This window comes from Mytilus galloprovincialis, chromosome 4, assembly GCF_965363235.1.
Source record: "Mytilus galloprovincialis chromosome 4, xbMytGall1.hap1.1, whole genome shotgun sequence".
NCBI classification, from domain to species: Eukaryota; Metazoa; Mollusca; class Bivalvia; order Mytilida; family Mytilidae; genus Mytilus; species Mytilus galloprovincialis.
Window position 1 is genome coordinate 62,409,602 of NC_134841.1, and position 72,089 is coordinate 62,481,690.

Here is a 72,089-nt window from a genome sequence, read left to right on the forward strand (position 1 = left end):
TTTCATCTCAAAATCAATGTATGACATTCAACAAAAAACATCCTCACACATGACTGTAAGTTAGCCTTTCAGTTTCACAGAAAAGAATCGATACAGTACAGTTTAACCCTAGGCTTTTATTGCTGTTCTTCATCTCAAAGTATGACATTCAACAAAAAACAAAACCTCATACATTACTAAATTCTCGAAATCACCTAGCATATGTTTAAGATGAATTCAATAATGTTATTTCTGTCATAGAAGAACACAAATGCCATGTAATATGTCTATACAAGAAGGATATTTTCTTTGGAAAAAAATGTCAGATAGGTAACATGTTTACACTTAAAACAAAATATGCTCTTACGCAATTATCATCAATTTATGTTTTATGTAAGCAAATAATTATACTAAATAAATGCAAATTTAAATTTTACTCAAAGATCTAAATCTCTTTCGAGATCAAAACAAAAGCTGAGGGAATGAAATATTTATAAAATGCAAGAAATCAAAAGACAGAGTGCACTATTTCTGTTTTAAAATGTGTACGAATTAATTACAACTTTGATTTCTGCCAAACCTTTTAGGCTAATATCTTTCAGTGATCATATGAAATGTGTTTTGTTACAAATGCATTTGATGTATGAAATAAAACATTTCAAGCGTTTTGGGTGTCCATATTGCATGAAACAGCTGTCTGCTAGCTTTTACAACAGAATCATTATTAATTTTATATTATATAACCAGCAGAGGATCTGAATTTAATATTTTCCCAAAACATTTTCACTTGGTTCCCATAGCAACCAATTAGAAAAACATACTAACTGACATATTAGTTTTCAGTAATTATGTTACCAACACTTTAATGCTTTATAATAATCAGTTACAAGTTACAAAAACTCATTTAGCAATTTGGCTCTCACAGGGATTTTTTATCAGTATGGCCTCTATTGTTTCGATGGTAAGAAATAAGATTACATAATTCTAATGGATATCTTATCATTTTTGCTTGAGATATATACACATATGATGATAGATGTTGTTTATAGTTATCTGACTTTTCTTTTTTACATGTTTAAAAAAAGGAAATATGTGATTTTTGTAATTTATGTAATACTGCAACTCTGAAAAATCACATTTGTAAATTGAGATATTCTGAAAAGATATGGTAAACCAAATAATGGTATACTGAATGAATTCTAATTTTGCCCTCTACAAGTTTATTTGATATTATAAAGCAATTTTAATTTTACCCTGTGATTTTTTTTTTTAATTTTTGACTGAAAGCAAGTGGAATAAGCAGTTTTGAGATAATCACTTACCTTACGAGTGTTTATAATATCAAGTTTTGTCAAATAAATATACAATATTGTAGTACCCCTAAATAGATTAATATAAGTGAGTAAAAGAAGATATGCTATATGTATCAATTCGACAGCAACACAACAACAAATTAGATTAAACCCAGTTTAAATGTCTTAATATTTTCATTGATCTTAAAACTTTGACAAAAATGTTTATCTCTTCAAAAATTATTATTCGAGAAGCCAGCATTTTTAAATATCTTTTATAAATAATGAAATATCCTTTTACTGATCTAACTGTGTATTTGGGTTGCAGATTCATTATGTCATATACCCAACAACTCTAATGGTACTCATATATATAAGAACATGAAATTATTTGGTAATTGTTTGTAGAGTTGCGACATGTTAAAACTGGGACTGATACATCCATATTGGTCCCAGGTAAAAGGAGTATCCAGAATAGAGGTTCAGTGCTATAAAACCAGGTTCAATCCACCATTTTCTATATTTGAAAATGCCTGTACCAAGTAAGGAATATGACAGTTGTTGTCCATTCGTTTGATGTGTTTTATCATTTGATTTTGCATTTGATTAGGGACTTTCCATTTTGAATTTTCCTCAGAGTTCAGTATTTTTGTAATTCTTACTTTTTTTTTCAAACATACAGTTTACCTCCATTATACTTAGGAGATGCATTCTCATCTAAAGCTAATCTTAATTGAATAATGTTATATTTGCCAACAGATTATCTCCCTTTTATAGTATAGTACATCTGACTATGGGACATGAAAGGAAAGTCATGTTTTCTTATCTTTCTATATCTGATAATCACTATTGGTTCTTTTTAATCTTTATTGAAACCTGTGTAAACATTTACTTTGGTCAAATTTACAATGAAAAACAAAACAAATTGTTTTCTTTGTCAAAATTAAATGACTTAGTTGTTTTATGAAAACAAAGTAAATGGTTTGGTTATCAAGGTACATTTAAGTTCTATAGCCCAGTTGTATTGTTTTTTTAGTGTTAGATAGGTTTATTTTTTTCACACATTTATATATCATACTCTGATTTTCAGCTTTAAAGGGAAGCTCTGTTTCTGGTAACTGATTAAAATGTAAGTAAAATTTAACTTATGTTTCAAACTTCAATTTGGTATTGTTCAGTTTTTACAGAAAATATTTTAGATATCTATGATGGAATATTTGATCAAATAGGAGGACTTAAAACTTATTTATAGAGAAGGTAAGAAACTCAAAGATTGATTTGTGGGCCAAATTGGCCCCAAAATCAAATATATTTCAGATTTTATAACTATCTGAGATGTTTAAATATAAATATTTAATGGACGTACTTTTAGAAAAGCAATACTGTTTTTGGTTTAAAAATAAATCTTTAATATTCATGAGTTACACAGCCTAGTCATATGAGTGCATGAATTCAATTAAATGAAGAAAATATGCGAAACCTTTACTAAATGACTTGTTCATTTTAGAAATGAAATAGAGTACAACCTCCAGCCAAAAACATATTTTTAAACAGTAAGTGTTTCTTGTGTTTATCTAATCACTGGCATAAATTATATCAGGCAACACTTGTACTCTTAAGTTGATTGAGCCAAAGTGTACTTACAGTTAAACCTATTTTTGCTTAAAATCTGGTAAATCTCATTTATGATGTCACTTTATAGTAAAAATGATTGTGTTTATAACAAGTCAGGCTAATATTCATATTTTCTGAAAAGCCTTTCTTAAAATTATGATCTGACAGTTATGATATCAAGCAAAGTTTTTTTTGGTGAATTTACAGGGCCAAATAAGTCCTAAAATGTACCTTGTCATTAACAGGAGGGAGTGTTTACCACTTAATGTTTTTATAGCACCCTTTGTTATAACTTATACAAAAGTACATTATCTGTAAATACCTATTTTCCATTGTTTTAACATGTTTTATTAGAGATAACCTTTAAATTTATTATAATTCACTGTCACAGAAATGTATTTCCCAAGGTTTAAATGTACCGGTATCCTATTGCGTCCTAGTATAGACTTGTATTTTGAACACTAATACAGAAGTTTGGGTGAATGGTTTGATAGTAATGTCCAGCAGCAAATATCAAAGGCTTATGTTGTATGACCATTCCATGTTTTGTTCTTACTAGACTATCTAACAAGGTAACAGAATGCAAGAGTCCTTGACCTACCCAAGTCAACCAAACTTTATTCCTACTCTTTAAGGTCAGAGGTGGATTTAGAGCGGGCAGGAGGCCCAGGACCCCTTTTTTTGGGAAAAATTTGGTTGATTATATAGGGAATCACTGATGCATGACTGAAGAAGGCCCCATCTAAGGCAGTCAGTGGGCTCCCACTTATGAAAATTTCTGGATTCGTCACTAAATTGCAATCTATTGTAATTTTGATCACGTTGACCAGGAATCAATCCCATGATCATTTTAAACTACCACAAAGCAACTGCGTAACTGGTGGTTGCTGTGGTTCAAAAGTGTTGCTCGCTTCTCGTTTTCATATAGATTAGACTGTTGGTGTTCCTGTTTTTAAGTGGTTTTACACTAGTCAGTTTTAGGGCCCTTCATAGCTTGATGTCCCGTGTGAGCCAATTAAGGCTTTGTGTTGAAGGCTGTACTTTGACCTATAATGGTTTACTTTTACAAATTGTGACTTAAATGGAGAGTTGTCCATTGGCACTCATACCAAATACCCTCATACCACATCTTCATATATTTATTTCCATTATTTTGAATGTCAAGTTGCAGTAGTAAATAAAGGATTTGATTGCTTTTACATTGAAATTTTTTATTTAAAATGGTTATATATTACAGGGTCAAATACAGATAAGTCGTATTCCTCAAATTAGAACATAAAAAAATATTTTATAAATTCAACAGATCACTTTTGTAAGTGCCAGAAGGACACTTACACTAATTATTAATCAATTCAGTTGACACAAAATTTATGAGGATGTTTAGTAAAAAAAATGGATCAATGTCACTGCATTTATTAAGTGGTAATTGTTTTAAAAAAAAAAGTGCCACAAAAATTGCTATCTACCACAGTACTTGACATAGATATGTCAATATATACTTCGAAAGTGAAATTAACAACCAATTATCAAATAATTATTCTCAACACATGTTATCTTATTAAATTTGACTTTTATTTGATAGAATTATAAAACCATTTACATTCATTAATATTTATAGCCTTATAATTACACATTTAAATCTCAACCTAACTCCAGGAGTGCTGCTAATCGGGTGTCAAGCATTGCTCAATCTCTTCTCATCTATGGTGTCGTGTACATTGGTATTACTTCTCGTAATTGATAAAGTTTTGATAATATTCAATTTTTGAAATGTTCAAAGTCTTGTTTAGAATCATCTGTTTGGCCCTGCTCTGTGAAGTGGTTGCCAAATTTGACCATGAAGGCACCAGACTGTGAAATGTGGTGAAAGTTCTATTTAAAAATGCACAAAGGAACTGTTTGTTTTGTAAACATTCGTCTCATATCTTAAAAACCTAATGTAATTGATAATTAATTCATCAAACACTTTAAAAATCTTTTAAACGTCAGGACCATTTGTTGAATTTGAAAGTTATACCAGGGACTATTATGAGACTATTGTAGTCCAGAAGTACACCTGCATGTACTGGAATAATTCGGTAACTGAATACTGGTAAATCTCATCTTGCATGTGTCCAGGTTTGTGGTTGAACATTTACATAGTTAGGGAAGATAGATCATTATCAGAACTGTAGAATATTATCATATGTATCAGAGCCAGCAAATATCAGGAGTATTTTATTAAGTGCACTTAATCCACAAAAATATTGTAATAATCAGTTGTGAGGTTTGGAAAACCATAGTGGCCTCAATGGTGGCTCAGTTCACAAACATGTGTAACCTTTGCCTCATTCTGTATAGTGAGAATCTGTATTTTTTTTGCATTTTATCATTTCCAGGCCTTTCATAACTTGTGGCATTGGTTTTGCTCATTGTTGAAGGCTGTACAGTCACCTATATTTGCTATAGTTTCTACTTTATTTGGTCTCTGGAGGAGTGTTATCTTGTTTGCAATCATAACACAGCTCTGAACAATGCTGTGTGTGAATATATATATTAAGTTAGTCCTCACAGCTTTTAGAGATAATATAGTGCCTACCATATTAATGTACTGACTTAAATATATTAGAAGCTATATTAGGATACATTTTTCTTTTTTTCAAATTACATTGTACAACATCTACCACAGTTTCCATATAATATTTTCGTTACCTTACACGATTTTTACTTTTTACGTAGTTTGATGTGGAAAATATGTTTGGCAGTTCTAAAACAAGGATGTCTTTATGAATAGTACAAATCTGGTGATTTTAGTTATGATTTGTATCTCAATGAAGCAATTAATTAACTTAATTATCAATTTCATCATCTGTTTACTAAAAACTAAATAAATTTCTTCAGATAAATGTTTTTCATGGTAATTCTGAAATCAATGATTTTCTCTATAAAATTCTTTCCTGACTTTTTTCATGCCCAACATCTTTTATATGTTTTTTTTAAGGTCACCATCTGTCGCTCTATAAAACTGGATTTAGTGATTGCAGAAAAACAATTTGTTATCATTAAATCTGTAGATTTATTTGTTTATTCATACAATAAAAAAAAAAAAGTGCAAAACAAGTAAGAAAATGTGTATGTTAAGACAAAGAAAAATTTAGGTTTAATATTTGGAGACCAACAATATTGTTTTAATATTATTATTATCATGCTGCATTAGGACTTTCATGTTTAAATGTTGATCGAAATTTTTTTGTGACACATTTTAAAGAAGATGTGATGAGGATTATAGTGCCACTATCTTATCTTACAAATATTTGATTTACAAAACATTATTTGATTTTATTATCACAATACCACTTTCAGGGGCAGATCCAGCCATTTTAAAAAGGGGGGTTCCCAACCCAGAGTAAAGGCGGGGGGTTCCAACTATATGCTCCCATTCAAATGCATTGATTGGCCAAAAAGAAGGGGGGTTCCAACCCCCAGAACCCCCCTGGATCCGCCACTGAGTGTTAACATGTAGAAGACACCACTGATTCGGATATGAACTTTAAATTGATCAAAATTTTGTCTTAGAATCAGCCTTCATCTCACAAATATAAGGACTTGAAAATTTGCCAATTGTCATGTTTTGACATCTTCTTGTGAAATAGCTTTACCCCTAAAAAGCACATGTTTTGGTATAAGGTGTAGTTGAACAATCTTTTGGGGAATTGTCTTTTTAAATATGTTTTTAGGTTAAAAAATAGTTCTGAAAGCTGTATATTATATCCCGGTGTGTTGTGTTGAATAATGGTTGAATATATGAATTATAACCTTTTTTTACAATGTCCTCATAAAATTGGAATTGAATACACAAAGTGGCCAGATTGTTTATTCATTTGGCAAGAAAATAAACTAATTTTAGTCATTAGCTAAACACAAGGAGGTTTTATTTGGAACATAACCTCCTTGCTTGAAGGAATATATGAAGTTGATTAAAATGCAATAAATTTGTTATTTTCTATTATTTTTTTTTATGATAAGTACCGTTTTTATCAATGTGTCCAAAAAATTATGAATATTAAAAGTGTAATTTGAGAGCAAAATAAATTTAAATTGGCATCTGATGAATTGTTCTGTAAAGAACAAATTGAAATAATTTGAGAGATTTAATGAAAAAAGTCAAAAGCGCTTATGTAGCAGTTTAAAAACTTCTGGTGCATGTAATAAATCAAAATAATAACTATGAGATTAACTTATCTATAATAAGAAATAAATGGGCGCTAAATATTTATCATTTTTGTCATCATCCCTTTGGCTTTATTAAATTTGAGAAAAATCTTCCATTTATCTGATATATTGTGAAGAAAATGATTTGTTTTGACAAGGTTTTATATCATATGACCAAATCAACCCCAGGTAATAATTTTAAACTTTATTCACCCCACCGATAACGGGTGTGTTTTGACATTTTCTGCTCAAGTTGATAGGTATTTCCCTTCTAGCCTTTCTCAGGTTTCTGTAATTCTTTAAAATCATAAGATTATTGCAATACTTGGTAAAAGAGGAAGAATTTAAAATCTTGTTTCCAACATAGACCAGTTTACAATGTAATAATGTAGAATCAGTAGGAAATAGCTAATCTACTCTAGGCTTTTTTATTCCTATGTACCATTTTTCTTGTAAAGAATAAAATTATTTCTTCTTATTAGACCTGCATATTAGACCATCCCTTAAACCAAGGAATTATATATTAAATTTGTTATTTTCTCTGAGGGTTTTCAGATTGATCTCAAGCTGCGTTTCCACTCCTTTTAAATGTAAAATTCCTTTTAAATATACAATTCCTTGCTTAACAGAAAAATGAATACCATTTTTTTCACAAAATTAGAAAAGGAAACCTTTCTTGATAAATCTGATAATGGTATAATGTGTGTCTTATTATAATAAAAAGGGTTAGTATTGTTTTTCTCTTTTTAATTGGTAAAGACAGTTTGATGTAGGGAGAGGGTTTTTAAAAGTAACCCAACTCCAGCCCCCTCTCTTGGAGCTCCAGATATGATCAGATATTGTTTAAATATTACATAGGATTGTAACCACTGATCAAACATTGTTGTGTTAGTCCCCCTCCCCTTTCCTTTGTTCATCCTGGATCTGCTTATAATACTGTCTACTATGATCTTCTACAGCATAACAGATATTAAATTTAGTGACTATCTTCCCTTGTCTATGGTGTGCAAGTAAATATGTATTCCATAAAATTTAATGGATCTATAGTGATTTTATTTTCCATTGTTTGTCCTGCAAACACATTCCATTACAAATACACCCATGAGACGAGTCACTGCCACCAAATCTCAATCAATTTACTTAGAAATTTTTTAAATAATAAAGCGTTTAGATATATGTTGCCTTAGAAGTAGATAATGACTTCCAATATCAGGACATAGAAGCTAAAAAAGTTATGTATACAGTATCTCATCTTTGATATATACCCAAGAACATATATAACATATATACTGTTCCCAGATATACCCAAGTACAATAAAAAAAAATATGGTAATTATAATCCCAATTATTCCAAATTGTTTTTATTCTAAATCCTGGTAAAACAAATTGGAACATACAGAAACTTAGGCAGCAACCATTTGATTTTCTGGGGGGGGGCTATGGTTTTTTTTGGAAAAAAAAGTTTGTTTCCAGTTTTTGGAGAAAAAAATAATTTGTTTTGAATTCTGGAAAAAAAAAATTGTTTGTTACCCCCTCAGCTGCCACTATATGTAATGCTAAAATTGAAAGAAAAAAATTGTTTTCGACTTGTCGCGAAAAAAATAGATTGTTTTTCGCCGAAGGCGAAAAAAAAAGTTTGTACAGAAAAAAAAACCATAGCCCCCCCCCAGAAAATCAAATGGTTGCTGCCTTACATTGTCAAACAATGCCATTTTCCATTAAACTACAGACATAATTTTTGGGTCCTTGGTGGCCTTTGCATGGTCTCAGTAGTTCATTTACTGAATTGTAATTTTATCAAAACTGAGATTGTGATTTGAAAGCTGAGCATGTTGCAGATTTGTTCGATGCCAATCTTAATTGATAAAAATCACTATTTTTTTTGCCTAAGGTCATGGTTCTCTCTGGGCACTCTGGCTTCCTCCATCAATTAAAACTGGACTCCACTAAATAGTGCAAGTAGACATTAATTTTGAAAGATGTAAAATAGAGTGATGAAAGATACGAAAGTGACATTCAAAGTGAAAAATGAACTGTCAATGCCAATTTTTTTGTCTAAAAAAGAAAAGACAAACAGAAAAACAACTGTACACAAACCACCACATAGAAAAATTAAGACTGCACAGAGCAACAGAAACCCCACCAAAAACTGAGGGGGGATTCATTTTCTGAAAGTTGGATGAGGGTGGTAATGGGGTTACCACCTTGATGAATAAAGATGAAAATTCTTGCCAAATGATGTTAACGGTAATTTTTGGTGCATAACGATAAAATGTGAACTTTCTTTTAGATGATAAAAAAATCAAATGATTTTGACGACTCACGTTAAAAAAAATCCAAAATAACGGTAACAATTATTATTTGGGACCTCTGACAAATCACAATAAAATTTTAATCAAAAATGACCGTTTGATGCCTGACAGTAAAGGGCATTACTATATACCCTCTTGTATAGTACATCATTGAAATCAAATTTTTATTTCTTTATAGGAGACAGATAAGAACATTAATCCACTAAGTAAATTTATCCTTAGAAAAATTAAAAGTTTGTCAGTGATATTGTTGGCTTTTTTCAAAACTACCTCTACCCTTTTTTATTGGGAAAATATTCGTCATTTTCATCAAATTGGTAAATTTAAAATAAACCATGAATTTGACTGAAACTTCAATTTACAGACCTATTTTCAAGAGTTAAACCCTGCTTTAAAATAAGACCTCATTTTGTCAGTGATGATACATAAATAGACCCTCAAATGTGCACATATAGTCATTTTATGCAAGAAAATTGTTTAAATGAGTGTTTTTCAGTTTACATTCATGCACAATTATTTCTGAGACTGCACTGTTTGGGAAAAAAATTGTCTTTTTGGCAATAAAAGTCTGATGTAAAATACATTATCATATGATGTCATTGCGCAGTTGTGGATTTGTCATAGAGTGGTGTCAGAGTGTCAGTTAAAGTGGTCTGGAACTTCATTTCGAAAATTGTTATTGTAATTGATACTGTACTATATCCTGGTCAGTTAATGGAAGTGGCCTTTAAATCAGCAATCATTAAGGTTACAGTAATTGCAAAGCAATCACTTTCATATTCAGTCCTAAGGACATTTTTCAGATTGTAAATTTCATACTGCCAGTTAATTCATGTCCATTTAAGTAGACTTAAGTCTTAGTTGGTCATGTGTCTAAGCCATAATCATGTCCCCAGACAGAAGCCAGTAACTTTCTGAACTTTTTATCGCCATAAAGATATGCAATTTAGATATATTATCATTTAATGTTTTTCACCTGGTAGCTATTGATATAAGTTGATGAGCCTATTCAATGTGTGAAATTGTTTGTGTCCAGATCTGTATCAGAATTTTAAATTTTAGTTGACTGACCATTTGTTATAAATGGTTATACTGAGATAAATATCAAACTTTCAGGTGAGCAGCCAATACCTATGGGGTCACTGACATCCCAGTGAGCACATTACATTACTGTTCATCTCTTTTTAGAAAAAAATCACCTAAAACACGGTCATGAATGAAAAATTAAAATAGGTAGACAGTAAATAAAACCCAATTGTCATCTTTTCAACTGATCTGTGACCTGGAGACCTTACAACATGGCTGCCATTACTGCAATAAATCAGATTTAGATATTTTTTGACAAACATGATGATGTTACAATGTAAAATTAAACATAAAATCTTTAATATAAAGCATAAATTCTACAGCTTACATTTGACTGAAACTTAAAACTTTATGTGCAATGTAAAGGGATATATTGGTTAGAGTTATGGCCCTTAATTATAACTAAAAGAATTATGGATTAATTAACAAAAAAATCATTGATTTCCAACCCCTGCTAAGACAGAAAAAGGACAATAATATTAAGTTAGCTGCCGCTACTCTTACTCACATGCCTTTTAGCTCTAATAAGATTGGGAATGTATTATAATTTTGATTTTCTTTTTTTAGAATAAAGAAATTTTGTCAGCTTAGAATGAAAGAGATTAAGAAATTGGACACAGAAGAAGAAAGATGTTACCAATGACTAGAAACAGGTACTTTGTGATTAATTTCACATGTTGATATTATCTCTTCATGCAATTTTTTTCATAAAAACTCATAATATAAATAAGAATCAAACTAAAAAAAGTTATTTCGACATGCATTTATTTTTCTTCAGTACTAGATTAAGTAGAATGTCATGAATTGTTTGAAGACAAGAGTATATTCAACATAGGCAGGCATATATAAGTTTTATTATTGTCATTATCTTCTAAACTGTAAATCAACTAATATATGTGGATACTTTTTATTGTGTTTATAGTTATCAAAGGTACCAGGATTATAATTAAGTACGCCAGACACGCGTTTCGTCTACATAAGACTCATCAGTGACGCTCATATCAAAATATTTATAAAGCCAAACAAGTACAAAGTTGAAGAGTATTGAGGATCCAACCTGTTTCAGCCCATTTGTCAGTTAATTTAAGTTCACATTTTCTGACTCTGAAAACAAAAAGATGTGGTATAATTGCCAATGAAATAACTATCCACCAGAGACTTTATAATGTAGGTTCCAGCCAGCAACTATAGGTGACCATATGGCCTTCAACAACAAGCAAAACCCATACCACATAGAAACCTATAAAAGGCCCTGGAAAAACAAATGCAAAACAATTCAAATGGGAAAACTAACTAGTTTTTCATTTGTGTACAAAACACAGTAAAACAGATATGGTAATCAGCAACAAACGACAATATGATTTGTCTGTATGATTATATTAAAGATTCCGAGTTTGACATATTGTAGACTATTTATATTCATGTTTTTTCTTTAGTCACGATAAATAAATCACTTGTGAAAATTCTTTGCTTATAATACATGACAGGTCAACAATATTTACTACATGAATTGTTTGTAAGGAATATGTGTCTATTTGTTATATATGTCATGTGACCTTCACCTCATCTTCACAGTTCACACTCAGGTTAGTTTTATAGGATTAGATCTTTCCCTTAGTACCTATATGTATGTAATACTCTAATTGTTGCAAAAAAGTGTGGGTTGATGATGAGGAAATATTTATCTGTCTACCATATGGCCTTGACCTCATTTTCATGCTCCAGTTGCAGGCACGGATCCAATTATGAATGAAGCGAAAACCTAATAAAAAGGGGGTTCCAATCCCTTGAAACTTCCCTCGGATCTGCCAATGAGTGGCAAGTTTTAAGCTTTTGAATTTTAAAATTTTAAAATGTATCATCATTATTATTATACATAGGTAAATTTAATGTTTTATTTTGCTACATGCTTTACCAATTGGCAGGATCAGACATACAATACTGAATATTATTATCATTAATGAGTTCACATCCATTAAAAAAATATATGAATCATATCATGTTAGTGTGTTGGAAGTGTAATTGCACTGACAAAACAGATATGTGTATTGTGCAATCAAATTTGATATTAGCAAAGAAAAAAACCAACATGGTTCTTGCATCTTTTTAAAAGTAATTTTATATATGTCTTTTTAATTTTCTATAACCCAGAAAATATTTGACTATAACAAAATAGAGGAAATTGCATGTCATCATTAAAACTTTTGATGTAGGAAGATGCTTTGATTAAAATCATATAGTATCATATTTTACATTGCATTGTCCTGCAAGAAGAGAGAAAAGAATTTTAAATATAAAAAATTTTGATCTTTTGATAGCTATTTATCAAGGATGGTATTTAAAATCTATAATTACAATAATTATATACTATACCTTGAACGATTTACTAAATCACTTTGATCATTGACTTGGATTGTATAATATTGGGGCTTATCATGGATATTAATCTTGATGCAAAAAAGTTATATATTTTTTTTATTTCAATAAAAAAGTAATTCTATCTGTCAATAGTGTAAGAAGGGAAATTGCCGGTTGGATTTAAGCCTGGCTAGACTACAAAGTTTTGTCAATATCATTTGCATTTAACACGTTCATTATTGAGTTGGTGTTTACCGAAGCATTAGTTTGGCTTTCAGACTTTTATTTCCCCCTAAGCATCACACCCGCAATAAACTGTATTGTAATCCGAAAATGACAACTGCACTTTTGACGTGATTTCTTGATTACAAAAGCGGGTTTAAGTCTGTATTAAATACTTTAGATGGATAAGGCAATTGTTTGGTCAAGCTATTCACTCTTTTGAGAGAGTTTTAGATCGTAGAATACAATTGATATAATACTGAAGAGAAAACGGTACTTTTTAAAGTGAAAATTAAAGTATTGGTTTCTAAATGAAAGACCACAGGTTGCTGTCAATCTGCTCCCTACGGGCATTTGGTCTTTTTAGTTTGTAAATTTGACACCTGTATGGAATTTATTTGTGAAATAATCGTACAACTCAAAGTACGAAACTAGCAAATAAATATGAGGTTTAAAACATTTGAGTCGTTTCTTTTATGTATTTTGATTTATATTTAAATATTTATGATTTGTGACAATAAAGTGATGTTGCTGAAATAGATTATGAATTTGATATGACCGATAAAGTATAAATTTCTGTTTTTGAAATGCATTAAAGTTACAGCAACAACAAAAACTGTTTATGAAACATAAAGTTAAAGTGGATTGTGATAAAAAGATTCAAATATGGAAATATTAAAATGATAACTTTTTAAATGCATCATCAAAATATTATCTCTTGACTTATTAGTAACATAAAACTCTTTTTCATTTTATGATAGTGAATTTTGAATGAGATTAAGATATATCAAGATTTAACAAAAAGTTGCTACATTATTGCACATACAAAAATGTCTTTTAAATCTCTGACACTTTATTCCATTACTCTTATATAGAATATAGATCTACATTCAACTATGCTCTTTTATGGAAAATATTACAACAATTTTCATAGATAAATTTATTTAGTTGCTTTTATCAACGGCAAATTGAATTGAATTGTAACAACTTCAAATTTTTATTTGTTCTAGAAATATAACAAATCTATTAAATACTTCAGTACATTATTATAGTATTATTTGGACTCTTGTCAACAAAAATACGAAAATTGGTATCAAATTTTTAAAAGACTTGTTTACTTTGGAATATTATAAATATTTAATTTTTGAATATTGAACAAATGAAAATATTTAAGTATTGATTAAATCTCCACCAGAGGTTATAAGGTGTCATGCTTGTGGTATCAGTGTAGGAAGGGTTTTAAAACAATACAGAGATAAGTAATAATGGGAAATTCCGTTTATTCTTTAATGATTGTGTCATCACAGTTTTAATAAATATTTAAAACAACATCAAGAAGGTAATTTAATTTCCACTTTTATTTTCATTAAGATTGTTTATGTGCTACCAACATCTGTAATTTATTTGAATTCCTATGCTTCAGATCAAATACACATTTTTTATGTAAACCCCCTCAGGGAAAATAGAATATTCCATAATGATAAAGTTTTTACATTTTTCTTCTATCTGATTGGTTTACACATCATTCCAAATAGGTCAGGAAAGGTCAGACTCTTCCAATCTGTCATTAGAAGGTAGATTCAGGATGTTCAAAAAGTTGATCAAAAAGATATGGGTCATATCTTTCCCAGTCTGGCTGTGGTAACATTCATAAAAAATTCTGTACACAAAATATGGTTTGAAAATTTTCCCACACACTTGTTGATTGTTGCTTAGTGTACACAAGGAGACAAATACTCTATACTCTGGACTAACACATATTATTTGGTAAGTACCAATATAAATTTAGGAACTAGTCCATTAAACACTTATCAGCATCTTAATTGATGGGTTATAACAATGTAAGTGTCAATTTGTGGTGGTCTGCTGGACCATTAATGTCCAGTCACTGTATTATATATTTCTTTAGGGCAGTTTTATGGTCATCACTTTGCATTGATACAAAGAAAGAATGTTGTGGTCCAGAGATGGTAAAAATATAGCTTATATGAGACTTAGCACTATATATATCTTTCTCATTTTATCAAATGGTGTTTGAGTTTGGTTTTTTTTTTGGGGGGGGGAGGGGGGCTTCTCTTCAGAGCAGAAAATATGTTGGCACTCTGTGTTTTTGTAACATGCAGTATTTTACATTTTTGATATAGCAGATACAGAACTAATAACTTTTAGGTTAGAATACAGTGCTTGGGTGGGGTGGCATGTCTTCCTGCAGACACAATCTCTTTGTTTAATAGGGAAACATCTAAAAGCTTTGAATGCCAATAGAAGTTTATGTGGGTAAACTTTTTGAGACAGAAACTGAGTAAGATAAATACAAAAGTGTTCAGATACTTTTTTGGTGCAATAAATAAAAAAAAGATTATAAAATTCACACAGAATTTCAATTATTACAGTTGGAGGATACGCAAATAGAATAGTGAAAGATATTGGGTAAGATTAGACAATCGTTAAATGGAAAACAAACAACTGAGACTGTCTGCATATTTGTTGCCCAATTTCCAACTTAAGAAAACCCTGTAGCAGGTATTTAGGCTTATTGACAAAAAATATGTGCAGCTTTCATACTACTTGTATATCTGTATGTCAGCATATTCTACCAAGAAAAAATGTAAAATGTAAGTTATTTAGAAACAATGGGACATACATTAGAAACAAATCATATGTGTAATATGTTAAGACTTCAACTCAAGCTGAACTTCGTTGAATAATTTTCTAACTAATTGTCATAGTATGAAATAATGGCATTTATAAACACATATCTTGGCATATAGCATACATATACTTGTGTAGTAGATGTCACTTTCTGTTTGATCACACAGCCAATGAAAGTGACATTTTTGCCCCAAAGATAAATTATTTAACTGGAATACATTAATGTTCACATTTTAACCAATACTAAGCAATCATTTTAAATGTTATGACCCTTTTGTGTATTTACGCAAGTAATTGAAATTCATAAGTGAAAAATTGTTGTCATTTTGTATGATGAAAAGTTATGTATGCTTTAATATATTGAAAAGGGTGTGAATCATCAGTTAATTTTCTTTTCCTCAGGTGTGAAACCATTTAATGAGTCTCTCATACCAAAAGTTGGATTTTTATATTTAATATTTTACTCTAGCTTTCATTGAATCTGTTCATGCCTATTTTAAAGAACATTTTCAAGTGGAAAGCACTTGAGGGGTGTGGAACATTTTCAATTATGATATTGAAAATTCTTTTGAAATTATGCTCAGCCTGTTGGCCCATTTGACCTGTAGCTTTTCTGGTAGGTTTAGATAAGTAAAAATCAGTGAAGGATACATAATTATGAAAAAATTATGTTTCATATTTATTTTTACTATGTGTTAATCCTATTTACTGCTTCATGAAGAATTGGCCTGTACCCCTTTGATTACAATGAAATACCTGTAGGCTCTGTTTTTAGTTTTATATTGACCTTTAGTTTGGGCCTTATGAACTTTAAGAAAAAAATAATGCGGGTTTATAATGGACAAGGAAGAAAATTCCTTAGTAGAACAGCTGTGCATTGCTTTGATTATGTGATGATATCTTATGTAGTTCTTATATCTTGTCCTTTTCTAATCAAACTAATATTTTATATATATATATCATTGTTTTTATACAGGTAAAAGTTGTAACCTTTTGCAATAAGAAGTTCTTGTATTGGTAATTAACTAAGCAACAAGTTTCAAAGGTTGAACAAATCCATCTTCCCAATCTTTTATATCCTGCATAGAATAATCTGCTAATAGTCACTATTGCAGTTACTCTCACCCCCCCCCCTTCAATCTTAAAAAGTAATAAATGTAATATTAAAGCCATTTTTGTGTCAAAAAAAATCCTGTAAATTGTTATTCTCAGGAGCACCCTCCCCTAACATCAAATCCTGGATCGTCACCTGAAATAAAACACAAAACTTCATTTTTTCTGTAGAAAACAAGTTAATCATGATAGTGACAATGAAAGCCTTTATTCAAGGTTACTGCATTGAGAATTGTTCGATTTCTCATCAATATATTACTCATATAGTAGAAGGATGACATAATCTTAATGCAGAAAGTTAAACTGATTTTCTATATGACAAGAGAATTACACATCACTTGGTGTACCTGGTGTTAAGATACCATCTATAAACTTCATTCACTAGTGAGGGTATCGACTGAATACCAATGATGGGTTTAAATGTATGGGTTCTTCCCATACATAAATTTGTAGATATACAAAATGTACATGAATAATCTACTATAGTATATATAGTATATTCATGACAAAGTCATGTACATTGGGGTGAAGATGTTTAAAATAGAATGTTCACAGGCACAGATCCAGCAGTGAGGGTCCGAGTCTTCAGTGGCACTACTGAGAATAAAAGTTAAAGGACCATATTTTGACATTAAAATTGACAGTAATTTTACCCATAAAGTACATTTTGTCTCATTTAGGGGGGGGGGGGGGGGGGCTTGCCACAGATGTGCCCTGAAGGAATTTCCACTTGTTTATGTGTTAAATGTTAGTCATATCTGATTATATGCACAAGTATCCCAAAGACAAACAATGAAAGAGTCAGATGTTGATCTATTACAATTATACACAAACCGTAACTATAATGACGCTGAAAACTATTTGTTGACCTCTTGATGTATGTTTTGGGTTTTTGGTTTGCTGTCTTTTTGGTGTATACATGTGTTCAATACATAAGTAAGAGTCCTTGGGTGCCTTCTTTTATGGTTTAAGTGATTAATAAGAACACTTACATTTCCTTGACAGAGAACGATTTAAAAGGGGAAGGACCTTGTTTGTATTGAACTCCAATCTCTTGACAATCCACCATTACAAAAAGAGCCATTATCTTTTACTTCTCAGCTCCCCAACTTAAACCAAAGGAGATGCATTGAACACATGTAGATCAGACAAGGTTCCTGACTCTTTTGGGATTTTTTTCTTGTTTGAATTGTTTTATTATTTGTCATTTTGGGGGATTTTATAGCTTACTATGTGGTGTGGGTATTACACATTGTTGAAGGCTGACCTAAACGTGCCAACTGGTCTCTTGTGGAGTTTTCATACACTGGTCTCAGAAAAAAAAAATCCTATATAACTTTTTTTTTTCTGAAACAAGTGCCTGTGAATTATACCACATCTTTTTATTTTTTATGTTAATTCTCCTCTTTTTATTTTTATCTCAATAAGAAGAATAAGGAAAAGATTTTAGATGAACCTATAGTAAATAGATAATTTGTTCAAAATTTGAAATAATATTATCAGTTCACAAGAAGTTTACATAAATAGATTAGTATGAATGTAAAATATATTATATCACATTGAAATAAGTGTGGTCCCAAGAAACTTATCAATTCCTATTTGACTTAAAATAAAGGTCATCTTAATCCACTTTACTATATGGTCACATCTAATATAAGTTTTTATAAATGACATCGTCTCCACGGTAATGTTGATGCTGCACAAAAGTTAGGTCATGACCCTCAGTTTTGAAAGATGATCTTTGACTATCCTTCAGTCTACCTGGATAAGCTTTGTAACTTTATTTCTTACAATATCAGAAGTCGATCACAATGAAAACTGTCAAGATTAAAATCTCAACATTTATTTTAAAGCTTAGTAATGTGAGGGGATGTTCATTTCATTGGTTTTAAATATATCTCAGGTAAAACTTTATCGGTGCAGGTGAATTATATCAGCGGAAATGTCTTGTATTCATTTATCTTTGTCAAAAATAGAAAGGATTTTTGTAGAAAAGGACTTAATTTTGGCAGCTTGGAAATTGGCTTTTATACCTATCAATAGAATGTCTGGAAGGATATGTTGGTCAGTATATAGTAGTTTTTATTGAATTTAAATATATATATGTGATATGAGCTTTAGACAGTGTAATTGCTAGTAGTATTAGTATTTTATTAGTACTACTAGGACCAGTGGTTGATTCTGGGGGAGGGGGTTAGAGGGTTTACCACTTTGATAAAAAAAATCAATTTATGGCATAAAATTGTCAACATATCGTCAAGCCACGCTCAGCTCAGCAGTATATATTTGCTTTTTGGAATCATGGAATAAGCCCCCCCCCCCCCCCCACCTTTCAAAATTTGTAGTTCTGCCCTTGGGCCTTGGTGATGTAAAGGGGAATAGTCATGATAGTATAAACATTGTAATATGATGATAAGCAAACATCAAATTTGAAATAAGACAATATCTGGAAAGCAGCTGTCATTTGTGGCTGATCTATTACCATATCATAATTACAAGTTCAGAAAAACTTCATTCTCCACAAAAAGCCTCAGATATATATGCCCTAAAGCTTGGACTTTCCAATTGAAAAGATGGATTTAAGAATTATTTATTTAGTTGATTGTCTCATCAGGCTTGGTCATGGATAATAGCAAATGGAACATTATCATGGAATTTGAGTCAGAAATAAGGTTTCAGCTGTCACGACATTTTATGATTCAATTTCAATCAAATCTGAATTATAGTAATAAAATATGAAGTTGTTGATAACTTTATTTCCGTTGATGGCTAAAATCAATTTAACGGACATTTTTCACAAGAAAAAATTACTTGAAAAAATATAACAAATTGATAATTGTTATATTTAAGTGTTTTTAAGTACCCTATAAGGTCACATATTGATTGAAAATTTTTGCCAAGTTTGCAGAGTTCTCTGTCAAAAATTAGTAAACAAATCTTGAAAAGCTGAAAACCAATGTTAAGGATTTCATGTACAATTTTTAACAGTTGATTTTTTTTTACTGGTCATAGTAGTATACTATAGGTCTATTTAAACCTTTTCCCTAAGTCAGCTTCCAGAGTAATTGACACTTTGATTACAGGAACACAAAAATATGCAGATTAAGTATTTATTGGCCCAATTCATTTGGCCATTTTCATTAAAAAATTGGCAAAAGAAATTGTTGGCGAGATCGGAGGTAAATTTGATGTTTTTTAAATAGATAAATTGCCTTTTGTCCATGTTTTAACTTGCAGTGTAATTTAGCTTACATTTCTTTTTTCCTTTCATCAAGCTACCTTGTTCATTGTAAGAATCACATTGTAGCCATGGTCAGAAGTAGTGCCTGTTTAAACTTTTACTACACTGTCATTTGAATGTCCAGTTAAGATTAAAGGGTCAATAGTCATGTTCTTGAATAAATAAGCCAAAAGGTTTGTAATAAAACGTAAAAACTTCATTTACTTATTTATTGAAAGCAACTTTGAAATGTTAATATTAAAAAAGTTACATTTTTGCAAAGCATAAATTTAGCAATTTCTTGGCTAAAATCTGGTTCACAAGGTTTTTTTATTTTCATATGTTTCTTGTACCTTGCTCTGATATTTCCTAAAGATCAAGTTTCTCTGGTAGATATTTTTCAGGGTTTTATCTTAATTACAAAATAGACCAAGAAATGAAACCCTCTTGAAATATTTCTACTTTACAGTAACTCGTAAATAAACAGTGATTTGTGTGGATTCATTTATTTTTCGAGTTCCAATTCTAGTGAGGGGGGGTAGGAGGGGTACTGATCCCGAAATCCCGGATTTAAAAACACGAAATTCTGAAGTCCTGTGCTTAAAAATACGAAATCCAGACGTCCCGAAATTCGAAAAAAAGAATTCCCAGATCCCGAAAGGGTCAATCCCGAAATCCAGAGCTTAAAAACACTCGATCCCGGAGTCCTGATAAAAGTCCTATCCCCCCTCTCTAGTGGTTTGAGCAAAAAAATAAAATTTCATCTATGCTTTCGTATTGAAAGAGTTATGTTTTGTATATTGTTTTGAATTAGTGGTTCATCTGTACCCAGAAAGTCCACCAAAATATTTCTACCCAACGAATAACAACATGAATCTACAGTTACTAAAAGGTTGAGTTCAAAATCTGTAATAAAAGTTTATGTTACTGTGAAACTCCATCTTCCTTGTAAATGTATATCTGAACAAATACACCCTTGTTTTACCTGAGAATATGTGTAAAAAAGGTGCCAAGGTAGCAAAGATTGGGGAGGAATGTTGGTTAGATAACACAATAGATAATATACTGATGTACTGTAATGATATCTTTTGATGGAGCATCTCTAGGGAAACTGTAATCATATGTTTTGATGGACATATCTCTTGGGAAATCTGTTGTTGTTTTCCCCCAATTTGTATGTAGAAACATTAGCCTATATTGATTTCTGAGGCTTCGGGAGTGCTACAAAGTAGATGTTACTCATAACTTTACAGCTATTTTCTTATTTGAAAATGGATGTTGATTAATTGACTTGAATGATATGGCTGTTCTATTGATTGTATTTGTATGCCAAACTTTCCCTGGAATTAGAACCAGAGTGCAGTACTCATGCTGTCAGTTCTTGCATCTCAAAGTATTCCACTCTCAGAAAACTTAATTAGAATATCATGTTCATTTCATTACTACATTGCAACTTTTGTATTCATTTCGCAGTTTGATAAATTTGATTGGCGCGATATGGATTTGAAGGGGAAATTATGGTAAATTGTAATGTCAACATTGTTAGCATCAGCATGATCACAGAGATAAAAAGGGACATTTTAAATGACCACAATTTTTGTGGTATTCTATGCAACATAAAATCTGTCACCATCTGTTGTCAGTTTGCACAGTGCAGTCTTTGTCCAGAGTTCTCCAATGCAAGAGGATTAACTAATTTCTAGTCAGAACTATAAGATCTTTTTACTGACCAATTCTATAGCGGCAAGAAACTTTTTAATAAAAAATTTGAAATCCACTTTTAAATTTTAGATGCTGAGATTTTTATACAGAAAAATGTATTTTTTTATTCACCATATTGATGGGCCCATTTAGGGCATTGGTAATTTCATGTAATTATATAAATTGTCAGATATACAGTATAATTTTATACATTGGCATTAGATTACGAAAGATGGTTACTTCATTGACTTCTTACTCATGTATTGCACCTTAATATTCTGGAGTTTTTAATCCTTCTAGCAACAGGAATTGCCTAAAATAGTTATAAGAAGATGTGGTATGAGTGTCAATGAGACACCTCTCCATCCAAGTCACAATTTGTAAAAGTAAACCATTATAGGTACCGCTCAAAGCATGGTAAAAGCACCTTACACTTGAAAGTGATATTAATTGTTTAAGTAAAGGGCCTGACAACTCAACAGGACCCTATCCTTTCAAAATTGCAATGGAAAGATGGATAAGTGTTTCTTGGGGGAATCAAGGAGGTTATATTAACCTCCTTGGGGGAACTATAGACAAAAAGGATCCTGTTTAAAGACCTAACTATTCTGTATTTTTAGAAAACTTGTTGCTTTAGGATCTAAAGACATCAGGGATCCTGTTTAAAGACGGAAACCTAACTATTTTGTATTTTTAGCAAACTTGTTGCTTAATAGGATTTAAAGACATCATAGACATGAAGAACCACTTAAGGAAGATAGAATTTAGATTAAATTAAGGGGGGGATTTGATACAGAATTTTTTTTTCACCGATAGAAATAAAAGAACATGGACCAATAATTTTCTAATACAATGTACTTTATATTTAACTTAATGGTTTTTCTTTAATGAGCTTTAACCAGATTGTATTACAATGAGTCAAAACACCTTTTTCATCCAAATCAGCTTGATGTAAATAATTGGAGCATATATAAGGGAAAATGATCTTTAATACCCAATTTTATGATGGAAAAGAAGTTTATTCTTAAGACTGCATTGAAATCTATCCATAATCAATCAATATTTAGCTTGTATCAGTTGCCGAGTTGGATTTGACCTCTAGCTATTGTAGCCTATTGAAGGAGGTCTATTAGGGTCAAAACCTAATTATCTCGGCCATCTTAGGTCCTTGTGTTTCTTTGTGGTACTAGGCTTTTGACATGAAGATAGTCATCTCAGTTTAACGCTAGGTTCTTTGTGATTCTGTCAGATCGTTTTTATAACTTGGTGACATAATGCGTTAAGTTTCTAATTTTATAAAATGATCACATTAGAGATGACGAAAAATACAAGGATTATTTGAATAATTTAATTGGTAAGTGAATTTGATACTATTGTTCAATTATGATTTATTTTCAAAGATTTATTTAAAAAATCATTTCAAAACTGATCAAAAGGAAAGTTTGTCAGATATATAACTTTTAAAAAATACATCCTTCCTTTTTTGTCTTTCATATGGATAATTATGCAGATTAGAAATGAAATATGCATTTATTTAAAGATCATCAAAGTTATTTTAGTTTATACATCATGAGGGAGAAATTGAAAGATAATAAGTGTAAAATATGTATAATAACTTGTCATCTTATTGTCTTAACTGATAGATCTCTTTTGAGGTTTGTTAACTGCTCAATCAAGACATCCTCAGGCAATAATAATACACATGAATTATTCATACATACTTTTATATTGTTTTATGTTTTAAGATGTTAAATTGATAGACTTTTTTCACATGTTTGATTTGGGAACATAAGTATGACATGACAATCATTATCATAATGGTTTTAATACTAGTATACAGGTTGTAGTAGTCTAGAGTTTAGTAAGGTCCATGGCCATTTATTAGAGTAAGTAACTGGTGTAGATCTTCATTTCTTATCACTCCAATATCATGAATATGTGACAACTATGGTCTGCTCTCAAGTCCTGCATTTTGTTTCTTACAAAGAATGGTTGGGTGCACTCTATGTACTTGTAAATCCTTTAAGAGGAATAGAGTTGACCCTTTTTTTGTGGCAGCTATAAGGTTTAGATCAATCTTCTTCGAAATGTGTTTTTTTTTTCCTTTTAACCATAAGTGTTTATTGTCCTTTTGCTTATGATTGCGATTGCTGCTTTTTGGTTTCTATTTGATTATTTTGTAACATAGTTTGTCTTTAAACGGAATACTGAAGATTATGTTGATTTCACCCAGGAATTTTCACCAATCAAAATGACCAGGCAGCTCAAGTTTAAGCAAATGTACTGAAGTCATTTCAGTTTCAACAATCATATGGAAATCTTGTTCTTCTATACAATTTGAACCCTACATAATTTAGTGTTTTGCTTAAAGTGCAAAGACCGTCTGATTGCATGAACTTGCACATTTGTTCCCAGAAGAACTACCAAATGCAAAATTTGATTTCACTTTTTTTACACAAGTTTACTTTTTCTTGTCTGTTAACTTTTCTCACAGGACAAGATTCTAGATAAATTGTGAATCAAAGGAAATGCACATAGAAAACTTGACAAGTTTACAACAACAACAAAACTCATAAAAGTTATAACCTAATTTTAACAAATACAAATATCTTGATTGTGTCTTGTGATTGTTCTTGTTGTGGTTTTCCGGATAATGTGTCCTCAAGCAACAAATGACATTATTGAGAATTTGAGAGGAATACTTTACCAGTTATTTCTACATTTTATCTCCTTCATAAGTTCTCACTACAACATGATGAATAAAAAAAAGATAACGGCTATAAGTCAATGCAATGGATTTTCTTGGTCTTGCTGTAAAGGGTCATTTCACTACATCATTGTTGAATTCAAACCTTTTATCAACTTTCAAAAGTTAGATCAAATATAAAATGTCTGAAATTTTGGTCTTTTTTCATTTCCATGAAATTTGTGGACTATTATAGCATATACGGTTACCTCTATATCCCCTCTTTTTTTATCGATAAGCATTTCATCTTTTTGATAAGTTTTAGATTTTCAAATAATTTGGTCTTGAGCATCACTGAAGAGACATTTGTTGTAGAAATGCCCATCTTATGCAGACATTGGTACTGTAAATGATATAAGGTATAAGCAAAAATACAACATCTGAATTTTATTAAGCTTCAATCATACATTTAAGCAGATACTATAGAAGACATGAAGCAATGTATCAGAAAATAGACAGGAATTCTTTACATTATTGTAATCAATGACGGTTTGTGTGATCTCTGTAAAAGAATTGTATCATCTTCACAACATGAAATAGAAATATGTTGGCAGTATTCCTACTACTTCTTCATTAGCTTGTCAGGATTTTATGCTTAGTTATAGACAAGCTGTCAGTTCTGTGTACACTTGCTACAAAAATTAACAATTCACCAGAATATTGCCAAATTGCAATTGATTTTATTTCAGAAACAAACACTATTTCCTGAGTTTTGAATTAGAAATTAACATGAAATCTTGGTGTAAAGATTAACCACAATCTACAATGTACATAACAAAAGACACATAATTCTCTTCTTGTGCTCCCTTAACAGCAGAACTTTTAATGCAGAAAAAAAAAAATCATTTAACTTGTTTATATATGTATTTCTTACTACTATTAGGGACGACATCCAAAGTTCAATGAAGGATAAAAAACTTAATTCACATAGTTTTTTCACTGACCCCCACACCCCCCTCTTAACTTAATTTGGGAAAAATTGATTGACCAATAGGGATATATGTAAAATCGATTTTAGATTAACAAAACTTGCAGCTATGTTGACCTCCCCACCCCCAAACTATTTGATTTAAGTTTTTTAACCTACATCGATCTTTTGATGTCGTCCCTTAGAATATTGTGTTTATAATATTTAAAGCTGGAATTTCATCAAATAATCAGTTAACATCTCTTTAATTTATTAATCTCCAGAACACTGTCTTCTTCTTTCAATTTTTTATGAGTTGTTTACTTGCTTAGAAAAAATGAAAACAACTTTTTATTAATATAGGTCAGAAGCTCTTTCTGGATTTACCTTCATCAGAAACTCTAGAAGCTAAAGAGCTAAAAAATTTAAGCAAAGGATGCAGAGGCAGATCCAGCCATTTTTAAAGTGGGGTCATTGTCTCAGGCGGGTGCCAACTGTCTGTCCCCATTGAAATGCATTTATCCACCAAAAAAGGGGGGATTCCAACCCCCGGAACACCCATGATCAATCTCTGAAGAGGTTTAAGAACTGAAACAGTTGAGCTAAAGGATATATAAATAATGACAAAGTCCATCTAAGGTCAACTTTGACTGAGAAAGTCTAAACCTTATAAATGTATCTTTTAACTGACTTAATACTACCAGTCAATTAAATACAAAAGAAGCAATCTGACAACCTTAAATTTGAGGTACAATGTATTTTAACATAAAGCAACAACAAAAAAAAACTTTTGACAACATACTACACAATTATGCTTTCAATGGTATTTAGAAATTGGACAGCTAGGAATTTATTAATTGATAGATTTAGACTTAAATTAACTAATCTTTTCAAGCTCTTAAGTAATAAAGGTGTCAGTTGAAAATTGAATATGAATATGTTTAATATGGGGTGGTTCAGGTTAACTTAGTACCAAAGCCATACATAACTTATTCCATAGTGTAATTTTGTGATAGAATTACAACATTTTTATTTTCTTTTAATTTCAGTAACGCCTTGTAAATAGAACATTGCATGTTAAGAATAATATGAACGTATACATGCCTAACTACTGGTATAGATTTCTTAATAAAAATATCTTTCAGTCGACTTTTATGGAAGTAATTGTTGACACTGTCTGCCCTCTATACATATTTATTTGATACATATATTTTAGATATATATATGTAAATAAAGGTTGAAAGAGTAGGGAAGTTTTCTTTTATAACAAATAAACGTAATTATGAATGTTAGGATTGTCTGACGTGGTGCAATATATACATGAATGGAATATTTAGGTAATAGTCCATCTGATATATTAAAGGGAAACGTTTCATTCTATGGTACAGATGTTCTCCTCTAAACGTATGTCTCACGTTTTCAAGTTTTAATATCATGATATCTTATAACCTTTTTGGCTTTTCCCAGGCTTTGCATTAAAATTTTGCAAAACATTTCTTCTCATGAATTTAGTAAGAAAAATTGAAAATCATTTTTTTTCAAATACCAAATACCAAAAATTCTAGTTTCTAGTAATGATTTAAAAAAATGAATCTTTTGAATAAGTCTTTGCTAATGATAAAACATGTGTTGTTCTTTTAAATTTAATAATATTATGCATCACAGTTATTCTATATGTGTAAAGTGTTGCATCTATTTTGAATTTAACCTATATATGCATTCATAGTTCTTTATACATGTCATTACATTTTAATTTTTGCAGAACTTTTTGGCTGTGTATATATTACAATATACAATATGCTTATTGTGTTTGTAAATGTATCTTCCTAAAAAAAAAAAGGATTACTTTGTTAAGATACAGGTACATTAAGTATTGTTCAGTCAAATATAAATACCAATGGATGTCACACTACATCCAGCATATTAAAGTTTTTAATTTGAGACAGGAGTCTTTATCAAAATGAAAACTCAGGGGGGTAAAATTTTTGATAGGTGTCATATCTTTTATTTATTCATATAAACAGCAGGAGCTTGATCTTATGTTTATTATGAACTACCCTTGTCAGTATATAGGATTACATAATTGTAATTAGCATACAATAAGATAATTGGTAACATGCATTTGCACAGTAGGGTTATTGTGTAGATAAAAACAGGATGACTGAAGAAATTTTCATTCACTTCAGCAATAATTTCAGCCATCTGTTTATAAACATCAAAGTTAGAGATTTGGATCTTCCTTCCATATTGTTTAAAAGTATGAGTTATTTCCCTTGATTGAATGGTTATTGTCTGATTAAATCAATTTCATGCTATTTACAATGTAAGATCAGTAAAGATTATGTTGTCTGTTTCATGTATGTTTCTCTCTTTGCAGAAATGAATTAGAGATGATGGCAAGTAGAACTAATTCTACTTCTGATGTATTTTATTCCGATGATGAATTTTCACCACATCTTCAGAATTTATATTCTCCTGTGTCCAACTTCTCAATTAACTCGTCAGAACTCAGCGGACTCATGACTCCACAGAGAATGTGCTCCCAGGAGGAAGAGGAGGATTATGCTCACATACAATTACCATCTCACAGATCAGGATCTAAAATCCCTCCCCAACCTCCTGTCAGAACTTCTAGTGTGTCATCTGTGAGGTCGGACTACACTCAGCGGTCTTATCCGATGGCTTATGACCAGGAACATAATTTCAATTATGGGAATTATACATTACAATACCCTCATCATTACCATTACCAGCAACATTCTAGACGGAAAACTTGGTCACCCAATGGTTTAAAATTAAGTATGTCGGGTGGTAACTACACTGGAAAATCAAGGAATTGTAGCAGTAGTGAATTACTGGACAATAATAACATCAGAACGAGAAAGTGTGGAAATGTTATTTACGAAGACCAAGAAAAAGGACCCCCTAAATTGGCTCCAGTTAGCGGAATGTTATCTAAGGTATGGTATTAAGCTTATTCATTATAAAGTTAATTTTACATGTGATAAACATGATAAAGGGAAAGCTTCACAAAAGATTATTAAAATTCAGCCACCAGACACTAATATGATTATTGAAGATGCACTGGCTCCAGACATTCTTCCAATACATAGAAAACTAGTTAAATACATGTGTAGTCAGAATCCTAAGAGAATTTTGCTTTTTTGCAATTTGTTTTTTACTTGCATACAGGTTTTATGAATGTCATGTAATTTAATTCATAAACTGTGAAAAACAACTTTTACCATTTACACTGAAATTGTTAGAAAATCTAATTTAATAGCAAGAAAGATAAAGTAGAACATTAAAGTGGAATTAATTTATCATGGTTTTTGAACAAAACAGTAGTCTATTGTCAACTAAAGTATTATGAAGTTTTTATGGTCTGATTTTAAATCTAGACATTGTTATCTTTAGCACCTCTTACTGAGATAGATCACACATTAAAGTTAACAATTTAACCATAAAATCTACATTTTATCCAAATTATACTGTTGATTATGTACTTCAAAGGTTATGTGGACTACTGGGGAGGTGATCTGACATTTAGTTGTCATGAGCACTTTGAAAACACACTTGTCTTAACTTTTGTAAATTTTTATTTGTTTAATTTGTTGTTACTGGGTTAAATTTCAACTACCTTTTGAAATTGGTTGATTTTTGTTTTGAGTAAAGGAAAAATGTTAAATTGTATGATTTTGATTCATTTGAACATATTATGAAAAGTGTCTATAGGGAAATCTTTTTTTCAGAGCAGAAACTAGAACAATTACAAAAACTTTCAGGATGAACGATTTGCATATTGTTAGCATATTATTATTGTCATTTAGCATAGATAATGCAAACATGAATAATATAACTTAAGAAATGTTTTGAATTATTACATGATTAAGACCATAGAAAAATAGATGCAATTTGAAGAAGATATCTATGATCAGCATCACAAACCTTGCATGATTCGTTATCCAAAAAGAACACCTTTAGTCAAATATATTTTTTTAACAGTCTTTTTTTTAATATTTTCATTTATCAGTCAAAAATAGTTCAATGGTTAAAGTGATAGTTCTAGAAAGTGTAAATAAAAATATCTTTATTAAATTTTTTCATGTTTTTTATAAGATAAGAATTTGATGCATAATAAAGTTTTTTTTTATCACTGTATTGATTTTTAATTTGTATTCATGTCATATTTTAATGTCTTTGAAATGAATTTTGAATTTGAATTTATCGTAATCATATCATTTAAATTTGATGTATTTTAAACATTGAATTTAGTTGATATTGCAAAATTTATAACGTGTATTCTATATGAATTTTTGATAGATATGTACTATGAATTGCAGGATATATATATGTTTTTGTCACATAGTCCAATGATTTATGCATGTTTGTTATCTATGTTGTATATATAGGTAAAGTAGATGGTATACATTTGGACATCAAAGACTTCACAGGTACACGGAACCTTACATATTGTATGAAGATCATAAACAAGATCAAACCATTTAATTTTCTTTTATGAAAATGTTCACACTGTGATGATATTTTGTTTTCCATCAAGAAAGCTATGTTTGAGAACCCAGGTTTTGGCCTAGAAAACTGTTAACATGAATTTCATTTTTAAAATTTTTTCATTTGGAATATAAGTCAACACAATGAGGTTTCAGTTCAGGCACACTTATTCAGTTAAATTTTTTTATACTGTTGAGTCATTTTATCAGTTCTCGATTCCAATTTTAACAGTCAAGGAAATTTTTTTTTGTATACATGTACTTGATTTTTTGGTTTTAACAAATTCTGACGCTTAGCCAATTTGTTGTCTGCTCAATTTTGCAGATAATCATTGCCTAGGAAACCCAAGAATATTTAACTACTACATCAATGGTAATGAACCCAAATTATTTTTAGTATTTTTCAAACCTATTTTTCCAAATTATTTACATTATTTCTATGAAAATCTTATGGAGGAAGGGAGATAACTCTAAAATGACAGTCATCTCTTGTAGTGTTGAATTTCAATAAATTCAGTTTTACTATTGAGGCAGTAAAACGGTTACATTCTTTATTAGTAAATGATATCTTGATGATACAATGGAGTTATTCTACAATAGGAATGTAATACAGGAAACAATAAATAACAATAAACATCAAAGTTGTTTACAGCTACAATACACCTAATTGTATACAATAATCAGATAAATATTGGAATGTTAGTTTCGGCTGCTGTTTTGTTGCAGAGAATGTAGATTTTTTTTGTATTATTGCTTTTGTTGACTTTTTATCTATAAGCTTGGATTTTATTAAGGATATACAGACTTATTGTCTATTGTTTTATATTTTTGCAGGATATGCAAACAAAATTATATAATTGTGTATCTACTAGTTACTATGTGAATACCAAAATGAATTTTGTAATATACTGCAATTACTTATAAAAGTGGGATTGTTTTTATACCCCCGCTTTAAAAAAGGGGGGGTATACTGTTTTATTATACCCCCGCTTTAAAAAAGGGGGGGTATACTGTTTTACCTCTGTCTGTCCGTCCGTCCGTCCATCAGTCCGTCAGTCCGTCCATCAGTCCGTCAGTCCGTCCATCAGTCCGTCAGTCAGTCCGTCCCATGAAACTTTCGTCACATTTTTCTCAGGAACTACACATCCACCCTTTCTGTAATTTGGTATCAACATTTATATATGTCAGCCATACCGTGTGATGCGTTTTCAGATTCATCACTTGACAACTTCCTGTTTACCGAACACTTGTCTGATTTTACACATGATAGCCAAGTTGAAAATTTTCGTCACATTTTTCTCAGGAACTACAATACAAGGATTTCTGAAATTTGGTTTCAGGATTTATATAAGTCAGCTATACCGTGTGATGCGTTTTCAGATTCATCACTCGACAACTTCCTGTTTACCGAACACTTGTATGATTTTACACATGATAGCCAAGTTGAAAATTTTCGTCACATTTTTCTCAGGAACTACAATACAAGGATTTCTGAAATTTGGTTTCAGGATTTTTATAAGTCAGCTATACCGTGTGATGTGTTTTCAGATTCATCACTCGACAACTTCCTGTTTACCGAACACTTGCATATTTTTACACTATTAATATTATCCACTTGCGGCGGGGGTATCATCAGTGAGCAGTAGCTCGCAGTTTCACTTGTTTTAAATGCCTTACATTATTTTTTGTCATTATCATTTGTCTCTCATTGAGCCAAAAAGATTAACCTTGGCCAACAAATTTCCTATTCATTTACTTTTACATAGCATTTATATTTGTAAAAAAAACTAATTTGACCTTTCTGTGTATGACATTATTTTACAAATTTTTATTATAAAAGATTGAAAATTCATTTGATATTGATATAAAATGAGTAAGCATTTTACAATTTATAAAACAGTTTTTTATCAACATATATTTCCCATTGACCTTTATCTTGATCAGTTTCATGCATTGATTATAAGCTATTGTTCATTTCAAATACATTTCAAATAAAATAATATCAATTTTATACCAAAGATCATATCATTTACATAGAAAACATCATAAAAGAGATTTATATTCAGTTTTTTGTTTACCGTTTAAATTCCTATTATGAAAAAAGAAGATCCTTTGATACTGATCCTTTTAATACACAAAAATAAACAATAGAAAATAAATTTGCGCCTTTTTAAAATAAAACGATTATGATATATGATGTACGAAATCACACATAGACATGGAATAGTATATCTTTGGATTAGAGTAGTAAGATAATTTCCTGATAAAGAGAGGACAAATAAAGTGACTAATAAATGTCAAATAATATGGCACTCTGCCAGACCTATGTAGGTGTACGTTTCAGGTAGAATAGAAAAATTGTCTTTAAATGTCATAAGTTGTGGATGGACACTCGATGAGATCATAATTAGGCCGGTTTTAAAAACAATACCTGCTTGAATCATTTTATTATTTAAAAAAATATGATCACATGTTGAATAGAATGTTGTACCGGTATGGATGTTAATTTCACAGCTGTAAGTTAATTATGTTTTAATATTTTCAATTTCATTACAAGATGCAAATTGTTTGTTGGCAGTGTAAAATATGCAAATTTTAATGTATTTTTTGTGTTAAGGATAACATGATTATCATGATAACTTTTTAGACCTCAGGTTTTATGAATTTTATGCATTCATTATTGCTTTGTTAGGGAATATTAAGTTTGTGGTGTTATCATGGTTATTGTAATTTTACTTTTGTTCGTTTTTATTGTTTCTAGGTAGCACACTTTTTTCCCAAAAAAAAAAAGAAATGCATAAACAGTTGCTTTATAGGGAAATATTGAATTCTTTGGGTTTTAGTCGAAAAAGAGTTAAGTAGTTTTACTTTTGTTTTTGTTCTTTTCTTAGGCAAGACACTACTTCCCTAATTTGAAAAAGCTTATCCTTTGGCATAATTAGAACAACAAATGTCATTTTAATCTTGATACCCATTCACTTTTCACTTTCTCAACCATTTTCACACTTTCATGACAAAATTAGTAACAGTTCATTAAAAAAAATGTCACTAATTTTTGACAGAAACTGAGATTACCAATAGAACACAGTTATTATAGCAATCTTGAATGTAAAAAAATCTTAAGTGATTTGGCCAAAGTTATTATTAACACATTATCTGTAAATCAAAAGGATTAACTTTGAAATCTGATTACAATTAGATTCTAATCATTTTTTCTATTGACAAAAATTGAATAACTTAACTTTATTTGATGTATTATTACATAACAATTTTATGTCCATTTCAAACAATAAATGTTGTGATTTTTTTTCTCTACGAAAGCGATTTTAGTGTTTACCTCATTTAATCTGATTTTACATTTTTACAAGGTCTGTGCATTTGTATAAGTTGCATTTTGACAACATGTTGTGGAATTTTTTATAATTATCATTGATTTCGGACTTGAAATCTATAAAATGTGATGTTAACATGGTAAATAGTCGCTTAAGTCTGCATTTTCATTTCCAATCATGAACTTTAGCGAGGTATGTAATCTACGATTTTTTTTCTACCTTTTAATTATTTTTAAATTAAAAAGTTCAAATTCTTGTGGATTTCCTGATAAACGGGTGTAAAAACAATAACAATAGAACATTTTATTTAATGTAGTTGTGGTTAAAGAAATGGATTTTAAATGAGGTTTATTAGCAAAAAAAAAAAAGATTAAATTTTTTTTCGTAAAAAAATATACTTTATGATGAGTTAACGAGGTGATGATTTTACAGGTGTGCATGTTTGTCAACTTCCAGGTGTAATTCGATGACATCAGAATTTTGGACTTTGATTGAACTGGTCTCAATAATCTTGTCAATCTGTATACAAGATGACAAGATAAAGTCATTTCTTGATTGTTCACTAAAATCAAGTACCATTAAGTATGCCCTCACCATACTCTATAACTGATAGTAGTTTATTCACATTTTAGTAAATAATTTACATTTATATATGGGTTAAGTAATGGTGGAATGTTAATTTAAAAACCTTTATTTTTTCCTGTGAGTCCAAAAGATATAACGTTTATAATTTTTCTATAAAAAAAAAATCCTATTTTTAGCATTTTTTCATTGTGAAAGAAAAGACTTATTTGATGTTAATTATTTTCAAATGCAGTGGAAATTATTGTCGCTGATATCTACCCACTCCTTTCCATTTACAAATAATCTGTCTTTAATGTGCATCCTCATTCCTGTACTAATAATGGCCAAGACTGATCTATACAAAAATTGTATCTAGATTTAGTATACAGCTTCATTTTAAATGTAAAACTGTCAATATATTTTCTTCATGGAATATTGTTATCATATAATGTATCTGGAATTAAAATGCTAGACAAAGTTTGAGAAAATTCTGACCATAGTGTTAGCCCTGATTACGGTACCAAAAGGGTCACATTGTCCAGACAAATCCAGTAAATTATATTCTCAAACATTTGTGCTAAACCTGAACCAGACATCTCACATGGATTTACCAATTTTACATAATTTAGAAAAAATTAAGGTTGATGCATTTTTTTACCTGACCTTTTGCCCGAAACATCCACAGATTTCTGGTCATAAAAATAAGTAATATAAAAAGAAGCCCTGCTTTAATTATCCCTCATAACAATCAAGGTTAATTAGCTTCAAAGTTTAAAGAGAGCCATGCTTCCAAACTTGTAATGAGACAAGTTCACTGGTACTTATAATTACTTATTATGAATGATCTTTGCTTTAAGGTCAAGTAGAAATATGAAATACCACCATTATAAATTGATGATCCAGTGGGGGGAACACTTAAACCCAATTGAACAAGACTTCAATTTAAAATTAGGCTCAAATGTATATACTATTAGTGTAAGTAGCCTCTTGTCCTGGTTATTTATGAAATTTTTCTTTTAGGAATTTGATAGGCTTTCAAAATTCAAAGGTAGTCTTGTACATGTAGGTATAGTAAAACCAGTAAAAACCATTCCATTCATTGAACTATTGTACCAACACATACAGTGAATTTTTAATAATTATTATACCCCCACTCTAAACGTTTAAAAGTGGGTGCTTAAGTGAAATCACCTAGTCTGTCCATGGGTCCAACAAATATTTTTGTCACACTTTTCTTGAAAACTACTCAACAATGACTTCATACTTTGTCAGCAGCTTGACAATGAAGAGCTGTAACATGCGGGCACTTATTGCATCCATCATAAGACATCCTCCTGTTTTCTAATACTTTGAATTACGATTTTGAATATGCTAAGCACAACAACACATGCATTCTAATTCAAATAAAATTGAGATTGTTAATTGGGAATGTGTCAAAGAGACAACAACCGGACCAAAGAGCAGATATCAGCCAAAAGGCCAACAATGGGTCTTTAAAATCCTAACAGAGTTCTAGTTAGACAGGTTTCACTGTACAAGACAAAAGTTTTGCAGAAATTATGTTTGATAAGACATAAGACCATTAAATATATATTTTGATTAGACTGGTCTCCAGAGATATTGTGTTATGCATATGAAATACATCATGCAGAAAATATGATAACAACACATGGCCAGGAACAGAAAACTTTTTTCTTTTATGAAATCCAATGTTTTAATCAAAATAGAGGGTATGTAGGAGATCTTTTGTCAAAATGTTTTGGTATGCAGTGGTGGATCCAGAAATTTTCATAAGGGCCTAAGAGGGGGACTGCTCTAGTAATGCTACAGGGATTATCTATATAATCAATCATTTTTGTTTTTCAAAAAAAAGGGGGGGGCGTGCCCCTAAAAAACCCTCAAAATCCTCCTCTGGTACGGGTCAAGTTTGTTGGTCACCTCATATTTAAAATTGTAGGTGAAATATTGAAGCTAACCTTTATGGCTAGATTTAGTTCTTTAACTTGTATTGGACATGAGATTCCGTTTGCATAAATTTTTCTTTGTTGTCTGTCTTTGTTATGCATAAGTGCTTCTTGATGGGTGATTGTTGCTCATGAGGACTTTTCATCTGTGCTAAGTTTTTAGGCAATTCCTGCTTTCTTTTATGTAAGTAAGTAAGTAAGTAATTTTTATTGGTTTGAAATCCAAAATTACATGATTGATACCATATTAAAGAAATATTATAATGAACTATTGCCAAGATTCTTTCCACATTTTACACCCTTTAAATATACTACATATGTTAAAAGCTGAAGTTTGGGAAGGAAATAATTAGGTGTAAGAATTCTTTAACCATGGATGTAGATAATATGGTAGCTAATTATGCTGATTCATCGATATCATCCCCATTCTTCAGGGTAACTTATTAAAATACCTGTATACCATGTCACCTGAAAATTCAATCACTTTTAAAAGTTAAGTTTTTAAGATTTTAAAAATCATTTGATAATGGCAAAGTTCAAAGATGAAAAAGAAAGCCATTTAAGATAATGGTGCACCTTATTTGAATTGACAGCTGTATAGAGCCTCTCGCCCCAATACACAACTCTCTATCAGACCATGTGTATTACAATAGGTAACAGACATTAACTAGGACAGGATGAGTAAGGATACTTTTGATTCAGGTAACTTTTTATACCCGTATTTTTGAAAATGATAATGGTGTAAAAACACTTTTATGAATAATGCTAAAGGTCAAGATATTTTTTGTTGATAATGATTTTTTGTTGTTGTGTGAAAAGCGAACAGGTCTAGAGGGGTTAGACATTTAACATGTGAGGTTAATTCATCATGTCAAGTGTTCATACATTGACAGTTTTCCTTTATATTTATCAAAACAAATAATCATGTAAGGAAATACCATTTTGTATTTGTATGTACTCTGTAGACTTTTATAATGAAGCACAACAGAAGACTTTTACTGGTGTGTATCAATGTTTTTTATAAGCTGTCATATTCAGGTATGTTTGGAAGAATTGAATTTTTAACTTGTCCATAGCAATCATTTTGAAACTGTCAAAAGAAATTATGAATGAATGAAATGGTAAACTTTTACTTTTTTTATATTGACAAATACAAAAGTATATAGAGAAAGCATTTTTGTTTTCTTTTTAAACTTGTATAAATGTTAAAAAGTTGATAATGAATTTAAGGTCATTTCCACTGTTGTTCATTTAAATTAACAAAAAAGGAGTAGAAGATATTTACTCCTTAAAACATCTGAAGTTTCTTTGCAATATTTTGTTATTTTTTTTTAATTACTTCATCAGAAACCTTTTAAAACACATAGAACTTTTAATGCAGATGTAACAGTAGTAAAGCATTTTACCATTTAAAAAATTATTTGCATGCTTTTCAAAATGGTAATTGACTTTCATATACATGAGTTTATAAAAGAAACATGTTTCGATGGTTAACATATCTACCATATACTAATTCATATTCATTTATGCAAAATAATTCCAAAAATTAAATTTCCGGAACATTTTTGTTATCTTAGCCTTAAACTTTATATGGAATTTAGATATTGCACAAGACCTGTAAATAGATCTATTTATTTTTGTTTTTAAGGCATGTTAATGTGTTATTCTGTCAAAGTTTGTACATTTCAATAGTCATTAATCACTGAAAATGACATTTCTAGAATTGTCTTAAATAAGGATGATCTTCTGCTCCTAAGTAAAAGTGCACATGTGGTTGCCATATATCTATAAGCATAATTAAAGTCTACATATAAATGAAAACCTATGCTAATTATGGCATGAATATGAATAATTAACCTGATAAAATTCTCTTGATCTTAGATCATCTATGGAAGTATGTAAAGTCCATTTTATGTGTCCTTGTCTTTAAAGAAGTTTTGTAAGCTACTGAAAAAGTTACAAATTTGTATGAGGGTATATTTTTCTCGGTCTTCAAATACCTAAACTAACCTCCAGAATGGCAATTCATCCTCTTTGGGAAATTCTTTTGTGAAGTTGTCACAATTTTTTTGTTGAGATTTTACCTTGTAAAGAGAACAATCACCAAAGGTCAAATTCCAGACTCTTGAAAAATTATAAGTAGGCTCCAACTGATGTCTGGATGTCAATGCAGTGTTGACATCAATCTGAGATTTCTATAACATATTTATAGTAATCTCAGCATCTCTTTTAAAGTTTGGTGTAAAAGACACATTCTTTTATAAATTGTTGTTAATTTTACTCTTTTTAAAGCTTTTATTGAATTAGTGTTTCAAAAAATGATATAAAATTTTTGTTGTGAATTGTGAAAACTTGACAGTCCTGCACCAGATGGAGACCAGAGGTGAAAGTTTTCTGGATGTGTGAGTTGTCATGTATGGTAAATTATATTTATACAAACATGGTAATCAGAACACTTAAGTTAAGAGAGAGAACTAAATATTTGGGAGATAACACTACAAAGTCAAAAGATTTTCTGCTTGATCATGTGGAACTAGTTTTTGACAGATGGACAAATCACTCAAGCATGATTTATAACAATGATTTCTTAAGGCATATGGTTTATTTTTGTGTTTTATGTCAATTTGGGAACATTGCGCAATATGAGATATGAAGGTATAATCTAGTATTTATATAATATTTTTTATATTTTTTATTGTATTGTGGTAAGATTTTTGTCCTACTTTTTTACAAATATTTCATAGATGAGTTACGTAAATGTTTATTTTTGTTTTTATATGTAAGTCTTTATTTTGTTTGGATGAAAAAGCAAATGTGTACATGTTTTATGCATTTAAGTTTTATTGTTTCATCACCAATATTTATTGAAAATGCTAATGTCATTCATATTTGAATATTTTATTGTATTTTATGGTTATTGGATGAAAATTATCTTTGTTTCATTTTTATATTGCACAAGCTTGTGGGCTTTGAGGGATCACATTTATCAATATTCATGCAATAATCCTTTTATTGTACAGCAAAGCTTAAAATAGTTCATACTGTATTTTGTCGATGAAGTCGATGATGGCTTTGATAAATGGCAGCTATATTTGCATAATAGAAATATGATTGAAATGAATAATGCAATATTACTATCTTTAAGTCGAAACTTTTGAAACTTTTATATAATTATGCTTATCTAAGACGTATATTGTCCTTGTGCTAATATACATTTGTGTGATCAAATGAACATGGATTTAGAGGTTATAAACATCTGATCTGTTCACAAAACAGCAAACTAATGGGGTGCAGGAGTTTCTCGCTACATTGAAGACCCATTGTTGACCTTCGGCTGTTGTCTGCTCTATGGTCGGGTTGTTGTCCCTTTGACACATTCCCCATTTTCATTCTCAATTTTAATTCTGAGACTACTTCATACATAAAAATAAGGTGGTGAGGTTTTCATTGTGACACAACTATCAAACCCTAGTTCAAAGGACAAAGATATAAGCAATTATAGGTCACATGTATATAGTAGTCTCAATTTAATTGTAAATATTTTTAAAGTGTATCATAATTTTTTTGCTTTGTCATATAAATAGATCCATTTTAATCTTAGTCTATTCTTATTACGATATTCTATACATTTTTATCTACGCTATATGAATTATGCAAAAATCTCTAAAATGTTTGAATAGGGTGACACACTCATTAATAACTTAATCTACTATTACATAAAGTATTATAAATTTCAATGGCCAGTGTTTGTTTAATGAGATAAAACCTGCTTTACAAGGAGAGAAGAGGTACAAAAAAGTCCTGTCCAGCTAATTCAATTTTAGTCTATTTATCTATACATTAGAAACACAATAGATTAACAAAAGACCAAGTTATAGATAACATTTTATACCTTGGGTCAAATAGCCTAAGTATTTGACACTCTGTTTAAGAAAACCAGATACTTATAAAGTCTATCAAAAGTAATTAACTCCCCAGGAGAATACAGGTATTTTATTTACCTGGGTCGATTTACCAATAGATGGGGGTAACCTGTGATTGATACTTTATAAGGGTATAATTTCAACGGCCATTTATCATGTGGTGATTTGTCCTCTAATTGCAACTGGTCAAACTATACATGGTCAAGGGTTTTTATTAGGTGAGTGGCATTATTTACTAAAAAATATTTTTGAACGAGTATGGACTTAATCAGTTCATAGTACTTTATAGATCATTTGTTGGAAATAGTAATATTTCTTTATTCTTTAGCCAAGAAACCACAATAAATATATTGGAAGGAGTAGGTTTTTTAAAAGGAAAAATTATTGCCTACTTTACATATTTATTTAGTAATATAAACTTTAAAAATGCAGTCAACAAAAAAGATAGGATAACTTTTTACGATATGTAAAATTTTTTCAATCACCAATTAAGTTGAAAATGATATTCTTATTGTATTGTATGAAATTTCACTTTATTATAGTATAAGTCAACTTTTTGGCAGTTTAAGAACTAGTTTTTATTATTTTCTCACAAAGATCACCTATTTTTATTACAATGATTTAAAAATCTATTGATTTATTTACTCAAAAGATTCAATAAATCTGTCTATCTGATAAATTCCCCTTCAATTGATGATTTTTTCCATTGAAAACTCGTAATCAATAAGCCTCTTTTCAAAATCAGATAAAAATTTGAGGGATGAAATGATATATTGATTAAGCTACAGCTGATGAAATTTATTCTCATCCAATGATATTTGTATATTACAAAGCCAGGTATGACCTGAATACATATGTTAATTAACCTGGCTTTGAGCACCTTTGTCTTGACAGGTAAAATTTATTGTCAAACCACATTATTATGTGCTAGCATGACATCAGTTGTTATTTATTGAGAATTATTCAAATGTTTTAATTGTGTTGGATATACATTTGTACTTCAATGATAATCAGGTAAATTACTTTTTGTACCTACAGAAAGTGATGTATTCTAAAACACTCACATGATGCAGATTTTGTTGCAACATGTGTTGCATATGTTCACCAGCTGATTTCTATTTTTGAAGTTAGTTATTTAAGTTTTCATTATTGATGCTTTATAAGTTACTGAAATGTTACATACTTTAATACTTACACATTAAAGCAATCATATGGTTGAAATAAATGAATACTTATGAATGTGCTATAATTTACTGAAATGTTTCATACATACTTTCTTACACATAAAAGAAATCATATGGTTGAAATATCGAATATGTATGTTCAACCTTCTCAATGTGCTAAAAGTTACCGAATTGTTATTTACACATGATAGCTATCATATGATTGAAATAAACGAATATGTATGTTCAATCTTCTGAATGCGCTAAAAGTTACTGAAATGTTACACATTACAGCAATCATATGGTTGAAATGAATGAATTGATATGTTCAATCTCTATCAAAACTAGTAATACAACCCTGGGAAAGTGTTTAAAGATTATTTTTACAACTGCTCTATAAAAGTACTTTGAATTTACATTATTCCAAGACTATAAAAAAGAGTGAGGTAAGAGCCAATTAGAAAACTCTCCACAAGAGACCAAATGATATCGAAACTAACAACTATAGGTCACCATATGCCTTCAACAATTAGCAAAACCCATACTAGTCTAATATGAACAATTTTACCGTATTATCAAATAAGGAATATCATATATGCAATGAGATTATTTGTCAAGAAAGGATAAGGATGAAACAATCTATGTCTGTAAATTGGGTGGTCCTCTAAATCCAAATTCTGAAGTGTTTCATTGAATATAAATATAAGTCCTTCAAACTTAGTGGTCAGATTATTTAATGAAGGCTAAATGTTAAAACTTAGGGGTCAGTAAATTTAATCAAGGCTAAACATGCTAAATGTGGAAACTTAGTGGTCAGATGATTTAACAAAGGCTAAATGTTAAAACTTAGTGGTCAATTTAATTAACCAAGGCTAAATGTTAAAACTCTGTGGTCAGATAATTTAACCAAGGCCGAATATGCATCATCATTCACCTTGACCATCAACTCAGGGTTAGTTATTATACACACCCAATACATTTCTGAATAATCTCTGTTTCATGTTGAGATTGTGATAAATGAATAAATAATAATATTATGCATTTGATAAAACCTTGAGATAAACCAAGAATTTTATGTCAATCTGGGACCTGTATACTTACTATACAATTTATGTCCCAGAGACACTTTGGAAATATTATACATGCACTATATATTATATCCCAGAGTCAATCTGGAATTTGTATACTATATATTATGTCCCAGAGTCAATCTGGAATTTGTATACTATATATTATGTCTCAGAGTCACTTTGTAAGTTTTTCATTGATGTCAGTAGTACTTCCTTGAAACCTGTGTAGGTTTCTGGTATGACAAAGTTGTCTACATACAAAATAAATGAGTAACAGGATTAAACATCTTGTAGGCTTGTCAAATACAAATATGTACAATCGTTTCATATTCTTCAGTTTACCAATTACCTTTGCCTTAAACTGCAAAGTGGATATAATGAAGGTTCTGTATACATTTTGGTATTTAGATAGTGTACTGTTAGAGAAAAGCTATATTTAGGGATTTTAATATAAATATTTGAAAGGTTTAGACAATATGTTTATACAGATGATTTAAAGATACAGTAGTGTTACTGTAGGATACAGAGTTATCATTTATATAATGTAGAATCATCATTTATAAAACATGTTCTTATCATATGAAGAAAATATAATGTAATATTTCAAATTTATTTAATGTATTACTATTTTCTATTTGCAGTCTCCTGCTAAAGGAATTATCAAGCCAATAGCATTTAAACCAGTAGTCATAGGTACCAACAGCTATATCAACAATGACAATATACCACATGACGGTCATGTGACAAGACATAATGGTGTACACCAATCACCACATTCTGTCTTCATGGAAAGTGACCGATCAAGTAGCTTTTCTAGTGGGAGTGCAAAACATTTTTCTCCAGACAGACCGGATATATTCTCTGTGGGAAATGTGAGCCGTATTTCGTCAAGCCATATGGATGGTTATGTTGGGACTCCCTCTCCTAGTGATAGCGGGGTTGGGGAGTTGGAGGCCATGCTGAGAGAAAAAGATGCTGAAATAAACACATTACGAGAAGTAATGGACAAAAATGAGAGAGCCATATTCCAAGTGTATGATGAGAAAAAGAAATCGTGGGCAAAAGAAGTTCATGATATTAAAGGGGATTTTGACCAAAAGTTAAAGGTCATGCAAAGAAAAGCCTATAAAACAGAACAAGTACTGTCTCTACAATCTTATAAATCTCAGCAAGAGTTGAAATCCACGCAACAAGAACTAGAAAAGGTGAAATTTGAAAATGACAATCTCAAAAAGAAAAATGATTGGATTGAAGCAAGATATTCCGACATGATGTCTCTACAAGGCAGAAATAGTTCACAAAGTTCAGACTTTCAGCATTCGTTTGATGTGAACGATCTTCAAAACAAAGTGGAAGATCTTAATTCCAGTTTGGTTAAACAAACCGAAGACATACAATTATTACAATTCAGACTTCAGGAAAAAGAATGTGAAATTGCCGAGAGGGATGACGAACTCTCTAAAACATTTAAAGAAGTTGCAACTAAAACGGAGGAGGTTAAATCTCTGAAAGCAAATCTACGCAGAGTATCTGGGGATAGTGATATGGAATTAATGGATTCTAGTTTTTGTTCATGTGATAAAGAAATTCAGACTGAGTTTAGAATTAGTGTTTCCTCTCCGAGTTCAGGAATTAACTCCTCATCATCTAGTGATAATCATTCAGACATTGCATTACTTCGGCAAGAAATTAAGGAATTACGTGAGGCATTACAAATTAAATCGGACCAGTTTGAAAAAGAACGAGATCAGTGGAAGGACGAGAAAAACAAAGTGATTCGATATCAAAAACAGTTGCAACTGAACTATTTACAAATGTACAACAAAAATCGTATGCTGGAGGCGGAAGTTGAACAGCTTACGTTAGATCTAGAGAACCGTGACATTAAACTAATGGCTATTAATGGTGGTGAAGAGTCAATGTGCTAGATATTATTGGTGCTATTTTAATTTTTTCATGTAGGATGATCACAGTTTTTTTTTTATGTCATTGATTGTTATGGTTCAGTAATAATTACCAGAAAGGAATTTTTACAGATTGATTTTCTTTGGTATGGCAATTTTAACTGAATTGATGGATAGAAAAAGCATAATAGCTTCCATTTATTAAGATATTAATATTCTAGGTGTTCAGATCAGATAAGGTAGTGATTAAATTGATCAATTTTTCATATAGGATAATATAGATTTATCTACAAAAAGCTGTAAAATAATGTATGCTTGTGTAAATTCTGTTACTCATCTCTTTAAAAAAAAAAAGTCAATTTATTGGTCAAATTTGTAAGGCCACATCAGGTTCATTTTTTTATTTGGACAAAGGTCAAAAGTAGAAATATTCAATGTTCAGATTTAAGACCATTTATAATTAAATTCTAGATTCTGGTTCAACTTTTTTTTAACAAATGGGGAAGGAGAATTTATTTTTCAATCTGGTAAAGTTGATATTAAAGTACACACTAGGTGCTTCAGTCAAGTTTTTTTGTTAATCTTTGAGAAACTCTCTCCTCTTATGCTTGTAATGTAAACTGAGTGTGTTGCTGTTCACCCTCTATACATAAATATAAGAAATTGGCAATTCTTTTTCTTGTTTATCTGGAAAAAAGGAAAGTAGTTAACTTAATATTGTTATTCATTGAAATCATTGTAAATATAAAATATGTGCCAAATAAGATATTTTGTGTGAAGGAATATACTGTAACAGCTTAAGTCATTTGCATTTTTACTGGTATTAACTTTTGACTTTTTGTTCTGAATAATGTGACTGTATTGTATGTTAAATCCAGGCTTGGAAGTTATGAGCATGATGAGCATTACACATATTTTCCAATTTCATGCTCATTTAATTACACCAGAAAGGAAAAAATAATTATTATTATTGTATGATTTTTTTCTTTCTAAAAACTAAAAGTAGCAACATTTTGTTGAACAAACTTTTATAACTAAAAATTCTACTTTTCTGTCTTTTGAGTGAAGAGCATTTACGAATGTAGGAATGACCTTGATTAAGAACAAGACACTGCATGTTTTTTTTTGTGAGTCTCAATTTTTGACAGCAAGAAGCTTGTCATTTACTGTTTTATAGTTCTAAATAATACATTATGTATGTTAAAAGGTGACTGTTTTGCCATCTTTACAACTGTACATAAAATTTTATTGTCAGTATTTATCTAGTCATGTGATAAGGGGAATAACTCTAACTTACAATTGAGAATTATTAAGTGTATAGACTTGAAAAGTCTTCCAATATTAATAATATTGTATAATTATATAAAAGTTAAAACACATGTATATCTTATATTACTTGATTGCCATATTTGAAATGCTGTAAATTGCATGATATACGCCTATATATTTTCTTTATCTTTTTGAATGAAGTATTATAAACAAGGCATATTTTTAAATTATAAAATTAAGTCCCCTCAATACTGCTTTCAAGTACAGTTGATTTTTTGTCACGCAACCAAACAAAACAAGAATTAACTACTTTAGTTTATCAAGTAAACTACCCACAGTTTTATTATCTATGCATATAACAGTTTAATATACATGTATGATAAATGACTTTAATGTCCAGTTGCAAATTTTACATGCATGCGAGACTGAAATATACCTTTCATTGTACCAGAGACATATATACACATGTGTATATATGTCTCTGATTGTACATTTGTACTTGCCAGACACTCATAATCTGATTTTCAACCAGTTGAACCTACTAGCTTACACAGTCATGTAACTCTACCTTGGAGCCTCGTTTTGATTCCAAACAAACTAGATAACCAAAGCCAGTAGCCTGTAATTCAGTGATTGTCAGTGGTTTCTATCTGTCTTTTGATGTTTTAGCTTACATCAGGATTTTGGTTTTCTATTTTGAATTGTTTCTTATTTTTTCATGTCAAGGTTTTTAAAAGTTTATTATTTAGTTTGGATTTTGCTTATTGTTGAAGGCTGTATATTGCCTTACAATTGTTTGTACATGCTTGTCTCTGGTGGGATACTGGCCAATGAGACCGCAACCTAAATGACAAGAATAACAAATAAACATCCAGAAGGAAACATGCAGTGTTCAGTAGACCAAGTATTAATACAATTTGTCAGTTCTTCAGTCAGAATTCAAATAGAAGTTTTGAAATTACTAAGCAACCAAGGATTGAATCCACAATCTTCTATTATACATGGGAGCAGACAATAGAGGCTATTAATGTGTAAGACCTCTCAAAAGAATACTGGTAGTATTTCAATTTAAAACAAATAATTGTAAGATGTTGGAAATACTTCCTACCTAATTCTTTACCATATTAAAGAGGTCTGGTTCTCCCTAGTCATGTTTCATGACAAACATACATTATTTAAAAAAAAATCTAGTTACTATTTACCATCCTACCTGGGGTTGTTTCCTTTTCATTTCACTCTGTTGCTATTAACAATGATAAATGTCAATTGCTGTACCACACTCAGTAAAAAAAAAAATCAAACTACTTATTTAAAATTATGTTAATTAATAAACAGAATCTATTGAACTTGAACAACTGCAGAAATTAAAGAAAGAAAGAAAAGACCAACATTGATACATCACTTGTACTTATAATAATGTGTACATACCAGTACAATGAAAAGCCAACGTATCATCATTGTATCTCTTTACTTCACTTGTCCAGTGAAGACCAGTTCAGAAAATTTTAAGGAAAAGGATTCAATATAACGAATGTTTACCTGATGGGTAAGACTTGGTCCTTAATTGGCTACTACTAGTATATATGAATACCTATAGCTTATTGAGCATTATGTGTCACTGTGTATTCTGCTTGTGAGACCAATGACCCAGGTCACTGTGCATTCTGCTTGTGAGACCAATGACCCAGGTCACTGTGTATTCTGCTTGTGAGACCAATGACCCAGGTCACTGTGCATTCTGCTTGTGAGACCAATGACCCAGGTCACTGTGCATTCTGCTTGTGAGACCAATGACCCAGGTCACTGTGTATTCTGCTTGTGAGACCAATGACCCAGGTCACTGTGTATTCTGCTTGTGAGACCAATGACCCAGGTCACTGTGCATTCTGCTTGTGAGACCAATGACCCAGGTCACTGTGCATTCTGCTTGTGAGACCAATGACCCAGGAAGTGCTAAAAGATGTTGACAAGGACTAGAGAAGTCATGGACAAGCCCATACTGATAAAATATAGATTTTTTTTGTAGGTATATTATTCCAGTTGGATAGATGCACATTCACTTCTCAGTATGAATTTGGATAATAAAAAATGTTGATGTTACCAATTATAATGAATTGTTTTGATAACTAGAGGCTCTTAAGAGGCTGTGTTGCTCATGTAAATCATTGTGAATCTTTTAACAATGACCATTAACTTACAGTGCAGATAAGAGAATAATTCATGTCTAAACTCCTCTGTGTCTTTTCTTCTGCTGCTGATCGTTTATGACAAGCCTGCAACTTTTGTTGTAGAAAGCTCGACATAGGGAAAGTGATCCTGCGGCGGCATTAGCTAGATTTTTAAAAGCTTTATACTTTAGAAGGTGGAAGACCTGGATGTTTCATACTTTGTTTATAGGTGCCTTATGTTACGAAGTTCCATCTGCCAAATGTCCATTGTCCTTGACCTCATTTTCATAGATTAATGACTACTTGAAAAAAAGTTAAGATTTTTTGTAATGTTAATTTCTCTCTAATTATGAGTAGTAGGATAACTTTTATTTGGTATGTGTGTACCTTGCAAGGTCCTAATGGCCGTCAGACAGTTTTCACTTGACCTCGGCCTCATTTCAGTGAAAAACGTTAAGTTTTGGTGACCAAGTCCATATCTCAAATACTAAGGTCTAGTATATATTTGCTGTATGGAAGGATTGTAAGGTATACATTTCCAAACGGCAGGTGTCATCTGACCTTAATCTCATTTTCATGGTTCAGCGCTTAAAGTTGTAAAGTTTTTGTTTTTATATAAAAAAGAAGATGTGGTAGGATTGCCAATGAGACAACTTTCCACAGGAGATCAAAATGACACAGACATTAAAAACTATAGATAGGTCACCGTAAGGCCTTCAACAATGAGCAAAACTCATACTGCATAGTCGGCTATAAAAGGCCATGAGATGAGTGCTTTTCTTATACTGTATGCAATATATCTACGTTATTTGATATGTGGAAGGATTGTAAGGTGCACATGTGCTACTAGCAGTCATCTGACCTTGACCTCAATTTCATGGTTCAGTGGTGAAAGTTAAGTTTTTGTGTTTTGGTCTTTTTTATCTTATACTATATGCAATAGGTGAACTACTAGTATATATGGTGTATGGAAATATTTAATGATGTACATGTAAGTCTCGTAGGTTTTATTTTACCTTGACCTCATTTTCACGGTTTTTGCTCAGTGTTAAGTTTTTTTGTGTTTTGTTGGTCTATTTTTCTTAAACTATAAGCAATAGGTCAACTATATTTGTAGCATAGTATGGTTCATCTGACCTTAACCTCATTTTCATGGTTCATTGGTCAATGATTAGTTTACTTGGTTAAGTCTGTTTATAAAAAAAAACTATAAGCAATAGGTCTACTATATTAAATGTATATAGAATGATTAGTTTAAACACGGCTCCCCTTCAATTTCATTATTTTTATGCTTAAAGTTTCTCCTTCAAAGATTGCATACAATCACACCTCTTATTTGGCTGGATTGGTAGTTGTCAATTTCCCATATTTTACCACTTATTTTAGATGAACAAACTAGAAGTGCATTATGCACAACAACAGCCTATACATACGAGACATGACCATTTTGAGAATTTTATTCATGGTGCTTGAATCTATTCTAGAAATATGTACAATGTAATTTTAAAGTGATATCTAAAAATGGAGTTATTTTTCTTTGTCCATTATTGTAGTTGATCTCCAATTCGTAGTACATAAAACAATGAAATTTTAAGTTTCAACTTCAAACTGAATGAAAGTAATTGATTCTATTTCTACAATAGATTTCCCAGAACATGCTAAAAAGCAGATCCTTTATTAATCATTTGAGCTGACAAAAACACTTTGTAAGGAGTCTTCTGTATGGCAAGCCGTTTTACTTGAAGATATCTCATAAACTTTATAAGATATCTTATATTTTTATCTCATTCATTTTTTTTTTGTGTTAAAATGCAAGATATCTGCTATATAATATAAGATAGCTTATAAAAACAGATTAGAGAAGATATATCATATATTATATAAAATGTCTTATATAGTTTAAAACATATCTTATATAAGTCTATAAGATATATTATATAGGTTATAAGATATCCTATATAGGTTATAAGATATCCTATATAGTTTATAAGATATCTTATATAGTTTCTAAGAAATCTCATATACTTTATAAGATATCTTATATGATTTTCTGTATAAGATATCTCATAAATTATATAAGATATCTTTTAAACTATACGAGATATCTTATAAACGATATAAGATTTCTTATATAAAAAATATTCATAAGATATCTCATATACATTTTTTGTACTTTATAAGAAATCTTATGAACATTAGAAGATATCTAACAAACTGGGAAAAAAAATCAATTCGTCTCAGTTGAAATTCATAAAAGATAGACAAAAACTGAATATAGCTCTCGAATGATCAATTACTGTGATACAAAGAAATATACTTTTACGACTGAAACAATAAAACAACATTAAAATCATTTCATAAATATTCATTATTCCATGCCGAAATAATTATCAAGGCAACTGGTCATTTCGATGGCAGCTGTATGCCACCATACTTATAATTTTATTTTGATATACCCCGTCTTAGAACAAATTCCTCATGTCTATTTAGAATTTAAAGGCTACTTAACCGAAAACCATACTTGTCTGAAAACATCCATGGAATCTTTTATAAATGGAGAAAACACATAAATCAAAGGAAGATAACCAAGGAATATTGGGAAAATTCTGGAACTGGACATGGACAGACGTGAAGTTGCTTACCACAGCTTTGATATCTGGTTTTCAATGTGAACACTCTGATTTTCTTTAAAAGGTCAGTTTTTATTTAATAATAGTTAGATTAAGACGAATGAATGAATGAATTTGATTTTTGTGAAAATTAAAAAAAAAATAGATTTATAAAAATTAAACTGTCAATTGTTCTTGAACAATTGAGAGGTCTTTCCTTTTGCAATGTAAAATACATGTTCAAATAGACGTAGAATGTATTGAAAAGCTTTAAAACACACTGAAAATCCTTTAAATAAGGTTAAAAACACTAAATTCGCTATCTTGGACATGACCTTGACCTTTGACCTTTTGACCTTTGTCAAGGTCATTAGTCCCCAATGTCATTGCTGAAGACCCCATGGGTCTAGGACCTACGGTTATATAGTAAAAGCTGATTTTGTCTTTTCAGAAACGTAAAAGAGGCTTTATGCCCCTTAAAAAAAGGTCAAATCTCTGCGGTCAAAATGTAACAAAGTTGCGCTGTAACGACCCAAACATTTTCCACCATTTAAAATTTCTGTAAGTATAATGGTTTCTGAGATTATCCCATAACAAGGTGTTAGGTCAAAGGTCAAGGTCAACATACAAATTTGACCTTGAGGTATTTTTCAAAGATACATGAATTGATGATGATTGGTGAAGATCCTAGGTGTCTACGACTTACAGTTTCTGAGTTTTGGTGGCCAACCGACACCGGTTAATTTTCATAGGGGCATAACCCTACCAATGAGTCGTTGAATCTTTTCGATCCAAAGGTAACGAAGAACCGGGGTCTGGTCCTGAACAAATTTCACCCTTCGTTTTTTTTCTACCTATTACGGTTACGGTGTTGGAACGATAACAAGGTTTTTGGGTTTCGGAGGGATTACTCCGAACCGACAAAATATTTCGACTCACAGGGTGAGTTCCGGATAGGTATTCATGACACCGATACAAAGTGTGAATATGAAAGCGACACGTCTTACGGTTACGGAGGGAAATTTTGTCAAAGTTTGGCGGAACAAAAAGAATAATAATTAAACTGTCAATTGTTCTTGAACAATTGAGAGGTCTTTCCTTTTGCAATGTAAAATACATGTTCAAATAGACGTAGAATGTATTGAAAAGCTTTAAAACACACTGAAAATCCTTTAAATAAGGTTAAAAACACTAAATTCGCTATCTTGGACATGACCTTGACCTTTGACCTTTTGACCTTTGTCAAGGTCATTAGTCCCCAATGTCATTGCTGAAGACCCCATGGGTCTAGGACCTACGGTTATATAGTAAAAGCTGATTTTGTCTTTTCAGAAACGTAAAAGAGGCTTTATGCCCCTTAAAAAAATGTCAAATCTCTGCGGTCAAAATGTAACAAAGTTGCGCTGTAACGACCCAAACATTTTCCACCATTTAAAATTTCTGTAAGTATAATGGTTTCTGAGATTATCCCATAACAAGGTGTTAGGTCAAAGGTCAAGGTCAACATACAAATTTGACCTTGAGGTATTTTTCAAAGATACATGAATTGATGATGATTGGTGAAGATCCTAGGTGTCTACGACTTACAGTTTCTGAGTTTTGGTGGCCAACCGACACCGGTTAATTTTCATAGGGGCATAACCCTACCAATGAGTCGTTGAATCTTTTCGATCCAAAGGTAACGAAGAACCGGGGTCTGGTCCTGAACAAATTTCACCCTTCGTTTTTTTTCTACCTATTACGGTTACGGTGTTGGAACGATAACAAGGTTTTTGGGTTTCGGAGGGATTACTCCGAACCGACAAAATATTTCGACTCACAGGGTGAGTTCCGGATAGGTATTCATGACACCGATACAAAGTGTGAATATGAAAGCGACACGTCTTACGGTTACGGAGGGAAATTTTGTCAAAGTTTGGCGGAACAAAAAGAATAATAATAAACGGAAGAAATACAGTAAGGTCTTTCCCTTTAGTAAAAGGAAAGACCTTAATAAATCAGTAAATGAGATAGGGTATATTAACTAGTAAAAAATATAATTCTGCATATATGGGGTAAATTATTCCAGACTATTGTGTTTATATTTTCTCGTAAACATATTAGAGTGAGTTAAACATAAAATATCGTTTCTTTACTATCATTTCAATCGTCAAACAGTCTTGTATTTTGTTGATTCTCTATACATATCATATAAAAATTTAGGTACTTCTATGACGAAACATCATATCAACCATTGTTAGGATTCCAAACTTTTGTCATTCAGGTTTTACCCTGAATTGATGAGATGTAGATATATAAGTACTTTAAGTTGGTTCGCACCTCATGTTAGGTAAGAAAAAAATTGTTTTACTTTCAAACTTGACATGCTGTTTACGTCTGAATGTTATATATATAAAAGATAATAAAGACGAGACAAAACTTAATTTATTATTATTAATTTATTATTAACTTTATTTTTATTTTTACTGTCTCATTGTTCTTGTGCAAATTTGATAATGTTTACAGTGCTGTTTTCTCACCAAAACCATTGATTTAAGGCAAAAACGTGATATTCGAGTTTTATTCGAAAGTTTATTGACTTCTAAAACCAATTTTTCAGCTTGAAATTATTCTGATTCAAATATTTAATTTCTTTGTAGATATCTAAATACTGAATTCTCGTCTTCAAATTAAAGGCCAAATATGACCAAAAAAATCTGCTGAATAAATGTAAACCCTTTGTTCATGACGCGGCATTTCCTCACTTTCCGACTTGTTCCGATCATAGGCCTTTGTCGGGCAAGATACATAAACATCATAATACAATGATTATTAAAAAAAAAAGTTTTTAGTGAAATATAAAAGACAATCAATTAAACCCTAATATGATTTTCATAGATTTAAAAAAAAAAAAAAAAAAAAAAAAATAAGAAATCGAAATTTGTTCCACATGCAGTCGTTTTGTAGGAATATATATCATTTCAAATCTCTTTGAATACCCTACAGATAAATTAATTGTAAAATCCCATATTAAATGTCTAAGTGTATCGGTTCCATGCAAATATTTTAATTGTGCATTCGGTCAAAAAAATTTCATGACTGCACTTTTAAAAACAGTCAGGTTTCATTTCTTAAAATCGATTCGAGAACGTCTTTGTCAAAGAAAACCAGGAAAGTGATATGTTCTTTTAAACATTTTCAATGCGAATAGACTAAGAGATTTTATTATATAAGAAATAAATATTTTATGCACTATTGTAATTCATGAAATGATGTACTTGTTTATCAATATATGATGGAATTCTATACAGTCGTAAAAACGAGAGGTTTGGCTAGCTACAAAACAAGGTTTTATGCACCATTTTCTAAAGAAGAAAATACTTGTACCAAGTCAGGAAAGTGACCATTGCTATTCTTTCGTTTTATGTGTTTCAGCTTCTGATTATGGACTCTCCGGTTCGATATTCCTCGGAGTTCGATATTCCTCGGAGTTCGATATTTTTATTGTTCTTGAAGCATTGACGGTAGGATGTGATTTTCAGTAAATATGAATCACTACAATTCCATTTATTAAGATGGTCTCAGGATATAAAGCAACTAGTACGAGACTGGTAAACAAATAGTTTCGCCGTGCAGTTTCGTCCTGTTTCATGTAAATACGATTTATATCCCAGCAATTCATGATTTTTTAGAGCAATTCTGCACGGGAACGGTCAACGCTTTCAAAAGTTTAGTGATTGCAGAAACTGGTTGCTGTGTCATGCATTCTACACCAGCACATAGTAGCAATAAATAGAACAACTTATTTTAAATGGTTGATTGTTTAGCGTGAATTTCAATATTCTTATAGAATTATTGCAGTGGGAATTCATTTCAATTGGAAATATGAACAAAGAGGAATAACTGCAATTCTACAATGAACCTTGAATAAAGTAGGATTTCTGTTAACGGTTTTAGTTAAATGTGTAAACTTTTCTAAAAAGGGTAAAAATCAAATACTAAAATATATAGACACACAAAAAAAAAAAAAAAAAAACCATCAATTTGGTTGTTTTTCACGTTTAAGTAGACCAATTTTAGAATCTTGTGTTTAATAACCTGATTCAGAGACATTTTAGCTCTCAGTCCAAACCACCAGTTCCGTCAACTAGGCAATTACTTCATATGAAATTGGCTTGAGTCAACATTTATACAACACTACACAAAGAATCTTTCTATTTCAAAACTTTTTTTTTAACCAAAAAAACTGGAACTTACACGTTTTCATGGAGTGCACTAACTGTTGCGTTTTTTTGTTTGTTTGTTGTGGAATTCTTCTGAACATCTGTGTACTGTATTTAAATATTGTATCATTTATTTACACTGTTTTGCTACAGTTTTTATGTCCCACCTAGGGACATTGTGTTTTTCGGTCTATGCGTCTGTTCGTCCGTTCGTCCGTCTGTCTTTACCGCGTCAGGTTTAAGTTTTTGGTCAAGGCAGTTTTTGACGAAGTTAAAGTTCTTACTTGAAACTTAGTACAGATGTTCCCTATGACATGATCGTTAATATTCTAATGACAAATTAGAGTTTTGACCCCCATTTCACTGTCTTCTAAACATATTAGCCAGTCAAGGTCGTTAAAATCTTCCATTTGTTCTAAACATAGAAAACGAAAATGCGAGTGGGGCATCCGTGTGCTATTGACACATTCTTGTTTGTTATTATATTTTTTCAGCATAGCATCAAACTTCACTGAACGAGGTTAAATTGAGATCGCAATTCATTGACAAAATTCTAGTCCCATTTTTCTAACACACTTTACGTCATACTAAATATATAAATATGAAACAATAGGCCTCCCACATGCAGTACTTAAGACTTTTAGACTTTGAAACCACTAGACAACTACCTTATTTTATTTAAAGAATACTCAGAACTCAGTCTGAAATCTCAACAGAGGAAGTATATAACATGCATTCGGATCTTTAAGTCCTAGTTACTCAAACATTTTGAGTGATTATTCATTCACTTAAAAGTCGTATATGGCACTTTACGAACTAATTTCGAGTAGAGACTATTTAAATTTCTATTTTTCATAATTACTTTTACAAGCCTTCGTTTTCAATAACATCATTAAAACTAAATATCAGACAGGTATTGAGATAAACGTGTCAGCTTACATTTAAAAATTTCTCTCACACAAACTATTCATGAATTACGTATTACGACTTTTAAATGTATTTTTACAGCTATTTCATGCTTAACAAATACTTTCCTTTCCCTAAGATTCATCTACACTTTAAAAACAAATTTTCGTATGAATTGGTTTTGGAATAATATTGACGTACATTTTGTAAATTTAAGGTATGTTATTTCTTATACATTTTATATTTGCATGTCAACAATTCTCAGTTGGTGTGATAATGACATCTTGAATAAAAACGACACCATGTGATCGATGGTATTCCATAATATGGACAGCAAAAACAAAAGAATATTATTAAAATCAAACTGCAGTCATTGAATAGACACACACACTGGACCAAATTGCTTTATTTTCATCTCAATATCAAATTTAGGCCATCATCATGGACCAACAGCTTACTACTCACTGCAAGTTATACATGATAGGCGACCTCAATGATGAATTGAAATTATTTGCTGGACGTCGATAATGCTACGTTTGTGATTTACGTGGGTTTGCAAAATCTGAGGCAAAATCATACAACAGCCATACCGTAAGAAACAAGAAAGGACCAAAATAAAGCATAAACTCAGAAAAAAATGAGTTAAAATCCATATTTTGTACTTGTCTTTTCATTGTTTTGTTTTAAAGATTTACATCCTTTTTGTTTGTTTTTGTCCTTTTTATGACCCGGGGAAAACTATGAATTTCAAAGTGACGATTTAATTGATTTTCTAAATCAAACATGAATGAATTTAATGACATGAGTATTACATACAAACATGTCAATTTTCTAAGTAAATGGAGAGGAACATTTAGTTTTAAAACCCATACTGTCACTCATTTGTCAATTATATCACTTAACACACATACAAAGGTACACAAATACATTTGAGTGTTATCCAAATATTATGAAAAAAGTTTAAGTTAAATATTTGATTAACAAAAGTGTCCATTTAAAGCTGTAAAACTTGATGTTATTTATTGCACAGGGAAAATAGAAAATAGACGAAAAGACAATGTATGCTAAGGTAAGATTTTGTTATTATGCCCCATTTATGTGCATTATGTTTTCTGGTCTGTGCGTCCGTTCGTTCGTTCGTCCGTTCCTTCGTTCGTCCGTCCGTCTATCCCGCTTCAGGTTGAAGTTTTTGGTCGAGGTAGTCTTTGATGAAGTTGAAGTCCAAACAACTTGAAACTTAGTACACATGCATGTTCTCTATGATATGATATTTCTAAATTGATTTAATGCCAAATAAGTTAAAAAGCTTTTATCCCAGTTTTACGGTCCACTGAACTTAGAAAATAATAGTGCGAGTGTGGCATCTGTGTACTTTGAACACATTCTTGTTAACTTTATTTCCATGAAAAAGGATTGAGAATATACGATTAATGTTGTTAGCTTCTTTTGTGTTTCCAGTTTTACCTCAGTTTTAGCGGGATATTTTGTAAAAGAGAAGCAAATGATATACCAAAAGACATTCAAACTCATAAGTCGAAAACAAACTGGCAATACCATGGAAAGAAAACACAACGCTATTCGTCAAACATGTTTAAATTTAATACAATTATTTATCTTAATTTTTCAAGACCAATCTTTTGTAATAGCATTGACCACTACGCTACAGTGACGATTATTTTTTGAGACAATATAACTTTTAACCGTTATGCTGTTCACATGCTATACATGTTTTCTTTGGTTTATAAGTATGTAGGTTTAACAATAGCACCAACACTGACTCATATGAACGATCTATTCACTTCATATGCATATATCACTCACAGGGATTGTACGTATAATAATGTCACTTGAAGGGTTATCTAACTAAACACAAACGTCAATTCTTACGGTTTTACTAGATTGAGGCATGGAAGTATTATATATCAATACTTCCATGATTGAGGTAAATTAGAGACAACAATAGTTTACCGATATTCAAATCTCATAATTCCGTTAAGAAGATTCACAAATCAAAGTTAAAACAAAAAATGATGGTATCGCATGAACTCCAAAAGGACTCGCAAGACCGGCTGTGTCGTCATGGCAGATGTCTCCTATAAGTGAATCCACATTCCTTTAGAATGCCTCAATCGGAAACGGTATACAATCGGTTCTAAAATTTAAAACCAATTAAAACCAAGGATCAAATAAGAGAGGGGCAAATAATGCAAAAGGGCCAATCAAACTCACAAGACAGTAATAAACTGAAGACGCCATGGCAAAAAATGAAAAAGAACAAAGAACAAACAAACTATTCAAAACACAACCGAGAAAACCAAAACAAAACCTGATCAAATATCAGGTACAAGAGAGACGGCCTTTCATGTTTAATATAATATATACTTCGATGCCGGTATACAAACATCTTCAAACTGTAAACAGACCCGTGATCTATTTTTTAACCACAACCAATCTTTTGCAAGAGCATTGACCACTGAATATGATAAGAACTGAAGTTAATATCTATTTTCTTGTCTATTTTTAGGATTTACATGGAAATATTTTGGTAAGTATATTCACCCAAATAGCTTTTGATCAATTACTTGAAACTGTCAATAAATGATCTAAAATAAGTAGATAAACATTGAGATCTACATTTGACTGATAATTTTAAATAAATGAGATGTTCAGCTACACGTGCTATTCAAAGTGAGGTATTTTTGTCAAAAAGGGCAATTTGAACACATTTTTAGTATGCAACTCGACAAATACTTAATTATTGTATGCCAAGACAACACGCATTTTTATTTCGCAATTAAGAAATTATGCATGGTTCTAATCTGTAGATACATAGCACAGGAATATATGAAATAATTGAAGCTAAAACACTGTTATACTAACGTATAGCTCAACAAGAGTGCGTACACTTTGAGTCGTAAACTTCTAAAGTTAGATATCATCCTGTTTTTGTTTTTTTTAACGTTATTGCATTAAACGCTTTATCGATGGACACACTATTTTACTATAGTTATCAAAACAAAAACGGAGGGTCTAAAACCATTTATAGTTATACACTATTTGTGATAAATCGAATTTCTGCATGTTTGATCTGAACTCTACTTCAGAATTCTGGGGGATATAGAGCCGAGATTCAAAGCCGGATGACTGTAAAACCACCAACACGACAGCATGTTCCACAGTACGCAAAAATTAAAGAAGACACAAGGTCCCACAAATGTGCTGATTGCGATAAACTTCATTTTGAGATTGAGCGACTACAAATGCAACTTGAGGAGAGGTCCAGTAGAGGAACCAGGCTAGCAATGATTGACACAAGGGAATCAGCTCGCTCGGGTGATTACAGACATAATAATAGTTGGTGAGTAATATAAAAATACAAATATTTTTATTGGCACAAACTCATTAGCAATAAATGGTTAAGACCTATTGCATACATATAATTATACTAATTGACATGGCAGAAGGAAAAGTTACATGATAACATATCTTGATAGAATGAAAAGTTACATATTGAATATATGTAAGGCTTAATAAGAGAATAGTCCTACCACCACACGACGTCTTTTAGAACATGAAGCAGCAGCTTAAGTTCTGTATACGCCATTGCAGCACTATTCAAGACAATATCCAAAGTGAGATGAAGGTGACAATCAGATTATGGAAACAGCTAGCTGACAAATGCTCACGAAATTATGTCAGTTAAATAACTTCAAAAGGATAGTAGTTGTCTCTTAACGACTCTAATGGTTTTGTTTCCATCATTAGAAACTAAAATGTAAAAATAAATCTACCTATTTGAGGAAATCTTTGAATGAGTTTAATTGACTTTTTTGCTTCCTTTGCTAACTAGCTAATAAGTTGCGCGGTTTTATATCGTTATTGTAGTTTCTCAGTCTTTGAAAATGGGTTCATAAAATTCAACCAGACTTCCAAAGAGAAAAAGAATCATCTACTTGGCGTGAAATTGTGTGTCTGTTCTTGTGACAAATTACCGCTTGTATCAATATAAAAATATGGAGATGTGGTTCTATTTCTAATGAAAAAGTTTGTTTATCTACATCTCATTGCAAAAGGCTTAACAGTTCTCCACTTTATACTTGCGTGCATTGATTTTCCAACTTGACACGAACTTGTGCACCATCTATTTTGAATTTTACATAAGTAACTTTAATAATGTTCCATACAACGCACGAACTTATTATTTCATGAATACATTAGTTTGATAATCCATTCGAAATCATTGCTGCTTGCATTATAGAGCAACACACGTCCTCCTTGGGTGGCTCGCAAGTTCATTAAAAATTGTATATAAATACCGTATGTGATAGACCGTTGGTTTTCCCGTTTGAATGGTTTTACACTAGAACTTTTTTGGGGGTCCTTTATATCTTGCTGTTCGGTGTTAGCTAAGAAGGCTCCGTGTTAAAGACCGTGCCTTGACCTATAATGGACTACTTTTATAAATTGTGACTTGGATTGAGAGTTGTCTCATTTGTACTTATACCACATCTGCCTATATCTATGATAATGTACGATTAATTTTCGTTTTAATAAATATATATGAAATGGTCCAAACATTTTTTTCAGGGAAGCTTCATGGGCAGACACCCCAGATCTTCTGTCCACTCACAATAAGGGAAGACCAAGAGGTCTGCAAGCTGATCTACAGGAAGAAGTAAAGAGACTGAAAAGAGAACTACACCAGAGAACATTGGAAGTGAGGAATTTACGTGATCTACGTACAAAAACACCCACTGGGTAATTAAAAAAAACCACAAGAAGTTAATTCTTCTTTGGTAATTCTTTAGTTATTTGATTGCAAAGGATCCCTATTGTTTATCCTCCAACCCTGATCCTATGTTAATAAATTAAGATTCGCACAAATAAAAAAAGACTTTTTTATAAACTTTATGCAGAAATCTGTATGATACTACATGGCTTATAATATAGTCAACACAGAGAAAAGATGTAGAATTATAGTATTTGATTTTAAATAAGAAAGGTCAACCAAACGGCACAAATGATAAAAAAGACACATAGAAGTAAACATATTGTCTGCACAGTAAACAGATGGTCATCCAATATACCTTGCTCTAAATCGTGCAGATTTTGGTTGGGTTGTCTCTTTGACACATTCTTCGGTTCCAATCTCAATTTTAGAGTAAAAAATGAGAATGATAAAGCAGAAACGACCAAAGCCATACCGTAGTATCTATTTTATACATTTGAGGTATTAGTAATCAACTTTAACTTATGAATTAACAAGAACCAAAATAACCTGCTTTAATAGGAGCTATCAATACATGTTTCGGTTTTTGAATATCAGTTATATGTATACTCAAACACTCAAAAAAAAAAGAGAAATACTCGTTAAGTCTTGCGTTATCTTGTGAAACACTCATCTGCTATTCAAAGACACTAATCATTTATTGATAGATATAAATGGTGTTTTATGATTTTAGCATTGAAATATTATAAATCACCAGCCAATCGTAATAAGGAAGACATAGATATTTGTTAAACAGGAAATATAAGCTTTTTCTTTTGTGTCTACAAGGACATCTCCTAACACCTTTTTATTGTTCTTTTACTTTTAGTTCTACTGTGCCGACTGATTTAGATGCAATGGTAGACCCTTTGCCAGTTGACAGGGTGTCATCAATGTATACCGAGATTTATCAAAATGATTGGGCAACAGCAAATAACGCTTTACAGAAGGACAAGTTGAACCTAGAACAAGCTGCACAAAAACTGCTAACCGTGCTGATTGTGAGTTTATAGATTATGAAGTATAGGAACTTGATTTGGTAAATTATACAAGTATAAATAGCAAATGTATACTTTATAAACAGCTATCACTCCAAATTTTGCTTAATGTTAATCTGACCTATCTTTATATTTAACAAGGGTCCCATTTCTATTTTTAATTTGCCTTTACGGAGTTTAGGAGACTGTTATGTTACAGTCCTTATCTACAACCAGTTCAAAGAAACTAGTTGAAAAACACCCGTATAATATGTAAACATACACATTTGTAAAAGTCAACCATATACCATAACACGGTTAGATTACAAACACTGGGTCGATGCCACTGCCGGTTGAGTTTTCTTACCAGCAGGTATCACCAGACCAGTAGACAAGGATATGGTCATAATTATACATAAATGTTTCGAAATATTTGAATATTTCGAAATACTGAGGATGTTCTATATAAATACAGGTAACAGTAGTATACCGCTGTTCAAAAGTCATAAATTGATTGAGAGAAAATAAATTCCGGTTACAAACCAAAACTGAGGGAAGCACATCAAATATAAGAGAAAAACAACGGAACAACAGAAACACTGAAGTGCAACTAAACGAACACGACAGCAGCAATAATCCTGACTAAATAAAAAACATTGGGTTGAAATTTTACTGCTGTATAAGGCAAAAACAACTATGAATTTAGATTCTCAATGCTATTCAGCTTCGTACTTTATTTGACCCTTTTAACTTTTTATTCGAATATACGAAGATTTTGTAGAAAGATTTACATACACAATTTTAAACCTTGTTTCTATGATGAGTTAATCTATGAACACATTTTACCACCTGCTGTCAAGGACAAAGTTTTACAATTATATATGCAAAGTAACATACAATCGTATGGTTTGTCGTATGACAATCACCCTGTTAAAGGAAGGTCCTTCTGACATTCCGTTTGTTAACTTTAAATATTGAAATCCTATTTGAATTTTCTTATATGCTAATTTTGTATCTCAGTTTGGGGTACAAGGAATGAGCGTTTCATATATTTCTGCACCAAAAAAAACAAGACTTACATTACTCGACATTTAAGAAAAATAAGTCCTCTGCCGTATTTCCAACATCATTATCGTTGTACATACTTTAAAATATTCAAAATATTCTCTACCGTCTATCTGACGTTATTATTTTGCACGTACCCTAATAGATTGCACATATCCTCGATCGTATATCTGACATAATCATGGGTCAATCATAGCGTACATACTCTAAAAAGTAAAATCACAAAAATACTGAACTCCGAGAAATCATAACCGAATGTCCCTAATCAAATGGCAAATAGATTCGAAATGTTCTATAGAGTACATGTACATCTTGCATATCTATAGTTGTACATATATTTAAATTATCCTACACGTCCTCAATCGTATTTTACGCATTATAATATAGTAATAGTACTACAGTTTTAAACCCCAAACACATCTCTACCGTTTATCTGACATTATTATAGTTGCAATACCTTTATATATTGTACGTGTCTTCGACCTTCTATTTGATATATATTATCAAAAAATGGTCAAGAAAGACCCTTCATTTGTTTATTTTCAGGATGCTTATACTTACTGTGATAAAGTTGCACCACAACATCTAGAGGCAATTCTTAAATCAACCATTAAAGTAAAAATTCAGGTATGCCATAATTTTATTCAAAATTTCCGTTCCAATAGAAAGCAGCAAGAATTAAATCTGTTGATAGAAATCTTTTCTTTTTACCTTATTTTATTTGCGACTGTAAATTTCAGTAGATTCCATAAGCACCGTGTTGACATTTACAAAAAAACACCTTAACAATCTTGCCCGATATCAGGTCTAAGAAACAACTTCATGGCATGTTTTAATAAACCATCTTCAGCAAGCTCCAAATTACATAAAATTTTGTTTTACAAGATATAATGTCAATCTATGGTTGAACAATGATAGAATATTCTGATCTGGACAACAGTGCTTGTCTAACACACATTGATCTTTTTCTATTTTCGCAATATGGTGCTGGTTATGTTTCACAAAACTCTTAACTTCTGATTATAGCAAATACATACGTAAAAAAGGACTTTTTTAAATCAAATTTTGAAAACAACTTATTTAGTTTTATAGAAAGCATGATTTTTAATATATTGATGTGTAAGCATCTAACAGATTATATTTATAATTTGACATATATTCTATACGGAATAACTTATCTGAAAACTTTGTCATTGCCCATTTGACCTCCATTTATTGATCTTTTCTTGAATTTTTATATTTTACCTTTACTGTTTGCATTCCACTATCAGGGCACAACTAATGTTCCGAGCGCTAAAGATGATGAGGCTGACATACACCAAGAAGCTGGATTTTTTAGAAAATCTATAGCTGAGAAGGTAGCACTGAATATAATCAAGGTATGGATTATACAGTTTTGGATTACATTACAAATGATATATGCATTGAAGTTGTTAACTGTGTACTTACTTTGCAAATGCTTAACACTGGTCCATTTCCCCAAAATATTGTTTTCCCAAACCATCAAAATATTCAGATGTCGAAAAAATGTGAATGAAGAGCTTTTATATACGCATATAGGAAGAAATGCCTGGTCAAAATTGTATAATTAAAGGATATTTATGATCAACTCATATATTGCCTCGTGCCAAAGTGTTCGAGTGATATCAAAGTTTTTTTTGTGTAAAATTTTTTAACTTTTTGTCATTTTTGTGAAATATGACTTCTTTTTTTATAAATACGTCAAGACGATAAACTTAAAGTTTACCAAAATAAATTCAAAAAGTAAAAATAACTGACTGACGGATGTAAGAGTAATGTTCAATGACAGATATTGTTCACATCAAACGGCTTACCAGCAGCGTTCGTTTTCAAATGCAAAAAAGTTGTGACTTACTGCAAAACTGTCAGTTCATTGGTGTTCATCACAAAATACAGACATACAGCTATTTAGACCACTTGCGTTCCTCATATGGTTCTAGCATTAATTCTATATCAAATAGTGAAGAACAAGACAAGAATGCAGAACCATCTATTTCCAATCTTTCTTAAAAATTATTTCCGACAATATAAATATAAACTCACTGTTCATGTAAAGTGAATGTCACCCTTTATAATTATTGATAAGTTATGTGATACCTAATCTACAGTACTAGTACTAGTACTGCGTTAATATCATTGAATTTATTTTTATCTTAGCTTGTTCCGGGAAAACGGCAACTTTAAAATTCAGACATATTATAGCTGACTTTTCATTATTTCATTTTATTGTCTTTTCAGAATTTTCGATATGAAGTTTTCATGAGGAAGAACACTTTTACTCCCAGACAAAAACAGAATATAGACATCACTTCATATGTAGATAAATGTGTTGAAATTACATGGTACATGGCGGTTCAAAATTATCCAATCATTTTAGATGACAGTGTATCACGTGATAAACGTTTTGATTACGCACACTACAACTCTTTCGACGAGGAAAATGAAGTTAATGGATCTGTTTACCATTATCTTATTTGGCCAGCTCTTATCAATGCAGAAAATAATGCACACCTTTGCAAAGGTATTGCTGTAAGATCGAAGCCGTTTTAATTTCCCAAACATTGTCATATAGGAATGATAAAATGAAATTGTTACCTCCTGTCTCGAAAGACTTACAAAGGAAATTTAATGTTATTTATTGTGCATGATTTTCACAGATGTGAAAGTAGTGTCGATTATTCGTACAGATTTTAATAAAAGATGCATTAATAATCAACAATTTTAGTTGAATATTCGTGTATTAATAGTATTCACAAGTATTTTATCTCCTATGTAAAAGATACGGAACACCACTTGGTAGATGCTGTTGCTGTAATGTTTCGTTTCCAAGAGAACTAGTCCAGTACTCAACACTTTTGCGTTGACATTACATACCATTATTATGTTCATGTTTTAAAAAAAATACTGTTCATTATTTTTGACTCATTCGAAGTTTTACACTTTCGATTATAGATTGCTGTGTTTGTAGCTGGCACACATTTTTCGAATTTTCGGGTTTTAGTGCTCTTCACTTTTTTTGGCATTTCACTCGTGTTCATTCGAGCGCAACGTATGAGACTTATGCAACCAAAATGCGCGTCTGGCTGAACAAATTATAAATTTGAAATATTCATTGAATTAATACATTAGTACGCACATCTGATATAAATTTTTCAAATATTAAGTTATGAATGATAACCTCGGGACAACACATATGGACAACCAGCTGTGAGCAGTATCACCCAGATAATTATACAAAAAAATGCAGATTATAAATTTCTAAAATATCAAACGTTATCTTGATAAAACAGAAGGCGGTATTTTCAAGGTCAGAAGATTGGATTCTCACTAAACAGAAAACATTAAAATTTAAATATCTACACTAACGACAAAGCAATCAAAATAAAAATAGTTTATTTCATATCGGTTGAGAATAAGATTCTCTTATTGGATAACAAGGGATCACATGACATTCATTATTCTTCAGTAATAAATTCTATCGGTCATTAACAGTACAAACGGACCAGAAAACCGGTCGTTAACGAACGTTTACATGATAATGACCGGTGGGGCGTGGTTTCCGTCTGATAATGACCGTTGGGGCGTGGTTTCCGTCTGATAATGACCGTTGGGTCGTGGTTTCTCTGTTAATGACCGGTGGGCGTGGTTTCTCTGTTTAGAGAGATGTACCTTTTATAAAACATGTTCCTATTTTTAATATTATATTTAAGTTGTTGAATTGATTATTATATGTTTTTGTTAATTATAAAATTAAAGAGAACTTGATTAAGTATTTACATACTGAAAATTGCACTAAAATGAATGGCAGTATTACTACGACTGGTCTTCACTCTTTGCCATAGAAATCGAACAACTACTTGAGTTCGCTTTGGGCATTTTGAATTTATGAGAATTTTCCAAAACATGGTTTCTCAATGAAATAAACATAATAGTTCTTGAAAAACTTGTCTTTGTCGTGATACATGGACTGCCCGTAGGACAGTGGTATTGACTGTGACAGCGATAATGACCTCGCCTTCGGCTCAGTCATTATCACTATCTTAGTCAATACCACTGTCCTGTGGGCAGTCCATATATCACGATAATGACCAGTTTTTCAAGAACTATTATATAATTAAATCTTATTTGATAAAGCAAAATTCTACGTATTTAACACAATATGTACAAGATATATTTAGTTATACTAGTTGTTCATAAAAAATAATAATAAAGGAGAACGTTTCATTAAGGAACACAAATCTACTCCTCTGAAATATAAAAGAGTACAGAATAATACTTGTAAAATCCAACAAGAGTAGATATATAAATATATTTATATTGTATCAATAATACCGTAACCTTTTAAAACATTTCTTTTTGAAACAAACTATCCATCAATACTTGCTACATATAACTGAATACGAGTACTGAAAAATTTGCATATACATTTAAGTAAACAGATTCCTTAGTCACATAATGCGTTTCTTAACGAATAAACTAGTCCTAGATAATAGGATTAAACTTGTGTTACCTCAATATCGAGAGATTTTTATGTCGCAACCTTTTACACCCAACTATACGGTATATGTGTTTTTTTAATAATTGCAAGCCATACTAATACCTGTAATTGCTTACATCCACTTTATTTGAACTTGATAATTGTCTCACTGGCAATCATACCACATTTCCTTCACTTAACTAATATGCTTTGCTGGACATATAATATGTCTACAGGTGCTAATTACAGTTTAACCGTTATTCTAATGCACATTTTTATTATAATTGCCAAGGATTTATAATAAGTAGGTTAAAACACATTTTAAATTAAAAAATACACAAAAGTCAATCGGTTATGCAAATACTTGTCTGTCTATCTTTGTGTTGAGTATATATTCATTACTATTCTTTTATTCATAGGCCGTTTTAACCAATCAAAACACATCATATAAATACTTACATAACTGGTGTGCTGCCCTAGCACATGACATTGATGCTTCGTATTCAAGTATCTCAAATAATCTATTCATTGTTTTGTAGATAATTTTCGCTAGCTCAATAAAGAAAAAACTTTTGAAAGGAACATTACAATCTAGACAGACGAGGGAATATCGAACACCTGAGCTTAAATGATAATTTAGTGATGTTGGACAATTTTTTATTCTTCGCGTTGAACATCTTTTATTTTAAAGACACATTATTACATGATTTCAGTTTTATAACAATTCAATTTTTTCAACATAGGCTTGTGACAAATGATTTATTGTAATTTGTAACGAGGGAATTGCAGCAGTTTATGAGAAAATACACGTATCAAAACTAATTTACGATCTGCTTAGTGGGTGTCATTACACACCTTTGTCTTACCCCTCACCTAAATTAAATTTATTTTCAATAACATTTGCTTATGCAACTTTGATTTTATATAAAACGCATTTTTTTGGCGCATGGGTTTGTCATGATATTTCTTTATCAGGATAATTAAATGACCAGACTGCCAGTACACGTAAGATTTATATGTATATATAGTATGACTATAAAGTATAATACAGCAATAAAAAATTCAGGCAAAGTATTACCTAAAACAATGGAGTTGATAATAAATGACGGGAAGGAGGTATAACCACAATCGAGACGGAAAAATGGTTGACGGCAAGACATATAGCTGCAGTGAGTATAATAAATTATTCAATGTTACAGTCTGGCAAATCTATAACAAAAGATGCATATCAGATATTAGAAAATTCGTCTGATTTTTGAAGGTCACTCCGAAAAATTTATTCCGTCCCGGATCTTCAAGTGAAATATGATACGTTTTCACCTGTCATCTACTTCCAGGGTACTTTTGATAATATACGTCACTTTTCCAATTGTCAACTTCTCATCTACTCTTTACAATCGTTCGGCGTTTACATATCTAAGTTAATAAGTTACGCGCGTCTATGTTCACATACCTACACTGACGCCTTTAACAATGATTGGCCCTTAACAGGCTTAAAACATTCACACACAATGACGGGCATAGTCATCAAGTGTGTTAGTGTTACAACTTACGAGCGGCATGTGTTCATGGTCTTAGATTTTAAGAGATCAAAATATTGCGCTGACCTAAAACATGTACTGAATTTGTCATATTTGTTTTCGTTACATTTTTTTCCCAAAAGTGATGATTTCCATCGTGGGTATACATACATTGCAAGAGATGCTTAATGTTCTCTGTTTTTCCTCGACTGTTAGTATATACCATGGATTATTTACGAGTTTTGAACATCAGTTACACTAATGTTGTTCCTTTTCAATGTTATTTTATTCAAAGTTGTAAGAAAAATTAACAACTCTAGAAAATCTTCAACACCGATTTCGCCTTATAAGAATTTTAATATTTGCATATAAACTTATCATAGATACCAGGACTAAATTTTGTATATACGCCAGACGCGCGTTTCGTCTACAAAAGACTCAACAATGACGCTCGTATCCAAAAAAATTAAAAAGGCCAATTAAAGTACGAAGTTGAAGAGCATTGAGGACCAAAAGGTTTGCCAAATACAGCTGAGGTAATCTATGCCTTAGGTAGAACAGCCTTAGTATTTAAAAAAAACATTTTGTAAATAGTTGATTTATAAATATAACCATATCAATGATAGTTCATGTCAGCACAAAAAGTGCTGACTACTGGGCTTGTGATACCCTCGGGGAAATAAATCTCCACCAGCAGTGGCATCGCCATAGTGGTTGTAGATAAACTCATCATAGATACCAGGACTGAATTTTGTATATACGTCAGACGCGCGTTTCGTCATAACATTCTTGCAAAAAGATGCATCATCATGACAACCTTTCATTATGGTTCACATTTCTATGAACAAACATAAAACGATGAATGATATCTACAAAAGTTTGATAAAGAATGAAATAGCAAACATACTGAACTCTAAGGAAAATTCAAAAATGAAAGCCCTTTTTCAAATGTCAAAATCAAAAGCTTAAACACATCAATCGAAAGGAAAACAACTGTCATATTCGTGACTTGATACAGACATTTCCTCATGTATAAAATAAATGGTGGATTAAAAGCAATTAACACCATGGAAAAAACCTGATTGGCGAACATGAATCATATGAAAATCTGAGAATTAATTTTGAGCTCCCGAACCTGAGGGAAAGAGGAAAGTTGGACGTCCCAAAACTACCTGGAGACGGACTGTAGAGACTGAAAGAACATCACTTGGATGGAACAGCTGGGCTACAGCAAGAACAGCAGCTAAAGACCGTGTAAAATGGAAAGAATGTATCAGGGCCTTAAATGCCGACCAGCATGAAGAGGTGAGGTGAGGATTGGTCCTCATGCTTCTCTTAATCAATTAAGGACATTCATCTTATTACTCATTGCAAGCAAAATTTTAGTGAAAAGTTCCTTTAGGAAATTAACAATCGATTTTTGATGTATACTTCATTTCTTTGGAGACTGGCTTTTCAACGCAATCGTGACCTTCTTGGTTTAGGACTTTCTACATCATTTGAACGATCGGGTACAAGTATTTTGAATGTGTTTTAATGATGATGCCAGTATAGAAGAACTTGCAAACATAGCCTTACATTTGTTGAAAGTAAGTAATATAATTTAAAATCTTATCTCAAAATAATACTAATGATACATGATGAAATGCTTTATAACCAGGTTTAAATTCTACATTTGAAAATGCCTGCATCAAAACAGGAATGTGACAGTTCTTGCCAATTCGTATTTTTTATGTGTTTTGTGAATTGATTTTGCCATATGTTTTGGGACTTTCTGATAAGATTTTCCTCTGAGGTGGCAGATACCAGTTTTGGTGTACCAGAACATGTGTCCCACGCAGAAATTTTGTTATAGTTAAGTATTGAGGTATATAATTGCATTATGTGGACTGAAAAAATAAACGAATGTAAATTCTAGCCTATTGTACTACACAAGTAAGCAGTTGCATGCACAGGTTGGGGATTTCCTTTACATAAAGGTCCAATCAGATGTCAAAATTGTGGTCTCCTCACTTGACGGCATCCAATCAAAGTGGGGAAAAAATTCAATTTTATGTAAACAAAAATATCTTGAGATTTTGATGGTAAGGATAGGTTCGGACAAGGCTCTAATTCACTGAATATACTTTATCTCTTGAATTTTGCCTAAAATTCTTGTCGGCTTTTAGCAGGATTCTGCAGGTGAGGATTAGATTGGTATCAGAGCATCACATTTTTTGCCTTATTTGCAATGCATTTATAATTTTTTAAATCTCCTTGCTGGACAAACAACCAAATTTAAAGGTTTTCTATATATTTACATAAGCAATCACACATATCAGTTCCTTGAAACCATGCATGTTATTTGTATATAAGCTTGAATGAATTTTCAAGAAAATAAAATCATAAATCCATGAAATTCTAAAGATTTATTGTAAAATAACTGGTTTCTGTATTTTGGTGATTTTACTTTCTTCCATGCCAAAAGTCATATGTATACATGTATAGGAAATAGTAGTTTACCGATGTTCAAGTCTTATAGATTAATTAAGCAGACAGATCAAGGTAAAAAAATAAAAGTGACGGAATTGTGTAAACTCAATGATGAACACGACCTGGTGTGTCTACAGGGTAGCGTATCCTTATTCAGACACCATAGGTACATTTACAGATAAGACGTTTTTTCTGGTATTTTTGATTGCGAAGACATGTCGCTAGTGGGTTGTAAAAGTAGCAATATGGTATCGGTAAACCAATTCGTGAAAGAAACCATAAACGTATGAAGGGTCTTTTTCAGTCATTTAATCTCATTACTTTATCAGTGCAGTTTTTGTATGAATAGCACACCTCTGCTATCAAAAGCCGAATAGCATGAACATGCACAAGTGTTACGTGTTAGCCTGAATTCATATATTTTTGTTGGCACAAAATTTACGTGGATTGAGAATTGATATCCTACGTATTATAATAAATCAACAGTAATGGACATGTATTAACGCAATAATAAATAACAGAGAGTATGTTACTGTTATAGCCTGTTCAGATGGCTATATAATCAAGTCAAAATTGCAAAAGCAATCTCTTCTAATTATGGAAACTTGCCAATTATCTTTCAACTAAATGAATTTACTTACTCAATTAAAACATTCATACTTGGATTTAGTGAAGAATCAGCTTAAGGAACTGCATTCACTTTCCTATTATCCAAACAAAGTCTTTCAGTCTGCAAGTTTTGTCAGGCGTAGGTACCAAAATTGCAAGGCCAAATCCTATTCATTTTACCTAAATAAAATAATATAACATATGTTGAATTTCCTCTTACAAAGTCAACTTTGAATGATGTTAGGATTCAAACGACAAGAATATTGTCTTCCTCTGAGCTTCCTCTCCTACATCTAAATCATGAAAATGATATTGATCAATTTACAGATCAAGTTATGTAAAAAGTATTGTTGCCTTTTTAAATTGTCAAGTTTTAAGTCACGTCTTGATTGTCCTGAAAATAGAAAAACAAAATTTCATTACAGGTCACTGAATGTTTTAATATTCTATTCTTTCTCTCTCCGTGTGCTCTTTTTAATTCTTTTAAATCAGATGGGCCAATATATCTAAACAAACCTTATTATTAGTATTACATTGGATTGATTCCAGACATTTCTTCATATTTCATACCGTTGTTTCGATTTTACAAAACTTTCCTGCATTTTTTTCAAAATCAATGACAAACACAAATCAAATAGAGTAACTCGCAAACTGTTCGTTTGATTTTGATAATTTTAACAGGTCCTAAACAGAATAACGAACGACTTTTTCAAAAAATTTAATCACTCAAAACTGCTCAGAGCATGGATAATCAAATGGCCAAATCAAAAGCTCAAACAAATCAAATGAATGGATAACAACAGTGATATAACTGACTTGGTAAATTAATTTTCTTATGTAAAAAATGGTGAATCAAACCTGGTTTTATAGCAAGCTAAACCTCTCACTAAACCTCTAAAACGAAGATCGAGGCTCTGAGTAATAAGAACTCGATGATTAAAATTCTTTAATGCATGACTAGTGCTTGTCTTACTGGAAAAGGTACGGCACCCCTGTTTGTTCTAAAAATTGAAGTACATTGTAAATACTATTCTTGTCTTAATGTTTCAAAGAAATGTGTTTAGGAACACATAACGGTCAAGATGTATTCATTTCTTTTCTAAATATTAGAAGGTGACCCTACACAATTATCCTACAGAGGGTTTCTCAAAATATGCTGGATTTAGGAATTTGAGTAGTTCCACGCGAATGTGGTTCAATTA

The 72,089-nt window shown here is 31.1% G+C and overlaps 2 protein-coding genes across 7 annotated transcripts; both read left to right on the top strand.

Moving 5' to 3' along the window:
- Positions 1 to 2,352: 2,352 nt before the first annotated feature.
- Positions 2,353 to 45,203, top strand: LOC143072655 (leucine zipper putative tumor suppressor 2 homolog). 5 transcript variants are annotated; one of them, XM_076247696.1, is made up of 4 exons: positions 2,353 to 2,400; positions 11,042 to 11,127; positions 27,771 to 28,353; positions 42,562 to 45,203. In XM_076247696.1, exons 2-4 carry the CDS (start codon positions 11,105 to 11,107, stop codon positions 43,846 to 43,848), a joined length of 1,893 nt encoding a protein of 630 aa, XP_076103811.1. In that variant the 5' UTR covers positions 2,353 to 2,400; positions 11,042 to 11,104; the 3' UTR covers positions 43,849 to 45,203. The 5 variants fall into 5 exon arrangements, with proteins under 5 accessions (XP_076103811.1, XP_076103812.1, XP_076103814.1 ...); XM_076247697.1 differs by having other exon boundaries at positions 2,386 to 2,400; positions 11,061 to 11,127; XM_076247699.1 differs by lacking the exons at positions 2,353 to 2,400; positions 11,042 to 11,127 and adding an exon at positions 14,668 to 14,821.
- A 9,842-nt stretch (positions 45,204 to 55,045) lies between these two features.
- On the top strand, positions 55,046 to 64,539 carry LOC143072648 (uncharacterized). 2 transcript variants are annotated; one of them, XM_076247693.1, is made up of 9 exons: positions 55,046 to 55,195; positions 56,009 to 56,047; positions 57,503 to 57,523; positions 58,083 to 58,336; positions 59,566 to 59,736; positions 60,576 to 60,747; positions 62,335 to 62,415; positions 63,060 to 63,167; positions 64,048 to 64,539. In XM_076247693.1, exons 2-9 carry the CDS (start codon positions 56,036 to 56,038, stop codon positions 64,357 to 64,359), a joined length of 1,131 nt encoding a protein of 376 aa, XP_076103808.1. In that variant the 5' UTR covers positions 55,046 to 55,195; positions 56,009 to 56,035; the 3' UTR covers positions 64,360 to 64,539. The 2 variants fall into 2 exon arrangements, with proteins under 2 accessions (XP_076103808.1, XP_076103809.1); XM_076247694.1 differs by lacking the exon at positions 55,046 to 55,195 and having other exon boundaries at positions 55,899 to 56,047.
- Positions 64,540 to 72,089: the final 7,550 nt, after the last annotated feature.

What these genes read in the sequence shown, in the direction of transcription:
- LOC143072648 (XM_076247693.1), top strand. An exon ending in ATTTACATGGAAATATTTTG is followed by an intron (nt 57,524 to 58,082) that starts GTAAGTATATTC and finishes ACTCTACTTCAG; the next exon opens with AATTCTGGGGGATATAGAGC. An exon ending in AACTGCTAACCGTGCTGATT is followed by an intron (nt 60,748 to 62,334) that starts GTGAGTTTATAG and finishes GTTTATTTTCAG; the next exon opens with GATGCTTATACTTACTGTGA.
- LOC143072655 (XM_076247696.1), top strand. Translation starts at nt 11,105, where the DNA reads ATGTTACCAATGACTAGAAACAG. An exon ending in TTACCAATGACTAGAAACAG is followed by an intron (nt 11,128 to 27,770) that starts GTACTTTGTGAT and finishes CTCTCTTTGCAG; the next exon opens with AAATGAATTAGAGATGATGG. An exon ending in TTAGCGGAATGTTATCTAAG is followed by an intron (nt 28,354 to 42,561) that starts GTATGGTATTAA and finishes TTCTATTTGCAG; the next exon opens with TCTCCTGCTAAAGGAATTAT.